This window comes from Mus musculus, chromosome 2 (assembly GCF_000001635.26).
Source record: "Mus musculus strain C57BL/6J chromosome 2, GRCm38.p6 C57BL/6J".
NCBI classification, from domain to species: domain Eukaryota; kingdom Metazoa; phylum Chordata; class Mammalia; order Rodentia; family Muridae; genus Mus; species Mus musculus.
Window position 1 is genome coordinate 40,045,187 of NC_000068.7, and position 72,089 is coordinate 40,117,275.

The following is a 72,089-nucleotide window of genomic DNA, read 5'->3' on the forward strand; positions in this document are numbered from 1 at the left end:
GGCACTGAGTGTGAGGGCATGGAGAACTTGCCCTGTGTGAGGTGGTGTGGGTGCAGGGTGATTATTCTCACCCATTCACCCCTTGTCACCTGAGGCAGTTGGTAGAGCTGACCCTGGGGCCATGAGAGCAGAGAACTGGCCCAGTTCCTCCACAACTGAAGCATTCGGGAGAGCTGGCCCTTCATCTCACCAGGGAAGAACAGTACATGTTGTGTGTTCATTTACATTTGATTTTACAATGTTTTAAGTGTTCTTTTTAATTTCTACCTTGACCTACTTTGTATGCAACAGGGAATGGTCCAGTTTCCATGACTTTGGATACTTACTGAGGCTGCTGATATCCAATTTTAATCCTCAGTAGTCAAATAGAATGCAGCATATTAGTTCAAGTTACTTGATATCTGTTGGGATTTGCTTTGTTTCCAATAGTATGGCTAAATTTGAAGAAAGTTCAATAAGTTGCTAAATAAGGTATACTCTTTTGCATTTTTGGAAAAATGTTCTGTAAGTATTAGGTCCATTTGATTTATGTTATTTAACTTCAGCAGTTTTCTGTGTAGTTTGTGTCTGGATGATCTGTATATTGATGTGAGGAGGGTATTGATGTCACTTCCTATAATTGTGATGGGGCCAATAAGTGATTTTACTTATAGAAGTGTTTCTGTTATAAACTTGGGTGTTATTTTGTTTGATGATTGACTGTTTAAAATTGTGATATCCTCTTGGGTTTTTCCACAGATAAGTATGTAGTATCTTCCCTATCTCTTCTGGTTTGTTTTGGTTTGAAATCTATTTTTTTTTTCAGAAATTAAAATGGCTACACCAACTTGTTTTTGGGATCCATTTGCCAAGAATGTTTTCTTCAATCCTTTTATCCTGAAATGATATTTGTCCATGTTGATAAGGTGTGTTTCTTGTATACTGCAGGTATCTTATTTTGCTAGTTTAATCTTTTAGTCTATATCTTTTTATTGGGCAAATATGGCTATTGATATTGAAAACTATCAATGAGCCGTGTATATTAATTTCTGTTGTTATGGTATATAATTTTTACTCCCTTATTTTGATTTGGGATTATTCACGCCTTGTGATTTCTTGCATGTGGTTATCAATTGCAGATTGAAGATTTCCTTCTGCTGCATTATGTAGAGATGGATTTGTTTATAGATGCTGCTGATATGTAGTTTAATCAGGTCATGCTTTTTGTTCTGCTACTGTAATTGCAAGTTTTGTGCCATATAGTATAGTATTGTATAGTACAGTGTAGTGTAGCACATCACATCACATAACATCACAGCACAGCACAGCACAACACAACACAGCACAGCACAGCATAGTACAATAGTCTGGGTTGGATGTCATCTTTTGTTTTCGTTTTGTTTTTGGTTTTGATTTTTGTTTTTTTGTTTTTTGCCTTTAGATTTATAGCAGATCTGCCTTTGTATGTTATTTGGTCTTTTTCACTTGTAGCTTTTGATATTACATTTTTGCTCTGTATATGCAATGTTTGATTATTATTGCTGTGGGGAGCTTGTTTCCTGGTTCAATCTATGTGGTGTTCTCTATGCTTCTTGTACCCTGATAGGCACCTCCTTCTTCAGGTTAGGGAAATTTTCTTCTATGGTTTTGTTGAAAATATTTTCTATGCCATTTAGCTGTGTTTCTTCTCTATGCTCAGTTTTTTGTTATTCATACATTTGTCTTTTTTTGGTGTTCCAGGTATCCTGGATGTTTTGTGCCTGGATATTTTTTGATTTAACATTTTCTTTGACTGAGGCATTTATCTGGTCCTCACCTTCTGAGAATCTCTTTCCATGTCTTGTAATCTGTTAGTGATACTTACTTGTGAGAATTTTGTTTGACTTCCTTAATTTTTCATTTCCAGTTTTATCTCCATTATTTTTTATGATTCAAGTTCTACTTTCATGTTTTGAGCTGCTTTAGTATTTCTTTCCACTGTTCCTTTGTATTTTCACAAGTTTCATTAGGGGGTTTATTTATGTCTCTTTTAATGTCCTTGAATATATTTATAATAGACATTTTGAAGTCCATGTGTTGTATTTACACTCCATGCTCATTCTTCAAGCCTATTTCATTAGGAATACTCAGTGCTCATGGAGACATATTGTCTTGACTATTAATGATTTGTGTGTGTGTGTGTATGTGTGTGTGTTTTGTTTTGTTTTGTTTTTTACTTGTGTCTTGGTATTGCATTGGGATAATTGTGATTCTGTATGTTAGTACCTATACTTACTTTTATTGGTGTGGTGTTCCATTTTTTTATGTCTTTTGACCTCTCTGGATCTTAGGGATGTATGATAGTCATGGATTACTTGAGAGGAAGTGCTTGTACAGATCAGCCAGTTTCAAAGGGAATAGGTGTGTTCAGTGAAGAGGGTGAGAGGGGTTTTAGGAAAATGCTAAAGGCACTCTGCTCATACATAGAAGAGGGTTACAAAGGGAGTTAAGGTTTTGGTGGGATAAGATCATAAATGTAGGTAGCAGTAAATCATAGAATTATCTGAAGGGACAGGAGTAAAAGGACAGGAAGAATGCTGAATCTTAACAAAGAATTGGAGTCTCTAGTAAATGGAGTTGGAGTTGGAGGAGGTACACGTATAAGCAAGCTGTTACTGTGAGGAGGGCAAGAGTAGAGAGATCCTAAAGGAGGATAAGAGGCTCTGGTATGTTTGGGGACTTGGAGTCTCAAGTAGAAAATGTTTCTAGATATTGGTTGTGGCTGGCAAAAAAGAATAAAATTGATGGAAAGTGGGTGTTTGAAAGAGTACATAGTAACAAAAGAAGTTGGGTTCACTCCAAGATGTGATGGAGTCTTCCAGGAATGGATATAGAACGAGGGGAAAGAAACCTATAAGCAGACTCCTACAGGGCTAGTGATAAGACTGGAGCAGTTGCAATGGAGACAGAAATATAAATGAATGTGTCTTACTTGAGTCTTAGTGTGGTGTGGTTATTGGGATTCCCAGATAGAAAGGGCTAGTATAGTTCTTTGCAGGGGCACAAAATGATGGGAAGGCGATTATCTGGATCCTCTGTGTGGTTTAGTGAAGTCCATATGGATTAGAGGTAGGTAGGGAAGATAAGCCCCTGTCAGGAGTCTGCTACAGGACTGAGCATGAGACTAGAGATATTGTATTGGAAGATAAGAATGAGAGTAGAAATCTGCATGAGTCTAGGTCTGGTGTGGCTATTGATTATCTCAGCTTTAAATTTTTTCTAGGTAGGTATAGGCAGCCCACACAGGAAAAGGGAATAGATTAGAAGAAGAGAGCTGAATGGGTCCACAAGAAGGAAGAAATTAGGAATCATCCAAGGTCTGACAGAGTACCCAAGGAATAGAGGTAGTGTGGAAGGACAGGCCCCTGCCAGCAGTTTGCTACAGGCCTTGTGATAAGGAACTGTAGTGTTAAACAGGAGAGGAACTAAAAATTTCCAGTTTGTTTTCCAGCCTTAAGTTGCCATTTGGTTGCCATGTATGAATTGTTGGGGGTTAGAGGAAGGGAATGATGTTGGCTTCACAACAAGGTTCATTCACATCTTCAGGAAATGAAGGTAATCTCTACAAACCTCCCAGGCTGCTGTAGGACTAGGAATGAGAGAAAAGGTTTATATTTTTAATGTGAAAAATAGAGAGATATGTAGATAAAAGTGAAAATACAAAAACAAAGATATGGAAGAAATTACTAGACTGAAAGGTTCTGTAAATACCACTCTAACAATTGGCTAAATTTTGTAATACTGACTAGAAAATGTATTGCAAATAATAGTTTACTGATATCTGTTCTATAGACTTATCTTTTGTGATCTTTTTGATATAATACAGAAAATTCTGTATCTCTTTTTTTTAGAAGAGTGTCCAAGAGACACTCCAAACATAGAGTCTATTGCTATTGCCCTTGCTTGCTCCCAGAAGTGGAAGGTACATCCCTACTGCTGAAAATGCAATGCAATTCACAAGGAGGACATGTGGATGTGTGTGTGTGTGTGTGTGTGTGTGTGTGTGTGTGTGTGTGTGTGTGAAAATGCCCATGAAACCTCAACCTACACAAAGAACTACATGGGCAACTAAAAAAAATCTGAGTGTGGGAGAAATAGTCTTCCCCAGGTAAAAATCACTGGAATTTGCTATCAAATATAAGATAGTCAGCCCTGAATATATACAGGCAAGCAAGAATATGCAGAATGAACGGGTTATAATTAGTGATATATATGTATATATACAAATATATACATCTAATTGCAATTAATTAAAAAGTGACCATAAATTAGAAAGTGAGCAAGGAGGAATATATGGGAGAACTTGGAGGAAAGTGCAAGAAGAAATATTGTAATTATATTATAATCTCAAAAGAACCCCTCTGCTTTAAGGAAATGAGAATTGTTATTTCTAAGTCAAATAAGTGCTCTTGTCCTAGAAAGCAGACTAAATTTACCAGCAGTGACAGGTTTTGCTATGAAGGAAATTGAATAAATGCTTATATCTATAGAGTAAGAACATCACAAATCACATTTAGTTTATACAAGATGGGGATGTTAAGAAGGTTGGCTGCAAAAAGAAGTCTTTCTATAGATTTTTAATGTCTTCTAGCACTTAGCTTTAGCATTAGTAAAGTCTAGAGGTCTACTGAACTTAATATATTTTTAAAAGTTTACTTAATAATCACAAAACGCATAATTAGAATCATAAGTTAAACTAAGTAGCTATTAAAGGGTTTAAGACTACCTAAGATAATTTTGATTCTCAACTTACAAAACTGTAAAGGAAAAAAAAACACATAAAAGGCTAATTAATCCCATCTTTTCTCTTTCGGAATGTATTTTCACTTTTTTTTCTGAGACATTACTCTGCATTTATATATTCTAGCCACATACTAGGATAAATATCTTCATGACAGGAAACCAAAATTATCACTAGCAAGAGTGAATCTCATAAGACAGACTACCATATGATGAGATGGGGACAATTACCCCTGATGCTGAGACTGCCAACCTTGTAGCAGAACATCGTATGAGAAGCAAATTGTTTCCTTCAAGTGACGAGTACGATAACAACTCCTCCAGAAGTTCTTGCTATTACAGAACAGAGACCTTGATTTGTCAACCCATGGGCCTGCTATGTCAGCTAAATGGTATGATAATACCACCCTCTCCTCTGTTTTCTCTCTATATATGATTTGAATATTCATAATATCCCCTGGAAAATAGTCATGATATCATTAAACACATTTTCCTGTGTTATACACAGTAGTTTTGCTAGTTAAATATCCTATCTCTATACTCATCACTGAGCATAGTCCATTGAGAGCCCTTAAAGCTGGGATATTTGCTTTCAAATTTTGCTAACAACTCTACCACTCCACAATTGCAATGCATTGAGCCAAATAGAATGTTCACCATAGATGGAGCTTTTTTCAGAGGACCTTAGTTGCATATTTCCTGAAAACATGATAAGGGAAATTCTTGTCCAGTTTTCAAGCTGAAACAAAAAAGTGGTGGGTTTGTCTTCTGTCCTGTAGGGACCTTCAACTCTAGTACTATGGCATATTTTGCAGTCTCTTGTTCTGAGAGCAGTAGAAAGTTTATAGTACATGGGGAATATTGTATAGCTCTTGATATGCTGATTCTGATGATTTTACTCTAGGCAAGTAAATAATACTGGAACACACTGGATGTAAGTCCTCAAAAAACTATTTCTGTGTTTCATTTCAGGAACAGCTTACAGAATCCACTCAAAGATGATTTGACTTGGCATTTTAAGAAGGATATGGCCTGAACCATTTGCTGAGTAAGTACCCAATCACCAAACTACCTCAGTTGTGTCTCTCTGATTCCTTCTTCTCTGTATTCCTCCATCATTCCCAAATTTCCTCTGAAAGAATAACAGATCTGAAAGATAAACATACCGTTTCAAGAACCACTCTTCACAATCCCACTAAGTAGGCAAAAGTTTTATTACTATGTCTAGAGAGAATATTTATATAAGACTATCTGCTTTGAATTCCCAAGCTATATTAGTCTTTGAAAGTAATACATTTTGAGTTTATCACTAATGTAGGTATGAAAACAGTCATAGAAGGAGGGGATGGGATTCTTCACAGAAAAGAATGAGTCAGCTCAGATTGTCAGAGAAAGTCTACTTACAATTTAGGCTGGTATTTAAAACTGAGACCATAAAACAAAATTTAAAAGTTATACTTTTAATTTAGAAGTCAAAAAAGTGGGCATGCTTAGCAGTGAGGGTCCATAAGTAACATCCCTGAGGAAGAGGCACATAGAGGCACATAGAGACACATAGGATGCATAAGTATAATATCTCATGAAGGGAGAAATTATTCCTTTCATCTCCTTAATTGCTTTTAAATGAGTTAGCTTTCTCGAGGCATGGTCTCTTTGCTTGGTAGTTGATAGACACAGCTGGATTAAATTTTAGGAGAAGAGACAAGATGCAATGTTCTAATCTTTAGGAAAGATTGGGAATTCACATCTCCACCCATGACAAAATCAGAGTCCATTCTTTAACCAAAGAAAGTAAACAACAAAGCTTGACATCTTTACTTTTGCATATGACAGATGAGAGGTAAGTTTCAAAGCAGACCCTAAGGAAGAATTCATTCACAGTTGCCTTCAACCCTAACTACAGCTTGTCAAGCTACCTAAAACCAATACCTCCTCTTCTCACATCACTAGTCAATGAGCTAGCTCTACCCTCTCCCTGCTGAAACCAACTCCATCTTTTACTTTTGATCTTCTTACAACTAGCTGCGAAGAATTTTTTTAACCAAAATTGAGTGCCGTAATATTTACTTCAAAGTGTGTTCAATATTTTTGTTTAATAAAACTATACTAGTCCAGTTCTATATTTTCCAAAAGTAATTAACATCACATGAACTGATTACTTTTAAATTCCCAAAGTTTCTATAATGTAGGAGACTAGATTAAGAGTTAGATATCACAAATTCCTATTCTGTTGATATTTTTAGAATTAACAAAATGTATATTTGGGAGAATATATAAATCACTTTTGTAAAATATGTGAAGTGAGAAACAATTTGAAAAATGGAAAAAAAATTAAGGTAACTAGTTATTTTTCAAGTCTTGTTATCTTAGTATATTGCATTCATTTTTGAAAAGTAAATTTATTATAAGTAGACTGTCATTCCAGGTCTTCTTTAGAGGGCATCCAGGATTTGCATACAACTACTATTCCTGTGAAAGTGCATTTTGCTCAGTAATGAATCAGTGTCAGGAAACCTCCCAGTGTAGAACACAATTCACATGCAGATAGTCATTCTAAGTTTCCTTAAAGGGAACATATGAAGCATCTGGGTTTTTGACATACTCCCAACTCAACAGCTCAAGTGAAAATGTTTTTATGGAAGGGAAATAACACATCTGGAGCATTGATTTTTTTAACTGAAGCTTGATTTTCATGAGAGAACAGAAGTGAATTTGTACTTTGTCACAATCCATTTCCGCAAAGCAGCAGTTACTTTATAAAAATCAAGAAACAGAATTGACACACCATTTGATTTTTAAACATAAAACAAAGAACTTTCCTTTTGTAAAGAATAACATAATCTTAATGAGAGCACATAAAACATATATCATCATATAATAAGTTTTCATTTTAATTCAGTAAAATATATATTATGAATACAGCTTATGCATTAGTTGTAGCCTGTAATAACACCTGGTAATATTCAAGTAATGTGTGCCTAGTTATATCTTGTCACACTGAATTGGGAATGTAATACATTTTGTTACCAACTTTTTCTATATATAAACAAAGTGCTAAGGAAATGCACAATTGGATCATGTATACAAATTTCTTAAAATATGTTTTTTTCTATATGGATATTTGACAGTATTGAATAGAACCATGTCCAATAAGCACAGCAATCTAGTCAAGTGTCTATTCAAACAATAATATGAACAAAAATGCTATTCTTCATGTAGGATGGACTATAACTTAGTTGTTTATAGATAACTAGAAAAATCATAAAATAAAATATTTTCATGTTTTTGTTCAGTAATTTAACTAATAAGGGAAGTGAGTAAGCTTAGAAATTAGAAAAGCTAAAGGGACAAAAAGGGCATGGGAAAGGAAGGAATCCTTCTTCCTTCAATCTGGTTCATAGCACTTGTGTGACACATAGCATTTCCCTCCAATTTGTATTCTTTCTGAGGCCATTTTAGGTATAACTAGAATTTGAGCTCCTTTATGCAAAGCCCAATGGAAAATTACCAACCCTTATTCTAGGAACACAAGGTCAGGGTGGCTCTGCTAACTTATTATAACTTCTGCTAAACTCCTTGTTTCAACAAAGCCTTTCACACCAAGCTGCCAATCAAGACACCAGTGTGTGATTTTTGCCTTTAAAAACTCCTTAGTCAAAACACTCAGAAATTACCCCTAGGCCCCAAATATGTGAGTATAGTCCCTGCCCACTGGAATAAAGATTTTTAACTGGCTGTAAACTATGCCTGGGTGGCCATCTCTCATGGAGTTCCCATAATTCTTGCTAGCTAAGAGTCAAGACTTTGACACAAGGAAAAAATTAAGTGAGACCATGACCTATATACAGACTATTTTCACAGGTGTTGCCACTAAGCAAATTAAGAACATTAAAAAAAAATCATTGTACTGTGGCAAATGGATAGGAACAAAGTGCAGCCAACCCTTGTTTGAACTTTATTTCTTTTTTCACTTGTAACTTTTAGGGAATCTCATAAATAAGATTACAGATGTGAATTAAAATTGCGAAAAAAATATTTCTCTTATATTAAGCATTGGAGAAAGCCAGTTACTTTTAAAAATGTAATTGATTCTGGAGAATTGGGGGTGTTGAAGGTTGGAACCCAAATGGTAGTGGACTATCCTTAGTTTCTTAAATATACACTTATTGCCTACCTTCTATCTTTTATGTAACATTTTTGTTACTTGCTATTGGACTTGGATAGTTAAACACCGTGCCTTTCAATATGGGACACGAGAATCAAATTAATAGTAAAAAGTAGAAAAAAGATGCATTCATTGTGACCATATTGGAAAAAGTGGCAAAATAATCTAGTGATGCCTCTCTCAGATATCTTCAGATATGCCTAGGCAGGAGAGCCAAGAAGTAGCTGGTCTCTTGTTCACCACTGAGTCCACTCCAGCAATATAATCTCATAAACTGGAAATCCTTTTTCAAACAAGTTTCTTCCTGGATACACATTCTTTTCCTCTGGCTACTTTTTTTCTCTGGCTGATTACAGGGCTTCAGGAATTTCTTTCCCCAGTAGATTTCTAAGGGAAATTCTAATTTTCTGGGGCTCTAGATTCATCTGACAGGCAGATTTAGCAGAACAAGTGTTTGTTTGGTATACATCCATTTCTTTCAGACAAGCCAGTGATGATAGGTAGATACTTTTGGAATGTACAAATAGACTTCCAGTTTCCACAAATCAAAAGGCTACAACTGTTACTAGATAGAATCTAAGGCCTATAACCATGATTTTCGTTATTGCTATAATGTTCTTATATGGTGTTTTTACCACCATATTTTAAATTTTACTTTTAGCAATGTTTATGTTACATGTAACAGCTTTGCTGCCTCTGTCAGCTTTGTCTGTATAAGTGCCCATAGAGACCAGAAGAGGGTGTCTGATCTCTCAGACTGGGAGTTACAGAGGGTTAACTGTTGCCTGGTGTCTTAGTCAGGGTTTCTATTCCTGCACAAACTTCATGACTGAGAAGCAGTTGGGGAGGAAAGGGTTTATTCAGCTTACACTTCCATACTGCTGTTTATCCCCAAAGGAAGTCAGGACTGGAACTCAAGCAGGTCAGGAAGCAGGAGCTGATGCAGAGGCCATGGAGGGATGTTACTTACTGGCTTGCTTGCTTCCCCTGTCTTGCTCAGCTTGCTTTCTTATAAAACCCAAGACTACCAGCCCAGAGATGGTTCCACCCACAACGGGCCCTCCCACCTTGATCACTAATTGAGAAAATGCCTTACAGCTGGATCTCATGGAGGCATCTTCCCAGCTGAAGCTCCTTTCTCTGTGACAACTCCAGCCTGTGTCAAGTTGACCAAAACCAGCCAGTACACCTGGTGTGGATTTTAGTAACTGAACCCTTATTAAAAGCAAATCTTAACCACTCTACCATTCTGCCTTCTCTCTTGGATCTCTCAATAGATTTTTAATGTATTTTGATTGTTGTCTTTATTTTTCGTTACTATAGAAACACCATGCATGAAATTGTTATCATGTTGGAATGTAGTACTTGGGAAAACCTGAATCTATATTTCTGAACCATAGTCACATTTTGTTGTTGTTGTTGTTGTTGTTGTTCCAGATAAAATTAAGGCTCAGTGCCATTTGAGTTGAGAACTGTGTTTTTTGTATCAACATTAACTTTGCTTACAGTAAATATGTTTTAACTCCCCTGTGACTTGATACAATATTATCTGTTTTATCTTATCAGCCTATAACCCTCATTCATCTTCATAATTATGCAATACTATTATTTTACCAAATAAGAATAATATTACTTAGGAATCCTTTAGCAATGTAACTTCAAAAGCAGGTCTAATTTAATTTCTATTGTGACAAAATACTTTGACAAAAGCAACCTAAGGAAAAAGGAAGAGTGGGTTTCTATTCTGAATTCCAGCTATAGTCCATTAGTGCAGGGAAGTCACTGGATCTTGAGGGAAATCACTTCCAAACTTAATGAAAATTGCCATATGATTTTCATAGTAGATGTTGCACTCCCAACAAAATGATAAGCTGTCACTGGCATTATTGATCTTAATCATTCTGATTGGTGCAAGATGGGATCTCAAAATAGTTTTGATTTACATTTCCCTAATGACTAAGGATGGTGAACATTTCTTTAACTGCTTCTTAGCCATTTAACGTTCCTCTATTGAAAATTCTCTGTTTAGACCTGTTCCCCATTTATAAATTGTATTATTTTGTTTTTGACATCTAATTTCTTGGGTTATTTATATAGACATTAGTCCTCTATTGGATGTGGAGTTGGTTAAAAAAAAAAAATCTTTCTCATTCTGTAGGCTGCCATCTTGTACAAATGATGATGCCTTTCCCTTTCTTTCTTTCTTTCTTTCTTTCCTTCTTTCTTTCTTTCCTTCTTTTTTTTTTTTTTTTTTTTTTATCCTAGTGCCTGCAGTATCAGAAAATAGCCTGTACCAATGAGTACAGGACTAAATCCCACTTTCTCTTTTACTGGGTTCAATGTATTTTATATGGAGTTCTTTGATCCATTTGGACTTAATTTTATTCTGTCTTGGTTAGATGCAAGAAATATCCTTTGTTCTATCAACAGCTCAGTTGGAGACAAAAACGTTTAGTGGTATAGATTTATATATTTTTTATATCTTGTTATCATTTGTCTTCTTTTACACAGCAACTTAAGGAGCATAGCTATGCATGTTCAGTTACTTCAGAATCCCGTGGTATTATGCTATAAACTCCAGTTCAGAAACTAGGATAAGAAGTAAAATCTGCAATGTGGATGGATCATTGAGTGGTTGATGCAACTGAACTGACTTGTCCACCTCCTATTATTGCAGCCTAGTAAATTCTTATTAACTATAGACAAAATCTTTAGTAGTAAGGATTCCTTGGCCTCCTCCTGCTATATGGGAGCTCTTCATGCATCATTGCTTTTAAGTTCTATTTTATAATATTTTAAGTTGTCCATGATCTTAACTCTTTCCATTGTGAAACAAAGGATCTAGAAGCTCCTGACTTGTGATTCCTTTGACCGCCACTGTTTGTTCAAGAACTAGCCCTATTCCCACGAAGTTACTCTTATTTGAGATAATAAAGTCTCTGCCAAGTTTAAGAACTCCCATTTCCTTCCATTCAGTCATAAACATTTACTATAACCATAATCATAATATATGTGTTCTCTGACTTTCATGATGTTTATGAGCTTGCTGAGACAATATTCTGTGAATTCTATCAGTTAAGAATTACAAATGCAAATGTCATAAACTGCAGAGGGAACAGTAAAAGTTACAAATCAAGCAGAATTTAAGAACCATCAGAAGAAAGGGATGGATATTGCTATTAAATTGAATTTTGGAATAAACTCAGAGAGAAAAATACTATTGTGGTTGGCATTTAAATATATCCCTGTCCTGGAAATATAGAGAGGCAGGTACATACTATGTTAGAATGGCTAATCTTGGTTGTTAACTTGACTGGACCTAGAATAAACTAAGATATACATCACTGTGCACAACTATGTGGACTTTTCTTTAGCAGGTTATTTGAAATAGGAAGATGCACCTTAAATGTGGGCAGAACCTTCTACTGACATCCCAGATAAAAGGTCTAAGGATCCTCATAACTCTGAAATTGTGTCCTTCTGAGAAAACAGAACCAAATATCAACAGAGGTATGCTGTCAACAGCAAATATTAAGTAAAGTGTGTTCAGATCAATAAAACATCTTACAATGCCTGAGAAGAGGCCATTGTAAGAAGAACCCATAGCAGAGATTAATTATGATTTAAAAGCACTACAAGGAAGTTCTAAAGTACCACCTGGAGCAGCTCCAGAGAGTGATAAGAGCAACTTCAGGAAGTCCTGTGCCACTGAGTGAGAACAACTTAGGATCAAGATGCTAGAAATTTCCATCCAGAAATATATGCTGTTAATAATGAATAAATTAGACATACATTTTTTTACATAAAAATAAAACATGTAGGGCTAGTTAGATATCTTAGCTGATAATAGTTTCTGACTGCTCCCAAACCCAATGATCTGAGTTTGGTCCACAAGACCCACATGGGCAGAATGAAAGAACCAACTGTAATAAGTTGTCCAAAAACTTCCAGAAACATATCGCTTACATCCTACCCTTACATAGGACATAAAATAAAAGTGTAATAAAAATTAAAAATATACTATAATACATATGGCCAGGTATATATTGTCAAGAATGAACCTCACAGAAGTCTCATCTTGAAAAACTTTTCTAGTTGGTACCCTAACATCTTCAGATTTGTGCTTCTTCTTACATAGAGCCAAGCACAACTTCAGTTTGAAGCATATGCTTGCTGTGCTTCATACTGACTCACTATGTCTTACACATGTGTTCCTTTGACATGGAGAACTATTTCTTCATTATCATCTCAGTTCTTGATACAAATCATATCTCACTTGCCATGTAATGCCCTTTATAAAATAATTGCTTGCAGACAGGAACATGATGTCCTCTGAGAGGCTCCACCCAGCAGTTGACTCAGATACAGACATCCACATCCAAACAGGGGATGAAGCTTGGGGACTCTTGTGGAAGAATAGGAGTAAGGTTTGTGGGCCCTAGAGAGATAGGAACTCCACAGGAAGACCAACAAAGACAACTAACCTGGACCCTTGGGGATCGCAGAATCTGAACCAACAACCAAAGTGCATAAATGGGCTAAACTCAGGCATTCCCTCTCATATGTAGCAGATGTGCAGCTTGACCTTCATGTGGGTTTTGAATAACTAGAACAGAGTCTATCCTAAATGCTGTTGCCTGTACATGGGATATGTTATATTAGCTGGCCTTAGTGGGAGAGGAAGTGCCTAGCCTTCCAGAGACTTCAAATGCCAGGATTGGAGAATTTGCAGGAGGACCCTCAACTTCTCAGAGGAGAAGAGGAGTGGGATAGAAGAAGGATTGTGGGCGGGGGCTGGGAGGAGGCAGTGAGAGGGAAGTGAAGTGAATAAGTAAAAATAAATGAAATTAAAATTTAAAAAATAGATGCTTGTTTTATGATTCATTATCATCCATTACTATTTAATGTTCTTGCTTCATTCTTTATTGTAATTACTGCTTATTTGCATTTGAGATTACAGATTCTTACATACTTATCTCTTCCTTATTTATATTTTGATCTATAAGTTACAGGAGAAGAGAGACCATGGTTTAATTGCAGACATATTCTCCATGACCTCTGGATATAGGTAGAGTCATGACAAATACTGTTTAAAAAAACACATATGTAATTTACATATTTATAACTTTCACATTATTGGTGATGTGATTACTTGACATCCTACCTTTTTCTTCAGGTATAGAACTACATATAATAGTTGGACTTAGTGGTGTAGGTTTTAATTCCCAGCACTCAAGAAACAAAGGCAGACCGACGTCTCTGTTTTACAGATCAGCCTGGTCTACATAGTGAGTTCCAGGCCATCCAGACCTTCTTATCTGAAATAATAAAAAGAAATGGAAAATAGAGGGGAAGGGAGAGGGGGAGAGAAGAAGGAGGGAGATTGGGAAAGAGAGAGAGAGAGGAGAAAGGGAAATGAATACTAATACCACTTAGTTTATTTGGTAAATGTAAAGAGATTGTGCTACCAATTATCTTAGTTACATTTTATTGCTGTGATGAAACACTGCTATCAAGGTATTTTATAGAAGAAAACTTATTTTTCTCATATAGTTTCAATGTGTTAGGATCTACAGTGTCTGAACAGAGAACATGGTAGCAGGAACAGCTGAGAGAACAAAGTTGGAAAGGCATGAGTCTTTTGAGACTTCAAAGCTTGGACCCCATTACATTCTCCAGGCAGGTCAGACCTCCTAATTCTCTCTAAATAGCCAGCAACTGAAAACCAAGTACTCAAATGCATATTCAAACTGCCACATTCCACTCCATGGCTTCCAGGATCTCAGGACCATACCATAATGCAAAATGCCTTTCATCCAATTTCAAATGTGTTCTTAATCTTTCACAGTGTCAAAAACATTTAAAATTCAAAGTCCAAAGTTTCCAGTGAGACTCAAATCAAACTATTAAGAAAGGTTTAAAATTCAAAACTAAATCAGGTAGTTGGATGGGATCTTTCACTTAAGGAACAGTTTTACAATCTTCTTTTTTCGTCAAAGAAATTTGTCATTTTATTGATATATAATTTGTTATCATTGATATCATTTACTGATCTCAGTAGCCAAGCTATAATTTTCTGGTTTGCTACTTTCTCTCAGAAAGCTATATCTTAGTATATCTTATATCTTAGTTCAAGTGATATACTCATTAAAAGAAGACTCTACATTCATGTTTGTGTTAATTTTGCTCATAGTAATACCTTGTATAATGAAATCTTAAACTTCTATTTGACATTGTAAACTTAGTCCAAATCCTATGGGTAGTGAAGTCATAGACCATGAGAAACAGAGACAGTGAAACAGGCACTAAGACATACTAAGGCAGCTATGCATGTACATATGTAAAGGAATACACATGAGTATAGAATAATATCACAAAGAATAACAAGAAAAGGTAATATTATATTTTAAATAAATATGAAAAACAAATAAAAAGCACAAGTTGTGAAAAGATATGCAGAACTAATTGTTTCTTTAGTTTTAACTATCTCATTTTCTTCTTTAATTTTGGCATGGATGAGTGCAGAAAGTGTAATTGATTGAGGCTAGAGAAATGGCTCAGTCATAAAGACTATTGGCTGTTTTCCCAGAGACCTAGATTTGGTTCCCAGCTTTCATATGACTGTTCACAACTTACTGTAACTCCAGTTCCTGGGGATTCTGTTTTCTCTTCTGATTGTGAAGGCTACTAGTGGTTCAAAGACATACAGACAAAACCCTGATACATATGAAATAAAAGGTTTTAAAAATGTAACTGATAATGGAAGAGTAAAATTCTAAGCATAGCTTCACAGTTTCAGAATGGCTCTTCTAAGTTTATAGAAGTTTATTGAGATGTATTTAGTTTGGAAACAGGCAAGTGTGAGTGTCTACCAATCTAGCTTGATGATGCTCTTAATTTTTAATTCATTGCATTAAAATAATGAAGAAACAAACAAACAAAAAACACTCCTAGGTTTACTTATGATAAAGAATACTAGTCATGATAAAAAGTATGGGATGCAATAGTATTTTCTAGTTTCATGTGTGTGTGTGTGTTCATATGTGTTTCTGTGTGTAAGTGTACATGTAGGCATGCTTGTGTATATATGTTTGTATGTACATATATACATTTATGTGCGTGTATATATTTTGTGTATATGTGTGTATGTTTGTATGTGTATATTACCTCATTACCTCTCTCTCTCTCTCTCTCTCTCTCATGTGTTTGTCTGTGTGTGTGTGTTTTCTTTTGGAAAAGAGATACAATTTTCCAAATATTGACAAGTTTTTAATTGTGAGGAATTCATTTAACTCAGACTAAATTTTAGAACTGATAATGTTTTAATAATATTTTATGTCCTTTGAAATCAGCAGTTTCATGGTTTTCTAGAATATTCTGTGGATATTGTGAGAAGGAAAGGTAGGAAAAATGGGATCATAATTTTAGATTATTAAGAGAAAGATATAGAGTAGCTTTACTTATTCAACTGCTAAACACATTTATTTTGTTAATTAAAGAATAAATTAAGATAGATAAAAAATCTCTTAATTTTTATCCTATATCATTTAAGAACAAAGCAGAAAATGATGGGACTATTTTACACATTTCATGAACTGGATAATGCTTTCAAGGGAAGTGATTTTCAAGTTACTTATCAAAAAGTAAAGGTAGACTTATTGGACTTTTAGTTGTGTATAACAATTTCATTGAATAATTTCACTTCTCAGGTGTTGCTCAAAAAGAATGATTTAAAATAATGTAAATGTTTATAGGGAGTTTGTTCATGGTTCTGATTTCAGAAAAAGAGACCCAACTTATAACACTTTTTCAATAGTTGTACTTAATAAAACAATAATAAGTGTTACATGAAGGTTTCAGAAAGAAAACTGAATCTACATTGTACATTCCACAAGAATGATTATGATGATTAGTAATGTAATGGTATATATACAAAGCCAAATTGTCTTGAGATTAGTCTTTCAAATCATCACCAGGGACTAGAGATTGTTCAATAGTTAAGAGGTCCCACGTACAATTCTCAGAAAGAGACATGAAGGCTCACAACTATGTAATTGCAGTTCAAGAAGATCTCTTCTGGCCTTTGGGGCACCAGGAATGCAAATCAGACATCAACACACCTGCAGACAAAACAGCAAAACACATAAAAAATTATAATAAAATAAACTAAATAGTTATTTATTGCCTACCTTTAGTTTTGTTTTAACATTCTCATGACTCATAATTAAATCATTTTCAATTGTACAAAAAGACTTCAAGCCTCTACTGAGCTTAAAGGTAAGAATGCCATGAGATATCACCTAGAACTTATACCAGAAATTTTGATAAGTTGGTATAACTTGCCTACATGCTGTTTCTATGTACTTGTATAGGTAGATACTGAGTGAGTTATATGCAAAGAGTTCTGCTCAATAATTTATTTTATGTGTATACACACACACAGACAGGCACATACATACTCTCTCTCTCTTTCTCTCTCTCTCTCACACACACACACATACACACACACACAATTTCCCATGGAATTAGAAGCTTTACAAGAAATGGGGTAAGTTAATTAATTAATTAATTATTTTCTGGAATTTCTGTAAAAGTTAATAGAAAGTACTTTTCAAGAAATCCTATTTTGAAGGGAGGAGGTGTTTAAAAATTGCAAAATAGCTTCACATATATCCTGACTTACCTCAAGATAATCAAGCTTCTTAGCTTTTTTTTTTTTTTTTTTTTTTTTTTTTTTTTGTAGGATATCTTTGTTGAGTTCTAGCCTCATCTGGTTTCAAACTCCACAGGAAAGAGAGTTCTTTATAAATCAGGAATAGCCTCCACACTCTAGGCAAAGATAGATTAAAACTATCTGCTCAAGGTTGTATGTGTACAGAAGTGTGCCATTCAGGAAGTGACCTTTTGATGTCAGAAGTTAAAATCCCTGTAATAGAACATCAAAATTCTCTTCTCAAAAAGTAGCATGCTGCCTTTATAGAGGCTTGATGGCCATTTCTGACTGCATGAAAGCATCCTATAGTCACCTCTTACTCTGAAATTAACAAGCAGGTTCTCCTCAAGACCTTTCAATACAGTTTTCATGTAGCTTTAGGCCCTTTGACTGGTTATAAATTAAAGGTTTTTTTTGCTTGTTTGTTTGCTGTTGTTGTTTTGCTTTGTTTTGCCAAGCCCCAGTTCCATAATCTGTGTCGACCATATAGGAAGTCTTTGTTTAGTCTCACCTGTTATCTATTATATGTCTAGATATCTTTCTTATCTTAGTGATGAAAGTTTTTGATTTGTTATGAAAGTTAAAAAGTTATTTTCTCCTTGATGCAAACCTTGGCTTCTGGATGAAGGCCCCGTTGCACCTCAGCAAACCTAGCAACCTTCAAACTGGTTTTGAATGCAACTGCACTCTCTGAAGATAAAAAGAATGAGGGCATGGCTGGCATTCTGTTCTACAAACCTTAGGGGTAAATCCTTTGATGTTCAAATGAGAGGACCTTGAAATCCTTTTCTTTCTACTTTTAAAAAGTGTCCAGAATTTTTTTTATAAACTCTGTACTTATTTTCTGTATTAAATCACTGCAAGTTTTTATGAAAACTAAATGAAGGACTTAGTTGAATATCAATGTCTCAATTACATTTATTTTTTTATATCTTCACTGAGATAGACTATCACAAAATAAATGGATATTTGTGTAGAATTTATTACATTGAAGACTTGCAACAATATAAACAATCCAGTTTCAAATAAATATTTATTTCTTTGAATAAATGAATTCCACTATCTAATCATCAATTGGAATTTTGTTTTTGTTTTTGAAATACAAATAAAAGTTAAAGTTCTGTTTTATGGCATTTTATGGCTATTAGGCATGAAAAAAATCACACATGAACTAAATTGCCTTATTGTGCATATATACTTAATTTCAGCTATTTGTATAATCTGCAAAACCCCACACATACACTACAAACATCGTTAACTGTTTCTGGGTAAGTCTCCTCTATTTTTCAAAATATTTAGCTTCACTGGCTATTTTGCTCAATATTTCTGGGATTTCTTAGTGGAAAGAATTTTTCCATGCTCTCCTCCAGGACCTTTAGGTTGCCTGTGGGTACTTCCATTTCAAAGTCCTTTGCATAAAAAGTTAGGGCTTGATCTAAAGCACAGGTTTGGGCATTTTATAATTATGGATCTATTATTATTAAGTCAATATGCAAAAGTTTGGATAAGATGCTGCATTCTATGTATAGTTATCACATGTGTTGTTTTTCTATCATACAAGGACAGAGAAAATGTTATCAACAAACTTGAAAAGCCCAAGCAACTTTCTATACATCATTTCAGTCTTTCTCCATATGTCTATATTTTCTTTATGTATGGATATTGTATATATATATATATATATATATATATATATATATATATATATATATGTACATATATATCCCATATATAACTCATATGGTTTTTAACTATTATATACATGCAACAATAGTGTACATGTTATATCATTTCTTTGCATAGTTATTTAATTCTATTCAAAATTTAATATTTTGTATTTGCCTACTGTCTTTGTTAGTACTTTATTGCTGTGATGAGACACCATGACCTTGGCAACTTATTTATTTATTTATTCATTTATTTTTATTCCGTAATCTGTTTTTACAGCTCAGACTTTATCCCTCACCTGGTCTACCCTCTGACTGTTCCACATCTAACACTTTCTCCTCCCTCATCTCTAGGAAGATGTTTCCACCCTACCCCTACCCTACCAGACCTCCCTGGGGCCCCAAGTCTTTCGACGGTAAGTGCACCATCTCTGACTGAGTCCAGACCCAGCAGTCCTCGGCTGTATATGTGTTGGAAGCCTTATACCAGCTGGTATATGCTGCATGGTTGGTGGCTCACTGTCTGAAAGCTCCTGGAGTTCCAGGTTAAATGAGAGTTCTGGTCTTCCTATGGGGTTGCTCTCTTCCTCAACTTCATCCAACTTTCCCCTAAGTCAATCTCAAGATTTAGCAGCTACTGTCAATTGGTTGGGTACAAATATCTGGATCTCTTTCAGCTGCATATTGGGCCTTTTAAGGAGAGTCATGATAGGCCTATTTGTAAGCACACTATAGAATCAGGCCTTGGGCTTCCCACCTGAACTGGATCTCAATTTGGGCCTGTCACTGGACCCCATTTTCCTCAGACTCTTCTCTATTTTTATTCCTGCAGTTCTTTCAGACATGAACAATTCTGGGTCAGAGTTTTTGACTGTGAGATGGCAACCCCATCCCTTCAGTTGATGCCCTATCTTTTTTTACTGGAGGTGGACTCCACAAGTTCCATCTCCCACTGTAGGGCACTTCATCGAAGGTCTTTCCCTTTGAGTCCCAAGAATTTCTCCCCTCCCAGGTCTCTATTTCAAGTTTTCTGAGGAATCTCCAGATTGATTTTCAGAGTGGTCATATCAGTGTGCAATCTCATCAGCAATGGAGGAGTGTTGTCCTTTCTTCGCATCCTCACCAGCATGTGCTGTCATCTGAATTTTTGACCTTACACCATTCTGACTGGTGTAAGGTGGAATCTCATGGTCGTTTTGATTTGCACTTCCCTGATGAATAATGAGTTTAAACGTTTCCTTAAGTGTTTCTCAGCCATTATCTAATCAATTTCAAAATAGAAACTTAAACACCTTTGTAAATAAACACATGCTATTATTTTGTTTACTGTATGCTCCCCTGTAGGCTTTGCTGTTCTATTTTGTTGTTTTATCTTGCTACTCTGAACTGCATATATGCTGTAATGAGTGATGGGCAAAATTATGGGAGAAACTTGAAGAGTTGATTGATTAGTCATACAAATCGTATCCAGCAAAGTAATTACATAACCCAAACATAAATAAGTATATCATATGATTATAATACCAATGATTTTGTGTTACCTTTCTTTTTTTATTATTCTTTAATCTCTTTTAACAGTTCAGACTTTATCCCCCTCCTGATTCACTTTCCAACATTCTACATCCCATACCTCCTCCCCCTTGTCTCCAAGAGGTTGTCCCCACCCTATTCCTCACCATACCTCCTCACTCCCTGAGGCCCCAAGTTTCTTGAGGGTTAGGTTCATCTTCTCTGATTGAGTCCAGACCAGGCATCCTCTGTTGTATATGTGTTGGGGGCCTCATATCAGCTGGTGCATGCTGCCTAGTTGGTGACTCAGTGTCTAAGAGATCCCAGGGGGTCAGGTTTGTTGAGAATGCTGGTCTTCCTATATGGTCACCCTCCTCCACAGCTTCTTTCCCTAATTCAACCATAGTGGTCATCTGCTTCTTTCCATTGGTTAGGTGTAAATATCTGCATCTGACTCTTTCAGCTGCTTTTTTGGACCTTTCAGAAGGCTGTCATGATAGGCTCCTGTTTGTAAGCACACCATAGCATTGGTAATTGATTAAGGTAGAAACCAGATTGTGAATTTATGTTAATATATCTCTTTCAAGTAAAGAATTTTCTGTAATTTCCATCAAAGTGTGAAACTATGTTATAAAGATGGTCTGATGTGATGCATGAATTCTAAGTGGGTACCCAAATCTGTTTGATAAACCCGTGCTCTCAATTTCATCTACACTTTAAAAATTTGTTTTTGTATCTCAAGCTTCAGTCTGGTCTTTAAGGCATAAGGGCTGTGCTAGTTTCTATTTCTACTTTTGCTTGTGTTTTTCCTTTTTATATGTGGAATGTCAATGTGATTAGTTTCTACGTATTTTTAAGGCTATAATTTTATGAACATTTCATCACTCAGAAGGATGGCTGACACACTAGAACTATCTGATTCAGATACTATAGTGTTAACTTAGTTACCTGCATTTTAAACTAGTTACATGGAGACAGAACCCTGAGCATACAAACTACCATCATATAACATGTCATATCTCATAATACGTAATTCTAAATATTTCAGTTAATGAATTGGGCAATGCATTGATTAATTTTTAAGACAGTCTCACTATGCAATGTCATCTGGCCTCAAAGTCACTTTCCTCATATCTCAGCTTCCCAAGGGCTAGGATTACGGGTATCTATCTACCACTTAAGTTAGACACAGAATATTTTACTCTTCTGAATATAATTTTCTAGTTTCCAGGTCATATGGACTAGAAGCTTACCTCTGTAGGACCCAGTAAAATAGTGTTAAGACAAGAAAAGCAAATAAATAAAAAGAATCCATTCCAAAGTGAGGAAAAGCTTCAGAAATTTACAAAAGGAACACTAGGACAAAAAGGAAAACAAAGATACACAATGGTAATGGGAGAAGAAAAGAAAGTCAGAAAAACATCAGCTACTCAGCTCTCCAGTGCAAGCAGGAGCAGAAACTGCATTGAAATTATAATCCTAAAAAATAACAAAAGGCAAACAATCAGCATTAGTAAAGAGAGCATCTGTACTACTAAGCAGAAGACACAGTTCCTGTAAAACATCAAATTCAGTTTTGGGAATCACTGAGACAATGATTCTGGGGCATGTGTTGGTAGTGGAAAGTCCCCCAGTCTAAAAGCTACAGCTGTACACCATCTTTACAGCAAACTCATCTTTAAAAACTTGGTTACCCAGGGCCATGACATTAGAAAACAATCAAAAGTGAAGTGGTCTGAATTCAACCTGCTTTAGCTCCAGACTAGCATCAGGAGAGAGAGAGAGAGAGAGAGAGAGAGAGAGAGAGAGAGAGAGAGAGAGAGAGAGAGAGAGAGAGAGAGAGAGAAGAGAGAGAGAGAGAGAGAGAGAGAGAGAGAGAGAGAACTTTAAAGGAAAGGAGGTTTGAAAGATTAAAGTTTGAAAGGTTTGAGCCAAAATATAGCATTGAAATATATAGAGACCTTAGTCCGTCCATAATGCCTGGGGGAAATTAGTCTCTCCCTTCATGGAATATAGTCTTTCTTTAATACCTGGGAACAGACGTTAACAGTTGAAAATAACAAATTGAGAATTTGATACAAGTAATTCTGAAGTTACTGGGTAGCTCAGTTTGGAAGTAAGCCCTATGCTCTGAGGTTCAATAGAGTTTGAACACTATAAAACTACAGTGGATGATTTACTATAACTTTTGGCTTTATTCATCATGGTTAATTATATGCACTTAGTTTTGGAAGTATAAAGACAGATCAATTGTTGTATATTAACTTGTATCTGATTCTTCTATGCCCAACACATTGGAAAAAATCATAATAAAAATATTAGTCACGGTAGTCTTGTGTCAGATGGAGAAACCAGCCTTGTCACAGACTGCAAAGCTCTGTTTGGTCAGGGTCATGGTAAGCTGAACAAGGTTACTAGCTGTGGTGCTTTGAATATGTTTGGTCTGCAGGGAGTGCCTCTGTTAGGAGGTGTGACCTTGTTGGAGGAAGTATGTCACTGTGGGGTGGGCTTTGAGATCCTCCTCCTAGCTGCTTGGAAGAGAATCTTCTGGTTGCCTTCAGAACAAGATGTAGATCTTTGAGCTCCTCCAGCACCATTCCTTCCTGGATGCTACTATGCTTCCTGTTATAATGATAATGGACTGAATCTCAAAACCAGTAAGCTGGCCCCAATGTGCCTTGGTCATGGTGTCTCTTTACAGTAAAGGAAACCCTAATTACAACCCTAGAAAAGTATTCAAACACTTGTTCAACCCAGACCAGCAATACCACAAGCTCAGTTGATACTGAAAGTATCTGGAAAAAGTTTTCAGTTCCTAAACATATTCTTATGTGCTCTTTCATCTTTGTGCTCTACATTCATTAATGCATTTATTTTATCATATTTTTGATATTTTGATTTTTATATCCTTGATCCACTTAGCTATTTTGTTCATTTGCTTAATTCTGAGGAATCTTTCTTTTCAGATTTTTGTTACCCTCATGTTTCTTATGTTTTATTCCTTTTCTACATTTATTTATCTTTAATCACAAATTCTCATCATTTTTCATTTTTATTTAAAATCATATTTTACTAATTCTTTAAGAATTTCATAAATGTATACCATATGAATTTTTCATTCCAATGCTGCCAGGTCCCCCATATTCTATCATCTCCCCTTTACAACTTCGTGTCCTTTTTTAAAAATAACCTACCAAGTCTAATTTGTGCTGCTCATAATGAAGATCAGCAGAGACACTGAGATTCCTCTACTGAACAACTGCTAGGTCCTTGGACCTTTAGTTTATAAGCAGCCATTGTTGGGTTACCTGGAAAATAACCTGTAAATCATTCTAATAAGTCTACTGTTGGTATACAGTTACTCATTCTATAAGTGATATTACTGTAGCAAACAACAAATAACACAGATTTTGGTACCAGAAATGGTTCTAGAGCAACAGAAGTATAAGCATGAGATTTTTTTTTGTAAAAGTATTCTCTTTTTGAAAAAAAATATTCTTCTCTTATATTTTACATCCTGAGAACAATTTATCTTCCTTCTTCCCCTCCCAGTTTCTGCTTCCTCCTCTTTTCTCCAGATTCACTCCTCATCTATGTCTTACAGCAAAGTGCAGAACTCCCAGGGATATCAATAAAAAATGGTATAACTGGTTGTTTAAGACTAGGCAACTCTTCATATATCAAGGCTGAATGAAACAAACTAGTAGGAAAGAAAGGGTCCCAAAATCAGACAAAAGAATAAACAGCAGTTTCCACTTTACTGTTAGGAGTCCCACAAGAACATCAATCTATAGAACCTTAACATATATGCAGAGGTACTATGTCAGAACCAGGCAAGGCTACCAGTGGAATAATTGGAACACCAACACAGTCACAAAACCTTTGATCTACAATTTATCCTGACTAGATGGTATGCTGGGATAGATGTAGCACAGAACTGCAATGCCCAACTATTTTCTGGTCCAACTTGAGATCCATGCCATGAGAGGGAGCTTGACTCTGACACTGACTAGAGGGACCGGAACCCAAGGCTGTATAGCCTAGAGACCTAGAATAAAAGTACGATTTTTTTAAGTACCTGGAATAGTCTTTCTAATTTGCCAGCATTTAGAGTTATTGAAGCCTCTCCAGTTACTGGAGCCTTTCCTGGGTGCTTGGAGACTACTGAATGACCATGGTATGAACTATTCTATATACTTAAGTGGACAAATGCACCAGCAAAGCACTGAAAGGTGAAACAATGCAAGGGTGTCCTCTTACTCGCTGCGGGGTTATATTTATTTTCTTTCTAAGCATCTCACACCCGCTCAAGCATCTGCTCCAGCAAAACACCACATGACCTTTCACAAGGCATCTTCCAGAAAAAATGTGTCTGTTCTCAGCAATTGTCCTGTTTCACCAGTTACGAGCTGTAATGGATTTTATAATCCTCATTTTTGTTCAGTTGACCTTAGATGGTATTTATAATTATTTTCCTCCATTATTTATTCTGTATTTCCTTTACCTTTTGCAAGCACCTTGATGAATCTTGGATATTTTTCTAGAGAAGTAGCCCATACCTTCATTCCTGATAGTTTTGTACTCTATGTTATCCTGTCTGTATTAGGCTTAGTTTCCCATTGACTTAACAAGGTAATATCAATAGATACCCTAAATAATCTTGGCACTCCAGACGTAATCTTTTTTACCTCCATTGTAGAGATGTAATATGAGTTTCTCCTGGTTACCATGGACAATAACTACTCATAATACTGTTATTTATTTCTTAGCCTATTGGCTAAAGAGCATCAGAAAACCAAGGTGGCTAAGGGGACTTCTGAGCTTCTAGTTCAATGGAATGTTTCTTCTGGCTCCTAGAAGTTCTTCCAACCCTTGAACCAAAATTTCCAGGTGAAGAAGAAATTTCTGGTTTCTTTGGAGACTCCGTTGTTTTATGTGAAGTTTTTCTGGAAGCTGTCTATTGAAAGGATGCTTGCTAAAGCAGACATGTGAGGGGATGTTTTGCTGAGAACAAACACATTTATCTGGAAGCTGTCTTGTGAAAGAACATGTGATGTTTTGCTGGAGAAGATGTTTGAGAGGGTGCAAGATGTTTAGAAAGAAAATAAATATAACTTCACAGAGTGAGAGGACAGCCTTCCATTATTTCACCTTCCAATGCTTTGCTGGTCTTTGCTGATGATGCTCTTAGTGCTGAAATCCAGCTGGGCAAACTCCAAATTTTGCATCTCAATATCTAATGTCAGAAGATGCTATTTGGATCTCTAACTCCATTCAGTTTTGTTCACTGCACTATACTTCATTCTCTTGGGCTGGTATGCCTTGCAACACTTTGCTGGTCTTCACTGATCTTTCCTTCTCATGACTTTGTAGAGAGAAATGCTCTAGAGAACTTCTCATGGTATTCTGCTATTTCTTGACACTTCAGTAGACTCATGCAGATTTGATGGAACCTCATGGGTTCTTCTGGATTGAACTGCTGCTCCTGGTTGGCATTTGGTGTTTTGGACTTGACTTCTTATATTCTGACAAAGCTATCCAATCCTGAAAATCAGAGTCACCCCAAAGAACTACTTTAAACAGGTCCACAGCCCCCTTGTCCTATTAACTATCTTCCTCTGCTACTTCTGGTTGATGGACTAGAAGGGAGATTGAAGTTTTTAAGAATCCTAATTAAAGTAGGTTTTAAAAAATGTAAGCCTACATCTAGGTCAGCAGAAATTTAAGGCCACTAGAACAAAAAAAGCAAAATGTTTCCTAGGAGATCACTAGGGGAGATACTGAATGAAACTACTCCATTTTCTATTCCTGGACCCATGGATCTTGTCTATGAGAGAAACTACTGTATATTGTATGCTGATTCAAAGCACATGGTACCTTCTGGAGAACCCTGTCCCAGCCCTGCTGGATGTTGCCACTTAATTGGTACTATAACAATGTCTTCAAAGGCCATCCATTTTATGATGGTGGATAAGTCCATAAATGGTGGTTTTGGCAGAAGCTTTAAGTGCAGGAATAAAAAGCCCTTATCCCAAATAAATATATACCCAGTAAGGACAAAGCATGTCATTTCCACTCAACCTGCCATTGAATCACTGACTAGTCATCCAGGAGAATGTTGTCATATGTGGGCTTCAGTGCTTCAGTTCTCTGCTACTGGCATATCTGGCACTAAAAATCAGTTGTAATCAGGCCATCCTCAGTGAGTAGAAGTCCATGCTTTCAAGCTTAGCATAAGATCCATTTTTGCTGACCATGACCACTGTTTTCTGGGTCTATTGGGCACTGTGAGGAGTGTCTGAAAAACAGGAGAACTGTCCAAAGAATGGGTAATCCTATCTATTTGGTTATTGAACTCCTCCGGTGAAGACACATTTTTACGAACATTTGGATGAGACACAAGTTTATTTACATCTTTTGATCATTTTGAGAGATCTACCTTCATACTTCTTCTCAAAATGTCTTTCTCATCAATATTCAAATCATGTTCTTCCCAAGTTCCTGACCATCCAGCCAAGCCATTGGATGCAGCCAGAAAGCAATGAAAAATCAAACATCTTCCAAAACCTCCTTCCAAACAAAGTCTATGACCATGTATACTGCCTCAAGTTCTATACACCTTTAAGAATTTCTTTTGCTAGTATTATTAAAGGCTGTCCCAGAATTACTTATAATACTGCATCTGTTCACTTCTGGGTGGTGCCTGAATAGCATACAGAAACAGCAGTCTTTTTCTCCTCATTCAACCAATCATAGGGTGCTACATCCACTCCAGTAGTGAAACACGTGACAGGACTAGAAACCTGGATGCAATTCTGAGGTGAAAAGTTCATGGGAACTTAGTCTCCTGGAACCGTGGCATACAATATAAGGAATGCTCCAAACTTGTCCTTACAAATGGATCTGTTTGCTTTCTTTCAGTATTATTTTATTATAGGTGCCTCCAAGCCATGACTTGCTAAATACCTAAGCAAAATTGAACTTTGCTTCCTGCCCTTCACCAATGCCCTAGGTAGTCCTCGAGCCGATCCCTGAGCTTGGAATTCAGTCAGAATGTTACCTATTCAGTAACATTCAGAATTGCCTCTAGTATTGTAAGAGAGATAGTGAAAGAAATCAGGCATTGCTATCTACTACATAGAGTTAGAAATCTCAAGGAAAGCTTAGAAAAGGAAGTCTAGAATTCTTATTATAGTTATGTATGGCAGGCTACATTACTTATTAGCAGAAAGTCCCCACACACAATCACTTAGAATAAAAGCCAAGTCGCTCCCATATACAGGAATTTACAATGGTTTAGGAAGTAGATTGGGCTGTGGTTTAAGAGTATTGCATTATTCATGAGAAGGTTAGTTAGAGCAGAACTCCCTAATTAGGACCATGACTTGGGTGTGAAAACCCTTGCCCCAGGAGTGTAAAGACCTCACACCTGGCTTCTAAGAATATAGCTGACCTTAGATAGAGCTGACTTTGTCTCAGTTTATTGCCTAGTTTCTGCCAGTCTTTGTGTTTGCATTCCTCTGTTTTGCATAAGAGTCATTAAGCATCAGGCAACCTCATTGTACCTTGCCAATATGTCACCTAACTTCCCTATTTTCTTCTGTATAAAAAGTTTGATGCTGGATTTAACAAATTACATCCAGATACAGCACTACCTTGTGTCCATATTGGTTTGTAATTTCTTGCCAACTCTGTGCACACTTGTCCGGAATCCAGATTTCTCCCTAGGATTGCGGCTGGGGAGTGGGGAGGCAACTGAGGCCAGTCCACGGCAGGATGACGCTCGAACAGGGACTTTTTTTTGTAAGTGGGAAGTTTAGCTGGGTGTGTTCTTGCCCTAAGGTCACCATTTCCTTTATTCCTTAATATCTGGCTTTCTTTTGATCTGTTTATCTCCCTGAACAAAGGATTTAGCTCCACCCCTATTCCTGGTTAAACCTTTCGCCTCGAGCTGTACATTTTGCACTTTTTCTTACTCAGCTTTCTCATTTTCATTACAGATTTTCATAAGAATGAATATGTAAAAACAAACAATAAAGTCAGTACTAGACTGTTTTGAGATTTTTTGCCTGTGAATGGAATTAATCCAAAATTCTTTACTTTATCTTCAGGCAGATTTTTCAGACAGGGGCAAAAAAGGAACCAATACATAGCATGAATAGTCTCTAGCTCACATACTAAAATTCTTCTCTTTTGAAATTTGTCCTCAAAGTTCAAATCACATTCATTACCATGTTTTCCATGCTCCGACTAAGATGGCCATTTAACCCAGTTAAAGCATTCAACTGCTTTTTTAATTCATAGTTCCCAATCTACACTCATCTAAACATAAGCATGGTCAGGCCTAACACAATACCCTAGTCCCTAGTACCAACTGCTGCCATTGTCAGAGTTTTATTCCTGAGAGGAAACACCAAGACCTTGGCATCTCTTATAAAGGAAAGCGTTTAATTGAAACTAGCTGACAGTTTTCAAGGTACAGTCCATTGTCATCATGGCAAGGACCATAGCAGCATGCAGGCAGACATGGTGCTAGAGAAGGTGAGAGTTCTACATATTTTCTTTTTAAGAGTTGAAACATACATATATTATGTTGTGATAAAATTAATCTTAAATATTGTATCAATATACAGAGATTTATACCAATGTAACAAAATATAGCCTTATTTGCATAGCAATATACAAAATTCTGTACCCATTTAAAATTATGGGCATAAAATGTTTTTTTCTTGGTTTAAGAGTAGATTCAAGCTTGGCATGGTGGTGGCACATGCCTTTTTTTAAATTTATTTTTTATTAGATATTTTCTTTATATACATTTCAAATGCTATCCTGAATGTTCCCTATACCCTCCCTCCACCCTGCTCCCCTACCCACCTACTCCTACTTCTTGGCCCTGGCATTTGCCTGTATTGAGGCATATAAAGTTTGCAATACCAAGGGGCCTCTCTTCCCAGTGATGGCCAACTAGGCCATCTTCTGCTACATATGCAGCTAGAGATACAAGCTCTGGGGATATTGGTTAGTTTGCATTGTTGTTCCACCTATAGGATTGCAGACCCCTTCAGCTCCTTGGGTGCTTTCTCTAGCTTCTCCTTTGGGGACCCTGTGTTCCATCTTATAGATGACTGTGAGCATTCACTTCTGTATTTGCCAGGCACTGGCATAGCCTCATACGAGATAGCTCTAACAGGGTCCCTTCAGCAAAATCTTTCTGGCATTGTGCAATAGTGTCTGGGTTTGGTGGCTGATTATGGGATGGATCCTGGATGGGGTAGTCTCTGGATAGTCCATCCCTTCATCTTAGTTCTAAACTCTGTCTCTGTAACTCCTTTCATGGGTATTTTGTTCCCTATTCTAAGGAGGAATGAAGTATCCACCCATTGGTCTTCCCTCTTCTTGATTTTCTTGTGTTTTGCAAACTGTATCTTCATTATTTTATGTTTCTGGGCAGTGCATGCCTTTAATCCCAGCACTCAGGAGACAGAGGCAGGCGGATTTCTGAGTTTGAGGCCAGCCCGGTCTACAAAGTGAGTTCCAGGACAGCCAGGGCTATACAGAGAAACCCTGTTTCAGAAAAAAAAAAAAAAAAAAAAAAAAAGAGTAGATTCAACAGTCTACCTCTATTTGTCAAATTTCTTACAATATTTCTATATCCCCCTTTTTCTTTTCAACCCCTCTTCCCTTTATCTAAGAGCAAAAGAAGGACAGAGAAAAGGAACAGAAATTAATCCCTGAGTCTAAGTTCCCTGTTTACCTTCCTTCCTGCCTAACACCATGTGTTTATAAATCATCCCTTAATATGACAACATATGAATAATTTATATAATATTCAAACCATCCATCCCAACTAAAAGGACTGAGACAAGTCTTCTTATAATTGCTGCCTGCTGAACTGAGGTGGAAAATTCCTTTTTTTGGTGACCCAAGAAAATTAGAAAAATAGGAAGAACAACAATATGAACTAACCAGAACCTCCAGAGCTCCCTGGGACTAATCCACCAACCAAAGAAAGCACATTATGGGACTCATGGCTCTAGCTGCATATGTAGCAGAGAATGGACTAGTCATCAATGGGAGTAGAGGACCTAGGTCCTGTAACGGTAATATGCCCCATTATAGGGAAATGTCAGGGTCAAGAGTGGTTGAGTTGGTGAGCAGGGGGAGAGAGGAGGGAGGGAGGGGGTTTTCAGAGGGGAAACTAGGAAAGGGGACAATATTTGAAATGTAAATAAAGAAAATAACTAATAATAATTTTAAAAAAGGAAATAGAGAAAATAAAAGAAAAAAATGAAGAAAGAAAGAAAGCTGTAATCATTTCTTGTCCAGTCTCTGTATATTGAGAAAGTGCAGGCTTAAATAAAGTCTTGATTGGAATAGTCTGAAAGTCTAGACAGGGTGTTCTAGCAGTTCTGAAAAAGTTCCAGGAGTACTTCTTTAGAGGAAACATCTTCAATGCTGTTGATTAAGCAGAGATCTGGAACAGCAGGTATTCTCAACATCCTCAAGGGTGGATCTTCTCAGGGCTGCCCTCATGGTCTTCCATCTGGGCTACTCTTAACTCTAGTTGGCCAGCCTTCACAGCCATGATTTTAAGATTCTGACCCCATAGTACCTTCTCCTCTTTCCTCTAGAGAGTTCTGTAATCTTGATCTGCAAGAATCAGAAGGACACTACCACTTGAGAGATCTCAAAGCCTACCTCCGCAGTACCACACATCCTTCAAAAAGGCCACACCTACTACGACAAGGCCACACTTCCTAATAGTGCCACTCCTGATGAGCCAGGAATTCAAACACATGAATCTATGGAGGCCATTCCTACTCAATTGACTACAGTTGACTAAAGTTGACAGTAGAGTATGGCTTCAAAGCCCTAAGGTATCTATTGATTCACCTGTCAGAGGCTCCAGACACTATCTCTATGTGGCACTGATATCTCAAGTGCCATTAGGTTAGCTGGATCATGGTACAAATGGTACAACAATCTGCATAGCAGCTCAAACCTGTTGAAGGCCGTCTCCTTTTCTGTACCCCAGGGAAAGCTAGCAGTTCTCTGAGTAAGGTGGCATATGGACCCTAGTAACACACCCAAGTAGGAAATGTGCTATTTCCAGAAACCAAATAGGCCCACTAAACATTGTACTTTTTTCTTTGATGGTGGAAGAGGCTTAGTGCATAGCTTATCTTTCACCTTAGAAGAAATATCTCTCCATGCCTCACACCACTGGAATCTTAAGAATTTCAATGAAGCCAAATGCTTTTGCATTTCTATTTGTTTTATTTCCCATCCTCTGAGTTGTATATGTATTGCCAATGAGTTCAAAGTGGTCGCTACCTCCTGCTCACTTGGTCTAATGTACATAATGTGGTCAACATAGTACACCAATTAAGTTATGACACAGGTTGGAGAGTTCATTTATCCTTGGGGTAAGACTGTAAAAGTATAGTGCCAGCTTTACCAACTGAAAGAAAATTGTTTCTGGTGTTTCATATGGACAAACACTGAGAAAAAGCCATTTGCTAGATCAATATCTATAAACCATGTACAAGAGATGTGTTTATCTGTTCAACACCACATATCTTACACTAAATGCAGTTGAAGTCATTACCTGATTGAGCTTTTCATAGTCAGGTGTCATTCTCCATAATCAATTTGTCTTCTACACTGACGAGATAGGAGACTTAAAGGCAGATGTGATGGGAACCATGACATCTGCATCTTTCATGTTCTTGAAAGTGGCACTAATTTCTTGAATTCCATTAGGCATGAGATGTTCTTTTCATTCAATATTTTCCTTAACAGCGGCATGCCTTGCAACAATAATATCCCTCACTCCACAGGTGAGATAACCAATGTGAGAATTCTGTCAACTTCTAAGTATAACTTTCCCAATTATACATTCTAGGACTAGAAGAAACAAATGCAGGATGAGTTTAGAGACCTATTGGATCTACTGTGAATTTGACTTCAGCCAAAACTATATTATTCACCTGACCACCATTGTCGCCTGTGCTGTAGACTATTAGACACCTGACCCTACCTGCCATTGGGGGGTTGGTAGGTGAGGTGGTGTGGGGCTGTGGGTGTAAGGGAAAAGAGAGGAGGGAGAGCCCATTTCCGGCCAGAGTTCCTATGCTCTGGGCAGGCAGATGTGGGAGGACTGCCAGACACTTTCCACGTGGTCCTGGGTGGACATCTAGCTGTGTGAAGCCACAGAACCCACAAGGCAGAGTGTGGACAAGGGGCAGCACCCGGTACCAGGTTCTCAGTCTCTGGTATCCTACAGTGTATATGAAAGAGGAGCTGAAAACAGAATAGGGGAAGAGGGCAGAGGGAGAGAGGTTCCCACACAGGCGGGAGTCCTTAGTTCAGGCCTTGAACAGAGACAGTCTATGGTTTTAGAGCTTTATTGTACAAAGGCAGGGGTAAAGAGAAAAGGTAGAAAGAGAGAGAGACAAGCCATGGCCAAGAGGAGAGAAGGGGGAGAGAGAGAGAGAGAGAGAGAGAGAGAGAGAGAGAGAGAGAGAGAGAGAGAGAGAGAGAGGGAGAATAAGGAAGGTGAAAGCTTAGGAGAGTGAGAGCTTAGAGAGAGAGGAGAAATCTTAGAGAGAGAGAGTAAGGAAAGTAAAAGCTTAAGAGAGCAAGGAAGGACCAAGCAGCCCCTCTTATGGTGGGCTTGTTATCTTGCTGTTGCTAGGTAACTGGGAGGAGTCTTGCCTGAAGGTCAAAAGACTGGGACGTTGTATACATGACTAAAAGAAAGTCATGAGCCTCTACTGTGGGGGCTGTGGGAGCAGTAACTTTGACAGGAACCAGGGGTCCAGGAGACATGAGGGAACACCTTCTGTCCCATGTAGGTGAAAATTACCACCACAGACTTTCACCATCTTTTGGAAAATACTTGAAACCAACCATTCAAACTTTTGTTATCTTTTTTAAAATGTGAAATCTTCCATTTTAACCTAGAACCACCACTCAGAGGACCAATATCAACAAATTCAGCTTGACCCAGATTTGTTTTTTCTATTATTAACCCACACTCTTAAATCTATTCCCACACATATTCTCCATATGTCTGCTTGAAAGAAGTAGCAAACTAACTAAGTTCTTTAGTAGTGTAGCATACCTCTTTATGGAATGCATTTTGTATCTTCCATATACAATTCTGCTTTGCTTAAAGTCTGGGAGTAGGTCTAAAGTTATTGTTGGTACAGACTTACAATCATAGTACTCAGCAAGTTTAGCAGACAATATAGGATCATTTTATTCAGTCAAATGTGAAAAAGGCAATATTTTAGGGGATGGTGGTACGGGTTCATCTTATGCTGAGGATGGAGACATATTCCTTATGTTTGTACTCTGTGAGGGCTATTCTTACAACTTAGTACTGATTATGACTGTACCATGTAAGACTCAGAACAGTAAGTCAGGACTCATAGCATGTATGAGAGTCTCATGCCTATAACCCAGGATTTATGGTACTTGTTTTATGGTAGGTTCTGACCCAGTATTGATGATGAAGGTGCTGCCAGGAAATAACACCATTAATCCTCTCACTCATGGTTCATCTACTCTGGTAGGTCATCCCATTATCTAGCACTCATTTTGAATGTACTGTGCAAAAAGGAACTCATAGCACACATTTTTTAGGAGGCTCATGCCAATAATCCAGAACCTACATTCATGGTGCATATTATATGTTGTGCTTATTTCTGTAAGCCAGCACCCATTTTGCATGGTCTGTGAGATGATGATACTTGTAATTCTAGAACTCATGGCACATGTACTCTGATAGGATCATGTCTATCCCCTAGCTCTCCTTGTGTGAATATAATTCAAAACAATAGACTCACACTAATGATACATGTACTCTGTGAGTCTATGCCTATAACCCAGTACTCATAGTGCATAAACTCTGGAAAGGCATGTCTATATTCTAACATAGCACTCATTTTACATGCACTCTGCACATTCAGATAGATAAGGCAATGCTCAGAGTATATGTACTTGGGAAGTTCATGCCTATAATCCAGTACTCACAGAGAATATTCTGTGCATAAGACTCAAAAGAGTAAATAAGCAATCATGGCACATGTACTTTGTGAGGCTTATGCCTGTATCTCAGCAATAATTGTGAATGTATTTATGTTATTAAACCAATAATCAAGTACTTACAGTGTATATATTATGGTGGTCTTTAGCCTATAACATAACATTCATTGGGGCATAAACTGTAGTTTGATCAATGCTTTACCCCAAAAGTCACTGAGTATGTTCTGTGTTAGGTTCACGCTCCAAAAGCCTCTTCCTGGCCCCCCTCAGATGAAGATGTATGAGTTCCTCCAACATCATATCTGCCTGCATGCTTCCATGCTTTTCCCACCATGATGATAATGGACTGAACCTCTGAAACTCCAAGCCAGCTCCAATTAAATGTTTACCTTTATAAGAGTGGCTTTAGTCACTTTACAGACATAAAACCCTAACTAAGGTAACAGAATTTATGGTGAATGATTGTGGTGGGACCATGGTTACAAGTTAGCACTCGTGGTGCTTGTACTTGTGAGGATGACACCTGCAATCTCAGCACTCATAGTGTATGTACTGTTACACACCTGCCAATTACTCAGCACTAATTTTGAATATAGTGTGTGGGACCTGGAAATGTGGGCTGGCACTTATGGTACAAGCCTGCAGGAAGCTTAAGTCTGTAACCCAGGATTCATGGTATATTGTTGGGACATGGTCAAAAACAATGACACATGTTGAACAATGCCTTGGGGAACTGTGAGATGGGTTCCGGGAAAAAGGCAGAGTACCTTTTACTTCGAGGGCATTTGGTTTCCTGGATTGTTCTTGCACATGATTCCCATGCCTCCTGCACAAATATGCATTCAATTTACAAAACATATTGCATGCTGCATTCTTGTCACTGTCAGAACATGTCTGTAAAATCCAATCAGGTAAAAGAATATATGATGTACTGTCCTCATTATGCCATGAATCTGGATATGGCCTTCTATTTTGCTTTCATGCTTTTCCAGCTATAATCTACAGTACTTGCCAGGCAATCATGTTTAAATTTGTCTGTCCTGAGAAAATTCTGGGAAAAGACTGCTCTGTTAATATTGATTATGTGCTTACTAACATTTGTTTACAAGATTTTCTGAATTCAAACAATTTGCCTTGGATCACTGCTTTTTTATTATGTTTGTTTATAAAAATACACTGAAAGTGAAATAAAATCTCTGTGGCATTAGACTATAGTTTACCAAATTCTTTCAGGTCCTGAGATGCCATATCTCACAGACAAATCTGCATAGGCCAGCAAAGGTCAACAATACATGTCCTATGGTATGTTGATGACTATTACCCAGCAATCATGATATATGTGCTTTTAAGATTCAAAGTGATAAGCTAGTATTCATTTTGCATGCATTGTGTAGGGTCAATTTATCTTGTTACCCAGTACTGACTGAGGGTATTCTGAAAACACACACAGTTGTAACAGCATTTATAGGTCTGTTCTTCAGTGGGCTCATGGGTGTCATGTAGCTTTCAAAGGCCAGGATTTATGGTGCATGCATTGTGTAAAGCTCTAGACTGTAACCTCGCACTCACTTTGTATGTGCTCTGGAAATTCACAACTGTATTGCAACACTCATGGTGCATATACTTGGGGGGTTCATACCTATTACCCAAGACTCATTTTGAATGTACTATGTGAGACATAAAATAATAATTCCCACTCTCCTGATTCATGTACTGCACAGGCTCATTTCTGTAACCTAGCACTCATAGTCTATGTGTTATTGGAGGCTTGTATTTAGAACTCAACATTCAATGCAAATGTAATATACAAGATTCAATAGCAAACGATAACTCCTGCTACATATACTGTGTGAGACTCATGCCTAGTATCCAGCACTCATTATCAGTGTATTGTGTGAGAAGCAAAAGAATAAGCCATTACTGATGGTACATATACTCTGGGAGGTTCCTGCCTATATCTCAGGATTCATAGTACATGTTTCATCATTGACTCATGTGTATACACAAGCATTTATGGTGCATGTAAGGTGTTAGGATGACTCCTGCAATTCTCTGGTAGACTCATGCCTATTTCTAAAAACAAAGAGTGAATATACCTTGTCAGACTCATAATAATAAACTCATATTGCATGTAGTTTGTGAGACTTATGTGAGTAACCCTGCATTCATGGTGCATGGGCTTTGAGACACTTAGTTTTAATACAGCACTCATTTTTTCATGTATTCATGCCTTTCATCCACAACTCATTGCAATTGTACTGTGTTACAAAAACAGGAAGACCCTGTCCATGGTGCCTGTAATTTGTGAGGCTCATGTCAATAATCCATAAGTGATGGTTTATAGACTCTGTGATACTGTAGCATAGTGTAAGTACTATGGGAGGATGACACTTGGAGGAAAATCCTAGCACTCATAGTGCATGTACTGTAGTAGTAGGTTCATGTCTATTACCTAGTACTCATGGCAAATGTAATGTCGGGACTCACAGTAGTAGGCCTGCAGACATCAGATATACCTATGAAAGGTTCATGCTAAAACCCCAACTTTTATGTTACATGTTATATGGTAGACACACACTTATAACTCAACACTCATGATGTATATATGGTGGGAGTCTTATGTCAATTACACAGCAATCATGTTGCATGTATTATGTGAGGCTCAAGCCTGCTATTTGGAAATTGTGCATATATTCTGCAAGTATATATCTGCAGTATAGCAGTCATGGTGTACATGCACTGTGGTAGGCTCATATCTGTTCCTGAAAACTCACTGTGAATGTATTGTGTCAGATTAAGAATTGTAAGCTAATACTTATGGTACATGTACATTGGGGCTCATTGTTTGTAACAGTATTTATTATGACTATATAATGTGATACTCAGAACTGCAACCCAGCAGTTATGCTGAATGGACTGTTGGTGGGCTTTTGGCTCTACCTGAACATTCATGGGGCATGTACTGATTTGGGCTCATTGCTGTATTCCAGGAATTACAGTGCATGGATTATTGCAGCTCATGTTTATAAACCAGTACTGACTATAAATCTAGTGAACAAGAACTAAAGTAGTAAGCTAGCATATATGATGCATGCAGTATATAAGACTCATGCCTACAACCCAGGATTCATTGTGAATGGTCTGTGCAAGACTAAAATAATGTAGACTAGCATTCATATTTTTTTGGTGCATGTATTCTGGAGACACAGTATGCAATGCAGCATTCATGGTACTTGTACTGCTCAATCCTGTATCTCAGCTCTCACTGTACATGTACCTTGAAGGCTCATGTCTATTATCCAAGATTCAATGTGAATATTCTCCATAGTACTGAAGATAGTAAGCCAGCACTAGTGGTACATGTATTGTGGGAGGGCCATATTATAATCTGAGATAAATGGAAGATATTCTATGGTGTACTCATGGCTACAAGCCAGCACTCATAGTGTGTGTACACAAGATTCTTTAAAATATATTACTTCTTGCATTTTTTCAATATAGATAAATATCTTCTATTAAATGTGTGTGTGTGTGTGTGTGTGTGTGTGTGTGTGTGAGAGAGAGAGAGAGAGAGAGAGAGAGAGAGAGAGAGAGAGAGAGAGAGAGAGAGAGATAGGAGGGTGCTGCACACATGGTGAAGCCAAAGAAGGGAGTCAGATGTTTTCTTCTATCCGTCTTATTACTCTACCTTGATTTTTTTTTAAACTAAGAACTTTCACAGTTAGCTCCTGAAATTTTCTGTTTCATCTTGGCTCTACCCATTTGCCTGTCTCTGTGACTCAGTGTTGGGGTTTCAGCCATGCATGTTCATACCTAGCTTTTATGGGAATGCTGAGGGTTTGAATTTATGTTTTCTTGCTTCCATGGCAAGGACTCATATTCATTGAGCTTGTCCACTGCCAGGTAATATATATTTAAAATAACCTTAGGGCTTTAGCTTTTGGTAAGGTAGTGCTCTGTCATAAAATTGGTTTGTGTTATATTAAGGAAAATCGTTATTTCTCAAAGTGAAATTAAGTTTGTTTTCCACTGAATTCTTATGTTGAAAATTGTCTGTGAATGGAGGTGTTTGAGGAGATTTCTGAGACCTTGTGAGAAAACTCGAAGTAAACAAGATAAGCTTAACCTCTGGTCTTCCATAACATGGTATAGTAAATAGGAATGGAATTTACTTCAGATTACCCATCATTTTACTTATTATTATTCAGAATAATGGTTCCATGCACAGCTGTCCTCCTGACTGTATGTAGCCTAAACTCATGACCTTGCCCTTGTGACTAATACTTGAACTCAAGTAAAGGTTGCTTATATGACTTTGCCCTGAACAAAGTTGGCTACTGTATGAGACTTTAGTCTGCCTCAGTTTTAAGCTCTGCTCTCCCCCCCAAAAGTGGTAACATCATTGTTCACCAAGTCACATGAACTAGATTTAGTTTGTAAGATGGTATAAAAATATACTAAATAAGAAAAATGAACATTGTACTCTTTCAAAACAGAAATTAAGCATTTTTTTTTTTGCTTAATAAGTGAGTCTGTGATGACTTTATTAACTCTGAGTGAACCAAAAATTATAAAATTATATAAAAATTATATAAATTCAGAACCAGATTATATATAGTGCAACCATCAATACATTGATATCATGTAGCTAGCTCCCAGATTACAACCAGCAGCCGTGGTCCTCTCTAATATGATTATCTTCCTATCAGGAGATGTAACCGAATGTTAATAACAGTATGCTATTTGTGATTCAGATCATTTGAATCTTTTCTTGTTCACAAGAAAACTCTGAGAAGAGTGAGCTTCTTGTTTGATTCTGTGTGTGACAGCCTCTACATAGTATGTTCTTATCACAAATCCAAGGGGTTGAAAGACTGTAGCCAGGACTCAACTCTGAGGGGGAACAACTGCATCTGTGGGAACTAGAACTGTTCATCAATTTCCTTACTCCTACATGGGACATGTGAATACACACATCACAAAATTTCATGTAGGGATTATATATAGAGGACTCATCTGTAAGTCCTGATACTGACATCTAATTATTTTAGGCAGTGACTAGATTGAATATCTACTAACTATCTGATAGTATTTTAGTTAAATCTGTTTATAGTGTAGATATTTTCAAATTTAGCCTATAGCCTTCCTGAGTTTCAAAAAACTGAAAGCTTCTATGATCATCAATGTCTTCATGCCTCACATTTTAAGGCCAACACCAGAAAAATAAGTTGACAAAACATCTCTTCTTTCTTCCACCTGTCTTTTTTTTCTATTATCTATAAATTTAAATATAGCAGCACAAAACTTCAACACTTCTGAAGTTAATAAAATACCCTCTATTGATGTGTTGGACATATTATCATATGTGTGGTGAAGGGATTATAATTAGAGCAAAATTAAAAGTACCTTTTAAATTAAGTGCTGCAACCTCAGACTAAGTATGAGTAGTTTTTATTACAGGAAATGGAAGAGATACATTTTAGATCATTCCTGAGGAATTTAAGGAAAGAATTTCACGTCAGCAAGTTGAAGCTGTCAGTGCAGTTTTGTTCAACCTCCCTTGAGTTATTATCACTTGCACAGTGAGGAAACAGTTATGCTAAATGGTAAGTTTAGATTTTTCTTTTTGTAAGTTGGCAGTGATCATTCTTTTAATCATTCCATTTCAGTACTATTGACTGTAAGGAGCAACAAAATTCAGAGCTCTGCAAGAAGAAATGACAAAATATTGAGGAAAAATGTCAAGTTAACCCAAACTGTGAGATATACCTGGATCTCCTTGGCAGGAGGTTCCCTGTTTAGATAATATTGAGGTACAAAGGCAACTGAAAAAATTAAAAAAAAAAAGTGTTGACATCTAAGCTACACCCCGGACTAGTAAACTGAGAATTTTTCATTTTGGGAATAAGAACTCCTAAAGCTTTAGTATTTTTGTAACATTTCCTAGGTGATTTCAATATAGTGAAAATTTTCTAGAGGTAAAAAACTACAGTTTTGGAAAATATTATTCCTCTACTTGTGGACATAATTAAGGGCTATTTCCCATTAATCTGATTATATCATTTATATCTGTGCTCAGCCAAGAACTGGGGAGACACTGGAAACCTTAGAAGCACCCTAACTTAGCCTATATTTTAGAGTAGAGAAAAATCACTAAGTCATTCTAGCCTGAGAAAATGTAATCGTTTTTTAAAAAGAAAGAGGAAAAAAAACAAGAAGAAAGAAAAAGGACAGAAGGGAGAGAGACATATTTATCTGCTCTTCTTGCCCTTTGCCCATTTGTGTAATTCGTAATAACAGGCCTTTTCTATCTCTAATTCATCTTGATTTATGTGGTTTGGATAATAGTATCGTTTAAGGGATACTTGACTGACTTACACATTGTATGAGGTTCACAAGTTCACTATGGTTTCCTTCAGGTGAGAAAAAGGAAACTGAACCTTTGCATTGTTCCCAAGTTTAATCAGAAATGAAGAGGTCATATCGACACTTTTGAGCCTCCAAACCACCTCTCAGTTCCCCTAATAATTTTTATCGGGAGTATTCCACTCAAGTGTCTTCTCATAATAGTCTCCATATTGCTACCTTGCTGAAGCCATTGCTCAATGCCTAATTTCACCTTCTTTCTTTCCTTCCTTCCTTCCTTCCTTCCTTCCTTCCTTCCTTCCTTCCTTCCTTCCTTCCTTCCTTCCTTCTTTCCTTCCTTCCTTCCTTCCTTCCTTCTTTTTCCTGTTATTCTGCCTTTCTGTCTGTCTTTTATCAGAAATGCTCAACATACCTACTCATCTGGCAAAACCCTTTACCTTGAAGCCTTTTGTTTCCTAAGTACTAGATTGTTTGGTCTTTTAACTTATCCCAGAAGTCACAGCTCTTTGCCTGGCTCTGTCTCACCTGACCAACCTGCAGATGGTGGACCATGTCTGACCTTATTACCCATTTCCCCTCAGTACTCCACCTGAACTTTCTTCCCTGCTCCTCTCAGGGGTGAAGGAACTTTTAAAATTATATTTATAAATATTCAGGCCAAATTTACATTTCAGCCATATTCACAGCGCTCCCTGAACACTCTGCCAGACTGCTGCTGTGATCATGGTAATACCAGGATGGCTTCAGATTTATCTGCTTATACTTCCAAATCTTGGAAATCCATTTTTGACATTTTTTTTAAGTTCTTAGTTGCATTTGGTGGTTTTGTTGTTTCTTGATAGCATCTTAGTTTGTATCTTTTCTAAACTTGCTATATAGCACAGATTAGCTTCCAACTCACAAGTCTTCTGCTTCATTATTTCATGTGCAGGAATTTCACATCAGAAAGAGTAATATTTTAGAAAAACATGTTTTAGAACACAGTTTCCTTTTTATTTTTTAAACCAACAACTTTTCAAACATTTGTTAGAAGCTGCAACCTATGCACAATCTACTTTCTGTCTCGTTCTTTCTTTCTTTCCTTCTTCCTTTCACTCAAAAAAATATAGGTTACTTGCCTTACCTGTGCTTTGAAGGATCCTTAATGTGTTTGCTCATGTGGTATCTATGAACTAGTCAGGGAAAAAAAAAAGCTAATTAAAGCAAACTCAGTTGTGTGTGTGTGTGTGTGTGTGTGTGTGTGTGTGTGTGTGTGTGTGTGTGATGAGCACAGTGAGGAAGTGACATTTAAGAAATACTTAAGTGAGATAAGAGAAGATTTGGTTCTGTCTAGAGGAGGATGGTCTAACACCCTTGATCATTGATCAGTGGTCCATACCTTTCCATTTTAATAGCACTTTTCTACTCTCAACTTTCAATATTTTCCACTTTTATTTGAAATTTTACATAGAAATTTCCTCCAACAGAAACTGGAATGTTTAGGTTAACATTATCATTTAGAGTTCAATGTTCAACATAAAGTTCCTTTTTCAAGCAGCCCCCCCCCCCAAGGCTGCTGTTATTCTAGTCCCTCTGTGGGGTTTCATTCGTTGCTCTGCTACTTCTTTTATTGCTTGGTTTTGCTTTTAAAGAGTAAAGGATAAAATTTTATTGTTTGTTTTTTTTGTTTATTTGTTTGTTTGTTTTTGTTCTTGTTTTTTGGGACAGAAATTTCCACAAGAGAAAAAGCCTGAGTATCCGTAGTCACTGCTGTGTACCAGGGGACATAACAGTGAATAAGAGTTCCTCTAATTCGCTGTTGCTTTATGTATGTCTTTTTGCATATGCATGAAAGTATGCATATATGGACAACATTTTTAGTGAAAAGCTAGAGCTCACTTCCACATGATTTTTCTTTTGTGTAAGTCAGTTACTAATTATGAAAAACACTCTAATATTTCATGTCCTATACTTAACTTATTTATCATTGTATACTTCCATGAAATTCTCACCATTATACCATATATTGGTAAATAATTGGCTGCAAGTCTCATAATGTATCAGTCATAGTATATTATGTTTGGTATCTTTCTTTTTCAAGAATGAATTCATTTGCTACAATATTGTGAAAAATTAATACTATTAAATATTATATTAGTGCATTTTGTGAATAACACAAAGCTAGTGATCAAAACTTTGATCCTTAAAGTCTTATGACAGGTAAAAAAAAATATTATTTGTTGAGTAAAAAATATATCTTCTGGACTTATCTAATTTTTAATTTTTTAATTTATTTTACATACATGAGTTTTCTATCACACCAGAAGAGGGCATAAGATGACATTATAGATGAACCACTATGCATGTGGTTTCTTGGAATTGAACTAAAGACCTCTGGAAGAGCAGCCAGTGCTCTTAACTCTAAGAGTCATCATTCATTATACTTATATCTCATGGGAATATTGATGCTTTCCTACCCTGATGTAATTTTTAATAGTTTAATATTTGATTTATCAGAACCAGTTTTATACTGTATATAGTTTATTTCTTCATTTTGTTGGGTAACTCCACACATGCTACCCCCACCCCATCCCTATTCTATGTTAGGCTCACCTGGTCAGCTGGGCTATCTGCTGGCATAGGTAAAGAGAGACCATTTCTCAAAAAAGAGATTTTATGTCTCCACTATGAACTCTTGAAGAATTTTAAGTTTGCCAATTTGTGTACCTCATCTTCAGAGACTGCTGTAGTAATTACAACTTGGAGGTAACATGTGTGGAAGTGTTTTAGCCAAGGCATGTCATTTTAAAAACTCACTTTTATATCCAACTTTTATATGCAACTAAGACTGATAATCAGAGCATTAAGGTAAAATAACAAACCTAAAATATGTGATAGAATATGAGAAATGTTGTCCTAATAAATGCTTTCCACAGGCATTACCCTAAAATGTGCTATGAGGATTATATGTAGCACTTTTAAATTACCTTGATAAAATCATCACGGTATATGAAATATATGGAGCACATCATAGGTAAATGCATGGCTATGTTATCTGAATACAGGTTTATTTTTCCTAATAGGTTGAGAGACTTTCTGAGATGCTCCTTTGCAGAAAAATAATGCTTTCTTCTCTGTACCTTTTCCTTATGACCATGAATTATGGGATACAGAAATAAAATGGAGCCCTGGAGGAAATTCATACTAGGAAAATGCCAAGCTTTGTTAGTACATGTTGGGTTGGTAAAGCCAGCAGATTCATTCCTGAGTCTATTTTTGTTGTACTTTCAATATATCTGATCCAGGCCATGAATATTTAATATTGACAAATAATAATTATAACAAAATAAATGCACTGAGATGCCAAATACTTGGTCATCAGTAGGGTCATGCACCACACATTAGTGCACAATGTCTTCAAAATATTCTTCCAAGTTTGTATCCTTAATCTGAATCTTTTACATAACCAAATAGGATGACTAAAGTAACAGTATGTCTAAAGTAACCTATATAATAAGGGTTGAAATATACTTTTAGATTATAGGTCTACACTGTTGATAAATGATTCTATTGTACCACAAAGTAGGTCCTAACACTCTGGAGGTGCAGAGTGTTCTGTAGTTTTTGAAAAAAACTACAATTGAATAAATGCTCCAAGTAATATTTCTGCAGTAATAAATGTTCTTATGATATCCAGTTGTCTTTTTTCTTATCTTTTATCTCCTTCCAAACAGATCACCAGGCTACACAGAAATCTCTTTATTGAGATTGAGCACACAGGGAGGAGCAACATGCCTTATGAAAGGCATCATTTGTCTCAAAATTAGATATAACAACATATTTTTGCTATCAAGCTGACCCAAGAAGCAGAGAAGAATAAGAAGTCAATGTTCACCTCTAAAGCCATGCTAGGCCAAGTGCCAACATTATCAACAGCTAGAACTCAACCATCCCAACAGAACATTACCTGGAATGTCAAGCCTCAGACTTTCAGGCTTTGGAGTTCCACATTCAAGTTGAGGAAGTCTGAAGCCCCCTCTCCTAAAACAATAGAAAAGAAAAAAAAACAGGTAGGAAAAGTAATTTGAGGATTACATAAGGCTAGGTAATACTCTACCCTAATTCTTTCCTAGTTTCAGGTAAAGAAACATTCCATATATTCATTTATTTAAATTGTAATGACCCTCTGAGCAAATCTACCAACATCCTGTAAATAATAGAAAAGGCTATGACAGAGCCTGTAGCAAAGTCTTTGAGAAAAACTTACATGTACCAAACATTGGTCTAACTGGATATTGTGTTTTTTATATGTTCAGTAAGTAATTAAAACAATATTATAAATGTTATTCTTTCAAGGTCTGGCAGATGCTCATACCTGGATGGAATTCTATACACAGACAAAATAAGCTCTAACAATTTCTTCGAAGAAGGTAAGTGAGTGCTTTTTGATTCTATGATGAAAGTTACTATAGCATATACCCATGATACTCCGATTAATTTTGCCAAGCCTTCCTTCCACCATTTTCACAATTTTATTGCCAATTTTCATTGTTCCTATGTTATTACTTCTTACTTGGTATAAAGCAGAAATCATGTTTTACAGCACTGTATGGGGTCCCATTGAGAATTAAATTCCTTTTTCTCTCTTCCTCATCACTGTAAATTTGATTCAGATGAAAGATAGAGATTCACAGCCAGGGAATTGGAAGCCCTGTGTTATCTGTGAGAAATATATAGGATCCAATAAGAAACAACTCAGTTCCATCTTGACAGCAGCCATATGCCAGCTTCCAAATCTGGGAAAAGAACTCTGAAGGGCTCGTGTCATTTATACAAGACAGAATTTCAAGGTAGATTTTTATTTTTTTGAAAAAAAACATGTTGGGGTTTACAATCCAAAGTGGGTATACAAAGTGAATTTGTGGAAAGCTTCACTAACATGCCTTCTGGGTTCCAGTTAAGCTTGGCAATGATGTAGGTTCTTCTTTTCCTTTTATTTTGCTCTTTCCCTTCATCTGGGTATCTCTTTGTCACCCTGAAATTCTCTGCCCATTGCTGTTGTGTCTGCACAAGCTCAGTGTCTGTAAGAAACTCCCTTATCAGCCCAGTCAAATCCTGAAGCTCACTATAAAAAGATACAATCTGAGGCTGCAGACTATTGCAGAATAAACGTCTCAACATGTTGCTTTCCACATCTCTGTTTTCCATCTGCCTGCTCTCTCCTAAGTGATTTAGCTTCCTCATTGCTTTGCACCTGTCTGTGCCTTGCATGATTTTACCTTCATTCCTGAACAAATACTTTATCTGTCTTCTTGGAGCTTGGCTTCCAGGTCTGTACTGCTCTATACCATACTCAGACTGTCCCTGAGGAAGCAGGAGCAGAAACTGAGGTACCATTTGTCATGTTCCTTTCCATTTCGCCACCCCCACTCCTGCACTGATTTAAAAAGCTTCTACACTGCCCAGGGCTTTACTATGAAGGTGTTTACCAAATGCTATAAAGCTGTCATGCTTCTCCCCAGGCACCTTCCCTGTTATGCTTCAAGCTGCGACATTTTCCTTCCTTTATTCATCCACAGTCTGGTGGACAGCTATGTCTTACTTGCCTTGTTGAACATAGGTTTTATGTCCTAATGCAGGATGTTCATGATGATGACAAGTCGACAAGTGTGCTGATCCAATAACAGTACTTAGTAATTTAATTCTTTCATATTATATATATTTTTAAAAACCTGCTTGCCTTCACTGTAACCAATGGTTCTGTTAATGGCACTGACATTTTTTAAACTTCTAAAGAAAGTAGAGACCTTTCTTATTCCCTCTTTGGTACCACAATATACCTTTGTTAAAATCATATTGCTTCTCAGCTGTCCTCAATCTTTGCTCCTACAGACTTTAAGTACTTGTTTGGTCGGCTATTGAAATCTCTTCTCTGCCCTCAGACAGGAATCCCGCCCACTGCAGATTCTGCATGGGATGCCTCTCATTTCTACTTTTTTCTTGCTGTCCAGTAGCACCCAGAAAGATAATACATTCTTATAAATTTTATTATTTCATCAATAAAATTATGATACCAATAATCATTATCATTGATACAATTTTAATATCACACTGCAAGAAATTATTATTATTATCCATAATCGTGAAACTTCTTACATGTCCCTCTATGCATCTGCTTAAAAAAACAATTTTTAACAAGAACCTTGTATCCCTACTGATTCTTCAGAACGTGTAATAGGGCTTGTTACGGTTTGAATACGTAATGTCTTTCAACACCTTATATCTAGCTGAGGATGTTATTCTAGAATTTTGTGAAAACCTCATTATACAGGAGATATTGTATCATTCAGATTATTGCCATGATGAAACCCGTGATCAAGGCAACATAAAGGATGCATTTAATTGGGAGCTTGTTTAGAGTTTCGGTGGGTTAGTTCATGATCACCATTTCAGGGAGATGGGGACTGGCTTGGACCTCCGAAACCTCAAAGTAAATGCTTTCAGATGTCGTTCAAAGCTTAAGTATGCGATTTATGGTACACTTTCTCCCCCACTTACTATTTCTCCAAAGCTGCACTTTCTCCTCTTTAGTGGACCTTCATGCCAGCATGAAAATTCTTTTTCTTCACATCCCTCCTCTTGGCAACTGCTGAGATTTAGAGTTTGCCTACTCTGGGTTGTTTTGTTTACTTATTTTTTATTTTAAGCTCTAAAAAAATTATCCAGGCACTTAAAAAAACCTCTATTATTAGATTTTATTTATTAACAAGACTAAGAATCCTAAGAAAGGAGTCCAATTTTTCCAGTAATATGTGGTAACCTAGATAGGAATCCAAAATTCTCAGTAACATCATTCTTAGGATGTTGAAGGTTTTTGTTTGTTTGTTTGTTTGTTTGTATTTTGTTTTGTTTTGCTTTTTTTTTTTTTTAAAGAGGTTACTGGGATCATCCTTAATAATTTTAGCCTGGCCCATTTCTTCCTTTTTTTCTTCCTTCCTTCCTTCCTTCCTTCCTTCCTTCCTTCCTTCCTCCCTCCCTCCCTCCCTCCCTCCCTCCCTCCCTCCCTTCCTTCCTTCCTTCCATCCTTTTTCCTTCCTCTTCTTTTTTTTCTTTCTTTTTTTTTTTTAATTTTTTCACACCAAGTATTTTGACCACGTTTGTCCCCTACCGATCCTTTCCTAACTCCCAACTCACTGGTTATTTTCTCTGTATATCAAACCAAAAAGAAATAAAATTTAAAAATATATATCCATTTGGCAAAAAAATGCCAAAGTGAAACACACACACACACACAGAGAGAGAGAGAGAGAGAGAGAGAGAGAGAGAGAGAGAGAGAGAGAGAGAGAACAAACAAACATCCAGATTAAAAAATAAAACAGAAAAGCATAACAAAACACTAAACCATAGAATTCATATTGAGTTTGCCAACTGCTCCATTTTTTGTTCACTTGGTGCTTCCTATGCTGCCCATATATAAGAAGTCTCACCATGAGCTCCCATCACGATGGAGCCAGCACTAAGTGTGATTTCTGTACCATGAGTGAAAATAAATATTTTCTTTCTTAATATCTTCCCAGTAACAAGGAAAGTAATTAATACAGGAATTGGTCATGGGAATTAAGACCTTTATTGTGATAAACCTAGATTTAAGAAGGAAAGTGAAAGCAAAATTGGAAAGTCCTAGAATATGGAAACTGGCATTCTGTTAGAAATTTGGAAAGGCAGAATGCCAGTGGAAAGTTAGACTAGTGCATTTCAGAGGAAAACAAGGATCTGTCACTAAAGAAGAAATTAATGGATCTTCACAGAAGAAATTAATGGTCCATTCGGCAAAGAAGTGTGCTAATTTCTGCAGATGTACGGTGAGAAAGAGAAATGTGATGGCTAAAGTTCTAAGTCTAAATTTCAGTGCTTACAAGATTTATAAAATAGAAATGCATCTAACATTTAAGCCCAACTTGTTCAAGGACAAATAACTTCTTAGAATGCTGGGGGCGGTGCACATAAGATAACCAGCCAGCGTTTTTCACTTCTTGATGCATGGTTGGTTGCTCCAATCGCACAGGATATGCTTGATAACATGTAAGTGGGAGCTTTGTAGAAAGGAAGTATGCCAAGGTGTATGTTTGCCTCTGAGTGGACCAAGGCAGGAAATATGTAGCCTTGTGGATTTGCTTTTATATGCACCTGACTAACGTAATTCCGGATTATTTTCTGAGAATCCTAGTTATAGATCTGGCCAGTTTTAATCATCCTGGCAAGAATTTAATAAAGATTGCTTCAAGTTTGGCTCAAAATTTGTTATATTGTTCTTGCTCTCAACCAGTGGGATCAATAAAAGAAGGTAGAAAAGATAGATGTAGAAAAAAAAAATGTGGTTTGTTGAGGAAAGAATCTTGATTCCCATTAAAACTATAGTCAAGGCTGCAGAGGACGAAACAACTATAATTGTCAAATAATTATGCCATTTACCAGAAATGTCATACTTTCAAAAGGTCAATAGGAAAGGTTCGTGAAAGGCAAGATGCCACAGGCTGTCAAGAACTTCAGAAGATAGCAGTTTAAATAGAATTTAAAATGCTTGAATTTGAAAACGGTGTGTATGGGGTGGGGGTGAGGAGTGTTCTAGAACAAAGAAGCTTCCATGCATCCTGCTGTGGAAGGTTTAGTTGAGGTAATAGGTGACCAGATTACATTTCCAGCTGGCAGGAAAACATGGTGGTGCTTTTTCCAAGCATGTAAGATATAACAGATAGGAGTCATGGTGGCTGTCAGCAACTTTCTTTCTTTCTTTTTTTTTTTAATACAAGGCAATTGCTTCTCGGCCTTTTGGCTAAGATCAAGTGTAATACAAGACATTTTATTTATTTACCTCTTAATCACTGCAAAGCTGGAATTTCTACAAAAATTCTTTTCCAAGGAAAGATGTGCCAACAAAGACTCAAAGACATTTGAGTGATTCAATGACAAAGATGACCCAAAAAGTGGGAAATAATCTGGTTGGTTAATTCAGGTCTCTAGATTCAAATACTATAGATGTGTTTTACAAATTTAAGTATTTTCCTTTATGATTTTCAATTCTTTGCCTTCATTTTCTATTAAACATTAAATTTTATTATTATAATTATTGCTATTAGTTTTAGTCAGCAGATCATCTAATTACCAAGGTTGAACAGTTGTCTCTGTGCCATGACATAACAGACTTGCTGGGTCTGTATCATTTTCCTGTAATTCAGAACATATTTTTTATTTATTTTTTTTTAAAAAGATTCTCTGGACAGACAATTGTAGCAGATTTAGGTTTCATTATAGAATTACTGAATGGGATGTGTGTACAGCTATTAAAATGAACCCTAACGGAGACTCAAAATGTCAAAAACCTGTGGCATCTACCACAGAAAGCTTCAGTTTTTGAGTGTAGCTGACAATAATATAAGAGAGAATACATATGTTCCACATGGTACAAAGCATCAGGGTAGGGGCTGATAATCTTATTGGAGGCCACACAACAATAGACGTGTAGGTGAACCTTTCTCATTTGCCCTACTGGGTTTTTTGTTTTCATACAATCTTTTCTTGCTTTAACTCATCCTCTCAGTATGAAATATTTGTTTTAGACCATTGTTTACTAGAAGTAGCTGCATGCGAGTAGGTGCATGTGTTTGTGTGTGTTAAATTATTCATAATTAAGAGATTATCTTCAGTCTCAGAAGATACTTTAGTTTTGAATATTGTTAAGACTAGTAAAACTGTGATGTTTGGCTCAATATATTTAGTATTCAGATATGGTTATGTGCTTATGAGAAATAGGGGCAAAATGTTATGATTTGAATGTGAACTATATCCACTGGCTTGTATGTTTAAACACCAAATGGTGGTGTTGCTTTGGTAGGTTAAAAAAATATAGAAGGCCTTTGTGAGGAAAATGGATTACTGGGCAAGGATCTTGATATTTATGGCTCAACTAGGCTACTTGCTTCATCTCTTCTTCCTGATCTTCCCAGATAGATGTGCTCAACTTTTCACCACTGTATTGCTATCACTGTTCCCTATAAACTATGGTATACTATTTCTTCAAGCTATGAGCCAAAACAAATCTTTTCTTGGTTAAGTTGTTTCTTTATACATTTTCTCAGTTACAAGAAAAGTTACTAATACAAGGCTTATGAGCCTTTGACAATTCTCAGCTGATGTCTGACTGCCCTTGTTTTTTGTGACAATGACAATAGTGTGTCCTATTGACATGAGCTCCCATTACTGAAGTTTCCTTTTAGAAATTTGACATCCACTGACCCTCACTTCCTCATTTGGCTATAAATTCTACTTGTTCTCATTGTAGTTTTAGTTGTGTCCAAAATTCCCTGGTAGCTGAATTCCATGGCCACCGTGCAGAGATTGTCTGAAATAAAGTCTTTCTTATGATGCTGTAAGTACAGTTGATAAATTTTTCTCTTCATGTAGAGTAATAGACCAAGTCTATGTGACCAGAATTATTTCCACTTTCTCTTATGTTTCACTGATAATTCTGTAGGGGTACCATTATGATGGTAATAATGTTCTTTTTAGTGTTTTCTGCTGCTTTGTGACAGAGTTATTTATTTTTAATGCAATAACTCACCAACACATGTAGAAATAATTCTGTCATACTTTTTATAATTAGGGAGATAAAACTAAAGGGTATTAATGTTCTCAAACTTATCTAGCTAGGAAGTGGAAGAATTAAAGTTTAAATCCATAATGTGTTTCGTACATTCTTGATGTGTTTTGTACAGATCACCTTTATTTATCCTCTAAGATAAAATTATCCGTCCAAATTTTATTTAAAAATACTTTAAAACATTAGGGTAAGCATACAAAGAAAAGTAAGCAATTAAGTATAACTCATTACAAAATAATGGCCATGTCAAAAGAATAACATGTACTACTCTCCATCCTTCAATGACTTTGGTGATGGCTAGTATTAACTGTCAATAACATGTGGAATCACCTAGGAAATAGTCACCTGGGCACAATTATGACGATTTGTTTTTATTACATGAATAGGGGTGGGAAGACCTGACTATATTACATTGATGCACATTACATCAGTAGGATAGCAACATTTCCTAACTGAGATTATGGTCAATATAGATGGAGAAAAGGAATTGAGCAGCATGCATGCATTCATAGCTATCTGTTCCTGATCATGGATATAATTTAATTCTCAAGTTCCTGCCATTATGACTTGCCTAACAAGAAGGAACAAAGCAAAACTGTGACTGTGCTTTGTCAGGCAATTTTATCATAGCAACATGTACAGAAACCAAGATATCTTACTATTACTACATTTGATGGCAAGCTTTATGTCAATTTGACATAATATGCTGGAGTCATTTCGGGAGACAGATACTCATTGAGAAAATACATCCATATGATTTGTCTGAACACAAGCATATAGTGATTTTTATATTATTCCCCTTTATTTATACACTCACCTTACATCCTGATTGAAGTCCCCCTTCTGCCCCCAGTCTCACCCTCACATCCTTCCCCCATCCACCTTCCATTTCTCCTTAGAGAAGGGAAGTCCATTCATGGATACCTTGGCACATCAATATGCAGTAGGACTAGGCACATAGTCTCCCACTGAGGTCAGACAAGGCAACCCAGGGAGGGGGAAAGGAATCCATAAAGAGGCAACAGAGTTAGAGTCAGTTCCCTTGCCAGTTGTTGATCCCTACTCCAATTGTTAGGGATCATGTTGCACATCTGCTTCATATGCATAGGTGGCCTAGGTCCAGATCATGCAAGCTTTTGGGTCTCTGTGAGGTTCTACGAGGTCCAGGTTAGTTGACTCTGTAGATCTTCTTGGGGTGTCTTTGACCTTTCCAGCTTCCTCAGTCTTTCCTTTCGGTCTTCCTCAAGACTCTCAAACTCCACCTAATGTTTGGCTGTGTGATTATATATCTATTAAACTGCTGGATGAAGCCTCTCAGAGGACAATGTGCAAGCATAGCAGAATATTGCTAATAGTGTCAGGGGTTCACGCTCTTCCATGGGATGAGTCTTAAGTCAGGCCAGTCATTGGTTGATCATTCCCTCAATCCCTCTTCCACCCTTATTCCTGAAAATCTTGTAGGCTGGACAAATTTTGGATTGAAGGATTTTTTTGGTTGGGTAGGTGTTGCCATCCCTCCACTAGAAGTTCCACTTAGCCACATGAGATGAGCACACCATCCTCTGTATCCTCCACTGGCAAGAGTCTCAGCTAGGATCACCTCCGTAGACTCCTGGGAGCCTCCCCTGTCCTAGTTGTCAGGCTTGTCTCAGAGATGCTGGCTGCACCAATTTCTGTAATCTCTCTCAGCCCTTTCAACTCCCCCTACCTAATTCACATCTGATCCCTTCCTCCCTATAGCTGATCTCTACTCTGTTTCATTCTCCTGCCCAATTCCTTCCCTCCATCAATCTACAATGTCTATTGTATTTCCCCTTCTGAGTGAGATCCAAGCATCTTCTCTTAGGTCCTCCTTGTTACTTAGATTCTTTAGATCTGTGGATGGTAGTGTGATTATCCTGTATTTTATGGCTAAAATTCATTTATAACTGAGTATATACCATTTTTATATTTCTGGGTCTGGGTTACCTCACTCAGGATGATATTCTCTAATTCCATCAGCTTTCCTGCAAATTTCATGAACTCTTTGTTTTTAATAGCTGAGTAGCTAGCATTAGTTAGTGATTGATATACTTTGGTACTGAAAATCCAAATTTACATCCTTATTATTGCATAGTACTTTATCAATTGGGCCCTCTTCCTGGTTCATAAATCTTATAACTTATATTAAAAATATTTTAGCAGATGAGCAGGTAAAGAATTATGATATATAGACTCAATAGGGTCTTATTATATCATAAATAGAAGGTAAAGATGATATTTATAGGAAAATGGATGCAGACTCTGAAATATATATATCACATGAAGTTTCTACCAGGTAGCATGTATGTTTTAAATAATGTTATAATGTGTGAAAATAGAATAGATATTATTTGGGTAAAGGATTATGACCAGAAGAAATGTGGTGGCATAAGATGGTAAGGTGTGCATATCAGAAAAATACATTACATATCTTAAAACTGTCATAATGAAGCCCATTATTTTGTAAAGGTTTATGAAAATTTTGGAGTTCAAAAAGTGTTGATAAGTATTGCCTTAGCTATTCTGAGTTATTTGAATTTCCATCCTTTTTTTGAATCAGCTTGGATTTTCTGAAAACAAAACAAATTTAAAAAATATACAGATACTGCAAGATGCTGATTGTCATGAATTTACATATCAATCCAAAGATAATTTACATGTTAAACCTAGTCCACAAACAACATATTTTTCCATATATTTATATTTTATTCTATTTTCTTTTGACAAAGTTTTGACATTTGGCTACATAGATTATTTTCTTGAATGTATAACTTAATTACTTTTATTTAGAATACTATTTTTAATTGGTTTCTTTGAAACATCTGATTTAAAAATAATATTTTTATTCTTTGGAAGTTTCATACATTAAAATTATATATATGTATATATATACATATACATAATTTTATATATACATACATATATATATATATATATAAACACCACAGCTTCCTTCTACTCCTCTCCCGTCTTCTCATTCCAGTTGCTCCTTATATAATTCTCAGGTAACTTAATGGATGACAGAGTGCAGAGACTCTAATAACTGTTAGATAAGGGGAAAAAATCTATGAATTTCTGAGAACAGGACATGATAGAACAGTAGCATGTGCTAACTCAGAGGAGCTATGTTTGTCTACATAAGAGAAAGTCAGTAAAAATTCCAGAATTATATGAGGAAGTCATTGGCAGTTGATGATGTTGTGAGAGGGCGAGTCACACTTCTTTGGAGAACTGGCCATCACTATATTGCTTCTGCATAGTGGATGCCCACATACCCATGCACATATCATCAGAACTAACTGGCCTTGCTGATTATTTTTTGTTGTTGTTGTTTCATCCTTTATATATATTTTTTATTTTTTTAATTAGGTATTATCTTCATTTACATTTCCAATGCTATCCAAAAACTGCCCCTATACCCCCGCAACTCCCCTAACCAACCACTCCCACTTCTTGGCCCTGGCATTCCCCTGTACTGAGGCATATAAAGTTTACAAGACCGATGGACCTCTCTTTCCAATGATGGCCGACTAGGCCATCTCTGATACATATGCAGCTAGAAACACGAGCTCTTGGGGGGAGGGGTACTGGTTAGTTCATATTGTTGTTCCACCTATAGGTATGCAGACCCCTTTAGACTCCTTGTGTACTTTCTCTAGCTCCTCCCTTGGGGACCCTGTGATCCATCGAATAGCTGACTGTGAGCATCCACTTCTGTGTTTGCTAGGCCCCAGCATAGCCTCACAAGAGACAGCTATATCAGGGTCCTTTCAGCAAAATCTTGCTAGTGTATGAAATGGTGTCAGTGTTTGGAGGCTGATTATGGGATGGATCCCCAGATATGGCAGTCTCTAGATGGTCCATCCTTTCCTCTCAGCTCCAAACTTTGTCTCTGTAACTCCTTCCATGGGTGTTTTGTTCCCAATTCTAAGAAGGGGCAAAGTGTCCACATTTTGGTCATCATCCTTCTTGAGTTTCATGTGTTTTGCAGATTAAATCTTGTATCTCGGGTATTCTAAGTTTCTGGCCTAATATCCACTTGTCAGTGAGTACATATCATGTGAGTTCTTTTGTGATTGGGTTACCTCACTCAGGATGATGCCTTCCAGGTCCATCCATTTGCCTAGGAATTTCATAAATTTATTCTTTTAATAGCTGAGTAGTACTCCATTGTGTAAATGTATCACAATTTCTCTATCCATTCCTCTGTTGAGGGACATCTGGGTTCTTTCCAGGTTTTAGCTATTATAAATAAGGCTGCTATGAACATAATGGAGCATGTGTCCTTCTTACCGGTTGGAACATCTTCTGGATATATGCCCAGGAGAAGTATTGCAGGATCCTCTGGTACTGCTATGTCCAATTTTCTGAGGAACCACCAGACTGATTTCCAGAGTGGTTGTACAAGCTTGCAATTTCACCAATAATGGAGGAGTGTTCCTCTATCTCCACATCCTCACCAGCACCTGCTGTCACCCGAATTTTTGATCTTAGCCATTCTGACTGGTGTGAGGTTTGTTTTGATTTGCATTTCCCTGATGATTAAGGATGCTGAATGTTTTTTCAGGTGCTTCTCAGCCTTTCGGTATTCCTCAGGTGAGAATTCTTTGTTCAGCTCTGAGCCCCATTTTTAATGGGGTTATTTGATTTTCTGGGGTCCACCTTCTTAAATTCTTTATTATATATTGGATGTTAGTCCCCTATCTGACTTAGGATAGGTAAAGATCCTTTCCCAATCTGTTGGTGGCCTTTTTGTCTTATTGGCGGTGTCTTTTGCCTTACAGAAGCTTTGCAATTTTATGAGGTTCCATTTGTCGATTCTCAATCTTACAGCACAAGCCTTTCCTTTTCTATTCAGAAATTTTTCCCTTATTTCTACCCCTCCCTCTGAAGCAACCATTGTGATTTTTTCTAATATCTTCTGAGTTATTTTTCTCTTGAGAGTAGCCACAAAAATTAAGTGCTTGGTCAGAAGTCAAGATCAGTAAAATTTGAAATTAATAATTGATCTCATAGACTTTACAGAAACACACAATACAATGCATATATGAAAACTATTACATGTTTGTCCAGGAAACTGGGTTGGAAGGGAGAGAGGAAAGCTGGTAGGAAAGTAGGGAAGTAGAGACAAGGGGAAGAATAAGAGAAAGAGAGCAAAAGTGAGGGGGTGGGTGGGAGGATCAGAGAGAGACAGAGAGGCAGAGAGGAAGACAGAACAAGAAATACATGGAGAGACAGAGGGACAGAGAGCGACCGACCTGTGGGCTATAACCTTATGTTATACATTATAGCAAGTTGGTTGTGAGGCTTTCTAATTTTTGTTGTTATAAAAACAAAAGGCAGCATGGATTATAGGTTGCCACCCTACAACTTTGGGGGTAGTAGAGATCAGTGCATAAGATCAACTGTTTAGTAGCCAAATTTCTCATAAAAGAGGCCATAGGATGCAGGAGGAAGATGAGGAGGAGGAAGAAGAGGAAGAGAAGGAGGAGGAAAAGGAGGAGGAGGAAGAAGAGGAAGAGAAGGAGGAGGAAAAGGAGGAGGGCGGTGGCAAATACCTGTGTTGAATACCTATAAGAAAGTGGGGAATAACTACAGTAAGGATTATAATAGTCTTTTGCTTGTATGGGATAGTACAACTGTTGTTTAAAATGGATTTTAAGGTAACTTAAATTTATAAAAATTCACTACAACTCCAGAATTATTTGTTTCTCCTGCTCTTGTGGCTTCATCTTCATTTTTCCACAGGGGAAGGCAAGATAAGGCTGAATTTGGGGATTTACCATGTCCCAGGTTGTTAAAGCTTTGATAAATCCTGAAATGCCAATCATTTTAACTAGTGGTTGACTATGAGGGTAGGCTTTTACAAAAGAAAACAGGATTCTTTTACATCCCAAGATAGTTACATATCTCATTTCTTGCCAAAATCAGAGAAAAGTTTTCTTTGATCTTACTCTGAGGATAAAGGGGTAAAGGGCCTCCAGGAGCTTTTTGAGGGGAAAACAGGAATTAATCTTTTAAGTTTTCCCACACCTAGGCACCTGTAATGTGTCATTATTGTTTATATCTTCCTAGGCTCTGTGTGTAGCAGCAGCCTCTGCATTGATGAGCTGTTCTTCATATGTGCCAGATCCTCTTATTTGGCAGGGAGAAAGGCAACATAGATATTTGGATTTAATAATCTATTGGATCAAAACTAGTTGTGGCTTTTTAATTTATTGTTGTGAGGATTACAATAATAATTTCAAAACTGCTTGATTGTTAACTAGAAACATAAATTTAAAAAAATAATCAATAACAAATCATTCTTTGTCAACTCTGGATTTTCAGACTGCATCTGCCCCGAGAGATAGATATTGGTAGATATTGTGGATGGGTGATGTCTGTATACATAAGTAGGTGTGTGAACCTTCCCCAGTACAAATATTCAGAGAAAGTTGTATATAAAAGCTATCCAGTGCCACACATATAGCCTAGCCTGATAAATGACTTATTTTGGGGGGTACAAAGGTACTACTTATACATTTTTTGAGGTGAATTTAGATTGAGACAAGGATGTCATCTTAGTTACTTTTCTATGCTGTGATGAAATATTACAACAAAGACAAATTATAAGATAAAGTATTCAATTGGCTTACAGCTCAAAAGATTAGACTCCATGATGACAGAGCAAAAGAACAGCTGAAAAATCAAATCTTGATCCAAAAGCAAAATGGTGGGAAAGAGCACTTGCAATCACATAAATATTTTGAAAGCCCATGCCAGTGACATACTTCTTCAAACAAGATGATAACTAATTCTTCTGAAAGATTTCCACAAAGGGAAAGTAGTAAAAATTATGCCCACAGGGAACACACTCATTCCATCTACCGCAGGTATATTAAAATTTTATTAGAAAGATAAGATCCAAGAATATAGTAGACATGTCAGATCAAGGACTCAGATATTATGAAAAGTGAATGACTAGTGATGGTCTCTACTGACCTGCCATATAACTGTCATACCACACACTACCTGATGTGTGCATCCAAGACCAGCAAGCAGTGGACTTGAAAATATCCCGGGGACTTCATCTCAGTTCAGTCTTATCTATTGATGCAAGCCAACTAAATCACCACATCTTAATTATCCTGCTTGTTAATTTGTCATCCATTTGTTTCCTATCTGGAACAAGTCCTGCTTTTTGTCCAAACAGCTAAACTCAACTCTACAACCTTGTTTTCAAACCTATGACCCACAGTGATCTGAGTCTCAAAACAGCAGCTTTGCAACTCAATTTCATGGACTGCTGTTTGTCTTATAAAACAACAACAACAACAACAAACTCTTTCAATGTAATTGGTTTCTTAAGTTTGACATTTCAGGCTTCTTTGAAACTCTTAACTTCTTCAAACTTTTGAAGTTATGATTTGAACCTACATATCTATCTATCTGTTTGTCTACCTGCCTATATCTAACTAGATATCTCTCTCTCTCTCTCTCTCTCTCTCTCTCTCTCTCTCTCTCTCTCTCTCTCTCTCTCTCTCTCTTTATCTATCTATCTATCTATCTATCTCTATCTCTATCTTCTATCTATATTTATTGGTTTATATCTAATCTATATTTATGTACTATTTGTCTATTATCTATCTATCATCTGTCTATACTGTGTGATGTGTAATGTATAAGCAGAAAGTTAATATTAGCAGTTAATATGGAAATAAAATAAGCTGAATATAGTTGTGTCTGGGTTATCAAGGAAATTTAGAGTGTCTGGTAAATTGCTGGCAGGGAAAACCACAATACTCTGTGGATGGGGTTGTTCAATACATTATGACATTTAGAAACACACAAATAGAGTTGTCATTTATCTATATTTCTGGCATAGTAGCCTTATGGAAAACACCCATTTTGAGGATAAGTGCTGACAAGGTAATCTCAAGAGGATTCCATTTTTTCACTAACTTTCTCCCAGGGGAAAGTGTTACTAGGAAAACATGTTAACTAAAGAGCCAGTACTGGACTGTAGCTTCTGTCTTTGGGGTTTGCTATTTCTGGAGCCAGTAGTGTAATCGTATTCTTTCACGTGAAAGATTATTCTCAGCCTTTTTGACCCTGTGACAAAGGCTTTATAAAGAAAATGTAGTAATGATAATGATGATGATAATATACTCTGTAATCCTTCTCAAAAACTGCTATTTTAGTTAATGCAGTTCTCGGGATCTAGACCCTGTGACCATCTTATAGAGGGAAGCACTTTGTGACAATTTCTCTTTGAAAACTCTTCTTAATATTCTCCTTTGTACCTTTAAAAATTAATTTTCCAGAATGAAAATTTAATTTTCTCAAAGAAACTAGCTCTACTTGCCTTTAATTTTGGAAGAGGCTGCTCCCAAGTGATTGATGGTTTTGATTATTGTACTACGGGCTTAGTGTCTAGCAGTTTCAGGTATGGATTTTATAAAGAGGATAGTACAATCAGTAATTGCAAACATTTTTCTCTGTTAAAAATGAAATAAAAACAAACTATTCAAATAAACATTCCTCATGATTTTAATCCATGTTTATAACTACAAAACTGAGCAGCTAAAATTAGCAAATGTTAAAAGAAATAGAAGCCAAGTAAAACTGCATGCTCTGTTATCAGTTGGGTTTTTTCCCCCTAAAAAAAAAAAAATGGTCATTATATTTTTCTTACCCTTATACTTTAGGCTTCTTTATAGTTTTTTTTTTCTGATGTGATTGCTTAATCCATGGTAGGCTAAAATAATATTGTAATTGTTAAATTCACTTTTAACACTTTTAACACTGTCACTATGCTAAAGCAGAGAACTCTTTAAATATTATTTTTTTTTCATTATTTAATAAATTGGTTTTTAACTAAGTATTTCCAAATGTAGTTTTTGGATATCTCCTTACATTTTTCAATTTGAAATACTCTAAGTGGTGTTTAATAAAGGTTTTGTGCAATATTACCATTTAAGAAGGTTGGTTAATTCTGAAATCTAATTCATAGTGCAATACTTACAAGTCAATTGGGCCTTTTGGAGGTCCCAAGGATAAAAGGGCTTTAACTGCATGATGACATCAGTATCTTTTTATTTAATTAGGTATTTTCCTCGTTTACATTTCCAATGCTATCCCAAAAGACCCCCATATCCACCCCCCCAATCCCCTACCCACCCACTCCCCCTTTTTGGCCCTGGCATTTCCCTGTACTGGGGCATATAAAGTTTGCAAGTCCAAAGGGCCTCTCTTTCCAGTGATGGCTGACTAGGCCATCTTTTGATACATATGCAGCTAGAGTCAAGAGATCCAGGGCACTGGTTAGTTCATAATATTGTTCCATCTATAGGGTTGCAGTTCCCTTTAGCTCCTTGGGTACTTTCTCTAGCTCCTCCATTGGGGGCCCTGTGATCCATCCAATAGCTGACTGTGAACATCCACTTCTGTGTTTGCTAGGCCCCGGCATAGTCTCACAAGAGATAGCTATATCTTTTTTTAGCATATGTAGGGTTTTACTTTCCCTCCTTATACAAGATAATTGCTCAGTAAACAATTTTTCTTTGGGGTAAAATATTGAAATCTCCAACTCCAGCTGATCTCCCAGAGAATACCACATTTGCTTACACCTTTATTTTCATTTTTCCAGCCTATGAAATGGTAAGCAGTCACTGTTTGCTATGAATGGCTGTTTGTAATTTTAAAAAATGAAAAGTAGAAATAGGGTTGAAAATATAGTTTTACAGTTAATAATACATGTTGCTTTTATATAGGACCAGAGTTTGGTTCTAAGAACACATACTATGTGGTGGACAACTCTGTAACTCCAGTCAAGATTACCTGACACTTTAGTTTAGCCTCAGCCAGCACCATTATTTATGTCTATATACCCTCAGCATACACAAGCACAAAAATAAAACACTCAAAATAAAATAATTCTTATTTTAAAAGTGAAAGAATAAAAAGTTAAAGCACTAGGTAAAGAAGTCAGTAAGTGCTTAAAAGCAACAGAAGTTTAAGTTATGTTATGTCATGAAATTTTGCAACGAGAAGTATTTATGGTTATTGCTTACAACGTGGAAGGCCAGAAAATTCTATTAAATCCCTCAACATCACACAATAACATAACATTGCTATCAAGAGAGAATATTTTTTCAAGACAACTCTGAGAACTGACATTTGATTTCAGTTATGGCTATCATCTCATTTCCAGCCCAAAATAATCCAGAGTTTCTGAGAATCATCTTTCCTTGAACTTTGAGATGCCATTTGACCTGACCAGGGGCTCTAAGTATCATTTACAAGGTATATGATTTGGCCAGATGTTACAGAATGGCAGTCTCGTGGCAGTTATACGTTTACTTTACCCAAAATTATGTTTTTCTTTTTTGTTTTGTTAGGTGTACCAACATTTCCCATCAAGCTATTTCATATAAAATCTCAAGAAATTGTATATTTATGTTGATACATCAGAAAATTTGGTAAATTTCTGCTCATATTCTTGCAGAGAGAAATAGATACAGGTAAGAAGGACTGTGTTCATATTTATATTATCAATTGGGCTCTTACTCATATTTTAATGTGAGACATTTTATCTGCCTTCTCAGAACACTCCATGCATGTATCCCTTTCTGCACTGAAGTTCTGTTTAGTCTTTAGGTCAAGGGTCAAATATAACTTTTGGAAACCTCTGCCTAGTATGCTCCCCTGCATTGATTCTATAACTTTATATGTATTCCATGTTTTACTTGAGGTAGATAATTACATATACTGTTCATTGTTTAATAAATTATTTTGGTTCTGATTCTAAATCTTCCTTCAGAGCTGAGTTTTCTAAAAGACAAAGTCTACTTGATAATTTATTGTTTCAATGATTTTCTCTCTTTGGAGAAAATCCTGGCAACTTTTAGTCTTTGATTCAAGCTAATACTGACTAGATATAGTGCAAAATATGCCAGGTGATACTTGTGCTATCATGCTCTTTGCATTTGGAAGTTGGATTTATTTAAAGAATTTCACATATCTCTACCTCTACCCATACTTTCCTTTTATGGATAATATTCTCAAGAAATCATACTGCTTTAAACACTAAATAGCAGAAACCATGGTAGACACACCATTCACATTTTACACGTGGTCTTCCATCTGCTTGCTGCTGCTTCCAGACTCTTCACATTTCTTTCCAGGATTACAGATACCCCTAGGTGGTTCTCTGTAAAACTGAATCACACTTTTGACATCAGTGTGTGGTACTCAACAGGTCAAGTTACCCTCACATTTGCTGTGCAGGCTTGGGATGTATGCTTTTCCTCCTGTAGCCACTAATTCCAACATTGTTGGGTATTAAATAATCCTAATTAAGAGTTCCTTCCTCACAAGTCACACGTATCCAGGTTTCCCATGACGTTGCTCCAGGTTTTCTAAATGTTTAAGTCCAAAGGTTAGCCAACATACTCATTCAGCATGAGTGTTTTTGTTTCTTTGTTTGTTATTGTTTATCGTATTCTGTAATTGTTGAAAATTAATTTGTTAATTTTTAATAATTTTATACTTGTGTGTAATATAATGTAGTTGCTTGAATCTTCCATTTCCTTCTTATCCCCTTCCCATTCCTGCTGAACCTGTCCTTCCCAACAGGTCTGCCTCTTATTCTTTGTATGTGTGTGTGTGATTTAATTTATTAGGATTGTTTATATTAGGTCTCAAAACCAAGGCGAAGCATGAGGTGCCTATTTAAGATATCAAAGCAGACTCTAGCTGTCAAGTTCTCCCAGCATCCCCCATTCCTCATTCCCTACCTATTACAGGGTATGGCTGGCATATGCTGTCCTTGTACCATAAATTTCTCCTATCCAGGGCCTGGGATGCCTTTCCCCTAGCTGTCCTTATTTTGTTTGCCTGGCCCTTTTCCCCAATCTTTTACCCTCCTGGCCTCTTTGTTTTTGTCTCCCGTTCCTTCTGTCATCACATGGCCTAGCTCAATCTTAGCTCCCATATGTTCTTTCCTATGCCCTTCCTTTTATCTACAATAAACCTTCCCTTCCACCACACCTAGAAGCAGTCATGTCCTTTCCTTTTACTTTTATTTGTCATTCAATTTGCATGAGTGATGGGAATGATTATTGGACTATGGGCAATTTAACAATGACTACATAATTAAAAAATTATGTCACTATCTTAGAGCAACCATTCAGTGTCAATAAGTTCTTAGGGGGGTGTCACATGAGTTCATCTCACATCTATGACAGAATGATGACATCCTGATCTTCTGCTAGTCTTGTTCATGTATAGAACTTCTGGGAGTTCATAAGCGTGATGGCCAGGTCACTGTCAAATGACAGAATTTCACTCACTGTTACTCACCATCCTGCAGCTCATATATTAATTCTATCTGCTTTTCTTTGATGTTCTTCAAACCTTGAAAGAGGGCAATGATATACATACACCATTTAATGCTGGAAATCTAACTCTCAATAATGAATTCTTTCTTTTTGTCCCTTTGGAAAATAAAATAAAATAGTTTTGCCAAGATCAAAGGATAGAGGTATTTCTAGGTGTCTTCTGTCTTTTTCCCTATGCTACATAAAATTTTTGTCAGCCTCTTTCCTCCTTTATACTTTAAAATCTTCTTTTTTTTTTCTCCAAACCCCACATTTTCAGATACTCAAATCAGTAAATCAAATGAAGACAGAAAATTATTTACTCTCCTATGACTAAGAAAATGAAAGGAAATAAAGGCAGGTGGGGTTGGGCCATGGGGTGACATCTTTAAGACTTGCCAGAGATGAGAGGGGCTCTCAGGAGTCTATGGGGATGACTTGAGTTAGACCTCTAGCAGTGAGGATCTGGAACCTGAAGTGGTCACCTCCCTGTAGTCAAGAAGAACTCCAAGAGAAGGGATATGGACACCAACCCACACACAAAACTTTGAATACATTTTTTTTCTGTCTATAAGAAATGTTGGTACAAAGATGGAACAGATATAGAGGGAATGACCACCAATAACTGTCCCAACTTGGGCTCCATCTCATGGCCAAGCACCAATTCCTGACACTATTAATGACACTCTGTTAGGCTTGCAGACAGGAGCCTAGCATAAATGTCCTCTGAGATGCTCCACCCAACAGCTGACTGAAACAGATACAGAGACCCACAGTTGGACGGAATTTGGGGAATCTTATGGAAGAGTTGGGGGAAGGATTGAGGGACTTGGAGCAAATAGTAATGGCACAGGAAGACCAAGATAGTCAACTAACTGGACCCTTGGGAGGCTCTCAGAGACTGAACCACCAATCAAAGAGTGTACATAAGCTAGACATAGGCCCTCTGCACATATGTAGATGTGCAACCTCAGTCTCCATGAGGGTCCCACATCAAATGAAATAGGGATTGTCTCTAAACTTGTTGCCTGTCTGTGGATCACGTTCCCCAGGTGGCCTTGTCTAGCTACAGTGAGAGAGCATATACCTAGCCCTGAAGAGACTTATGCCAGGGTTTGGGATATAAGGGGTTGGAGGGTGGATACAACCTCTCAGAACATAAGGTGAGTTTGGGATAGAAAGAGAGACTGTCTGGTGGTGGGCCAGGAACTGGGCAGCAAACAGGATGCAAAGTGAATGAGTAAATTAATTGATTAAAGGAAGAAAAAGAAAAGAAAATTTTAGGTCAATCTCATTGGTGCATATATGTAAAACTTTCAGTAAAATAATTGCAAGACATATTTAAGAGTACATTAGGATGCATCAGGCCCATCTTTAAAGCACACCTAGAAGCCATACACTAAAAACCTTCACCTGGGTTCCATTTTCTGGCCGAAAACTCCACCTGCTTTTCTCTGGTCAGATCCTACTCTATGTCTTATGCCCAGCAACTTCTCTTAAGTTGCACTCCACAGCTATATACTATACTCCATAATCCTGGACTCCATTTTTTGGTACACAATCTTCTGTCTGCTTTCCCAAAAGCCACATAGGCACTAGGAACACAAGATAAGACCCTGCCCTATACCCTATGTCCACCAATTCCTCATAAAGCATACCCAGCAGCTGTAAACTCCACCCATCACCTGGGATTCATATTCCAACTACAACTTTGGAAGAAGATCTCTGCTTTTCCAGAGGCCAGGCTAGTTCCTGTATAAACAAACACCAAATAAACAAAAACAAACTTCTTGAGGTATCACCAGCCCTGATTTTATGCTATACTAAGAACAATTGTAATAAAAACTGCACAGCATTGGTATAAAAATAGAAAGGTTGACCAATGGAATCTAATTGAGACCCAGAAGTAAACCATTACACCTATGGACATTTAGTTTTTGACAAAGAAACCCAAATTCTTCAATGGAAAAAAAAAAGAAGAAAGCTTCATTAATAAATCATCCTTGTCTAACTAGATGTCTGCGTGTAAAGAATGCAAATAGATCCATATCTACCACCCTGCACAAAACTCAAGTCCTAGTGGACCAAAGACCTCAACATAAAACCAGATACACTAAATCTGATAGAAGAGAAAGTGTCTTGAATACATTGGCACAGGAGACAACTGCCTGAACAGAAAACCAACAGCCCAAGCACTATGGTCAACAATTAATAAATGGAACCTCGTGAAACTGAAAAGCTTCTGCAACAACAACAAAAGGACAAAACTGCAGCTTACATAATGGGAAAAGAACTTCACCAACCCTACATCCATCCAACAGATATCCAAAATATATAAAGAACTCAAGAAACCAGAAGTGGTTGGATAACAAATTAACTAAAAATATTAGTAGCCTTCCTTTACAAATGATAATAACTGACAACCCAAATATCCCAATTAAAAATGAATTATAAGTCTAAACAGAATTTTCAACAGAGGAATCTCTAATGGAAGAGATGCACTTAAAGGAATGTTCAAGATCCTTAGCCATCAGGGAAATACAAATTAAAACCATGCTGAGATTCTGCCGTACACACATCAGAATGGCTAAGATAAAAAACTCAAGGGACAGCTTATGCTTGAGAGGACTTAAAGCAAGGGAAACTTTCTTCTATTGCTGATGGGAGTACAAACTTGTACAGTTACTTCAGAATTTGGCAGTTTCTCAGATAATTGAGAATAGATCTACCTCAAGACCCAGGTATAATATTCTTAGGCATATATGCAAATAATGCTCTACCTTACCACAAGGACACTAGCTCACCTATGTTCATAACAGCATTATTTGTAATGACCAGAACCTGGAAAAGTCCTAGAAGTTCCTCAACTTCAGAATGGATAAAAAAAGTGTGGCACATTCAGACAATGGAATGATAATCTGCTATTAAAAACAATGTCACCATGAAATTTATGGGTAAATTGATAGGACTACAAAAGATTATCCAGAGTGAGGTAAGCCCGACTCAAAAAGACAAACATGCCATGTGCTCAGTTATAAGTGGATATCAGCTACAATCCACAAAACCCAAAAAGCTAAGTAACAGAGGGCTTAAGGAGGTTGTATGAATCCCACTGAGGAAAGGAAATAGAATAGACATCTTGGGTGGATGGATGCATGGAGGAGGTATTGAATGGGGGAGAAAAGTTGGGGTGGGAACAGGAGGAAGTATGTTGATATAGGACAGAGTGAGAGAATATTGGTAGAGACAATTGGAATCAGTGAGTGGAAATATCTCTTGGAAAGCTAGAAACCTAGCATAGTGCTCTTAGAGCCACTCTAGCTAAGACTCCTAGTAGTGGAGGATAAAGAAGCTGATATGGCCATCTTCTAGAACCAGCCAAGACTTCTAATAGAGGGACTGACACCAACCCAATCACAAAACCTTTGAGCTACAATTTGTTCTGCCTACAAGTTGCACAGGAATAAAGATGGAGCAGAAATTGAGGATAGTGTTAATCACTTGTTTGTCTAGTTTGAGACCCATGCCATGAAAGCAAGCTTATCCCTGACACTGTTAATGATACTCTGATATACTTGCAGCCAGGTGCCTAGAATAATCCTCATCAGAGAGGCTTATCCCAGCAACTGATATAAACAAATGCAGCAACCCAAAGCCAAACATTAATAGGAACTTTTAAGAATCTTGTGGAAGATGGGGAGAAAGGATTGTAGGAGTCAAAGGGGTCAAAGGCACCACAAGAAAGTCACTAGTATGGAATCAACTAATGTGGCCCATAGAGGACTACAAAGACTGAACCACCAACCACAAAGCATGCATGAGTGCGGGAAAAGTGGGCCATGTCAAAAGACAAGAACTGATTAGGTTGAGCAGGCGCAAATCTTTTGAGGAATCTCTCAGAATTGTGAACAGCAGGAATGGAGTCTGCTTCCTGCCAAGCTCTACTTGTTCTGGAACATATAATCACGACACCCCACTGAGAGACCATGGCAGTAACATAAAAACTTAGACTTCTTTACACTGTATCTACTAAATCATTAGAAAAGACATTGAATATTGTGTCTCCTTAAATGGGAAATTCTAGAAGAAATAAATCCTGGACCTGTAAAACCTAGAAAAATTAAGTTAAGTGGCATAAATAACTTAAACAGACCTAGATAGATCAAAAAAATTGAAGCAGTAACAAAGAGCCCTCCCCTAATAGGAAAACAGCTGAGAGAGGACTGATTTTATGTGCCATATTATGTTATACATTTAAGAAAGAGAAAGTGCTTCTGCTCCTCAAATATTTCATAAAATATAGAGGACTGGAAGAGGGCTAAATAGCATGTATTACCTCAGTGTCCAAGGTGATGTATCAAGAAAAGGAGGAGTGTGGTGTGTGGTGTGGTGGCACATGCCTTTAATCCCAGCACTTAGGAGGTAGAAGCAGGCAAATTTCTGAGTTCGAGGCCAGCCTGGTCTACACAGTGAGTTCCAAGACAGCCAGGGCTACACAGAGAAACCCTGTCTCAAAAAAACAAAACAAAACAAACAAACAAACAAAAAAACAAAATGAAACCAAAGAAAACAAACAAACAAAAAAAAAAAAGAAAGGAAAGAAAAGAAAAGGAAAGAAAGAACTTTGTACCCATGCTCATGATAAATATAGTAACAGGCTTCTTAATAAAACACTTGCATATTGAATTCAAGAACACATTAAGAAGACCATAGACAATGTCTGAAATGCTGAAAGTCTAAGGATGCAAGGGTAACTCAACATATGCACAACAAGGGGGATGGAATCAAACCAGTAAATAAAATTAAGGCAAGAAATCACAGAATCATCAAGTAAGCAGAAAGAGCCTGTAACAGTTTTAAAGACTTTGTGATAGATCCTGGAAGAAATTAGGAGCAAAGAAAGCATACAATGCCCAGACACTATTGCTTATGGCAAGAAGTGCTTGCTGACAGGAGCCTGATATAACTGTCTCCTGAGAGGCTCTGTCAGAGCCTGACCAATACAGATGCAGATGCTTGTAGCCAACCATCAGACTGAGAACTCAGATCCCATTGGAAGAGTTAGAGGAAGGATTGAAGGAGCTGAAGGGGTTTACAACCCCATAGGAAGAACAAAAATATCAACCAACCAGATGCCCCCACAGCTCCCAGGGACTAAACTACCAACCAAATCATACACAGGAGGGGACCTATGGCTCAAGCTGGAATATGTAGCAAAGGGTGGCCTTATCTGGCATCAGTGAGAGGGGAGGACCTTAGTCCTATGAAGGCTGGATACCTCAGGGTAAGGGAATGTAAAGGTAGTGAGGCAGTAGGCAGTGGGTGGGTGGGAGAGCACTCTCATAGAAGCGGGGGATAGGGAGATGAAATAGGGGATTTGAGGGAAAACTGGAAAGGGGGATAACATTGGAAATGTAAATAAATAAAATAACCAATAAAAAAGTTTTAAAAAGACTATAAGTGATCAACCCAAACTTCTATATATAAATAGGAAAAACTGAGAGCACTTCATCTGAAACCAACAATGAGACAAGGTTTGAGTTTCCACCTTCTCAATTTTTATTCTGTGTGAGCACTTAAAGTTTTAACTATAGCACAGACTGTTATAGTCAATTGTGTAAAAAATGGTTGTATTATCAAGATGTACAGGTGGAAGGAAATTCTCCTCAAAATTCTCCATATAATCATTCCAGAATTACAAAAATCACTTCTGAAATTAGTGTACATACAGACACAGACACACAGTGGGGGGGGGGGGCAATTATGAGTAATTTACAGATACCATATTTATACTACAAAGTTATAAATATTGGCAAAGAAACAGAACTGACTGAGCCACCTAATGAGTTTAAGGTCAGCCTAGACAACTGAATGAAACTATTTCCAAACAAAAAGGTAAAAGAATGGCTGGCAGGATGGCTCAGTGAAAGCACTGTAAACCTGGGTTCAAGTTCCCAAAGTGCATCTGAAAAACAGACATGAAGAAAGTTGCTGCTTAGGCATTCTCTAGCTATCCATCCTAGTAAAATGGGGAGCTTTAAACTCAGAGAAACACCATGTCTCCAAGGCAATGATTTAGAGACTAATATATAAGAACACTTGAGGTACTCCTCTGGCCTCCACATATATGCACATCGTTCACTCACACACACAATCAGACAAAAGTCACTAAGTGGAAAGAAAACTGGAGATGAAGTTCAATGCCTGAAAGCTTGTCTGTTTTGTGTGACTTTCTATTTTCCAATTCCCAGAACCTTAAACAGTTTACCATACTACACATATAGAGGGAAGTATTAACTTTGTTCCAGAGGTGTTGAAAAAGTAGTTTAAGCTAGGCAGTGGTTGTGCATACTATAATCCAGCACTCAGGTAGCAGAGTCATGCAGATCTCTGAGTTTGAGGCCAGCCTGGTCTATAGAGTGAATTCCAAGACAGCCAGGGCTTCACAGAGAAACTTTGTCTTTAAATAATAAATGAATGAATGAATAAATAAATAAATAACAATTTAACTAACTAAAATATAAACAGATGACATAGGTGAGGTTTGTTATAAATTTGCATTTATTTCATAATATTGATGTATTTGCAATTTCAAATGTGAAAAGCACTCCTGTTGAGCCATCCATTTCTTACCTCTCATTGGTGCCCTACAAAGCCCATTTCCTGCCACTCATCTCTTCAGGTTTCTGACCTTATCTGGACGAGCTCTCTTTTGGGCAACTTTTATTAGAAGGTTTTTATTGAGTCTTTTCAGCACAGACTTAGTATTTGTCAACCTTTAAACTTCTTAGTCTAGTGGAGGTCCAACAACCTCAAAAGCTACATGTTATGGTCACATCTTTCTACCTTAACCTTTGAACTTTAGAGTGAGGGCGGAATCTGCTTCCTTGTATGTGTTGATTCAGGAATGATATTGAAAATGTGAACTCTGCAGCTGTTAACTTTCGGACACTGAGAGAAATCCCTTTGTGCTCAGTGCAGGCAGAGGAGCTAGAGGAACACTAATAATCAGGCTGGCTGAAAGCAAACCTTTTACATCTAAGAAACCTTTTTCTCTCTCCTTAAGGAAGGGAACAGCTATAGAAAAGACATAGAATCAAAGTGTGTTATGATTTGTCTTCACAGAATAAATATACAGCTAGCTTAAAATATGATCACTGAAATACTTATAAATGTAGGAGAAAGAGTGATCTGAAGTAAAATTTCCATCCAGCTGCATAACATTTACAATTTTTCTTCCCTAAATGTCAAAAAGAATTAAATTTCTACCAAAAACTGGAAAATGCACCAGATAGTGACGTATTTTTAAATTTCATATGGCAAACCAGGGTTAATCTGAGATGTACCAGCTGAGAGGGACAACTTTTATTAAAGGTTTCGATTGAGTCTTTTCACCTTCAACTCTTAATATTTGACAACGTTTAAGCTTCTAAGCCCAGCACATGACAACCAAGACTTCCTCTGTGTGAGCCATGTTTTTTTGAGAATATTATTGATACTTTATATTTAATGAATCCTGCTAAACCAGAAGAAACTTTATAATGATTGCAAATATTTGCAAATCATTGCAGTTAAAACAGAAAGGAAGCATACTCTTGGCTGTGATATCACCAGCTTGATTTTTCAGATTTTTCCTCTCTCTCCCTCTCTCTCCCTCTCTCTCCCTCTCCCTCTCCCTCTCCCTCTCCCTCCCCCCTCCCCCTCCCCTTCCCTCCACCTCCTCCTCCCCTCTCTCTCTTTCTCCTTATGCAATGTAAGATATAGCGCTAATGAGTTGATTAGGATTCTTTTTATTTATGAATTCTAATGAAATACACACACTTGATTTTAACAATAG